The sequence below is a fragment of the Pelmatolapia mariae genome, linkage group LG6 (genome assembly GCF_036321145.2).
Source record: "Pelmatolapia mariae isolate MD_Pm_ZW linkage group LG6, Pm_UMD_F_2, whole genome shotgun sequence".
NCBI classification, from domain to species: Eukaryota; Metazoa; Chordata; class Actinopteri; order Cichliformes; family Cichlidae; genus Pelmatolapia; species Pelmatolapia mariae.
In genome coordinates, this window is record NC_086232.1 from 11,066,517 (window position 1) to 11,127,464 (window position 60,948).

Genomic DNA, 60,948 nt, shown 5'->3' on the forward strand with positions numbered 1-60,948 from the left:
TTGCAAACAGTGAAGGGGAGAGTGGGCATCCCTGCCTGGTGCCCCTCAGGAGACAGAAGCTGGAGGATGTCTGGTCATTTGTTCTGACACAAGCTGTTGGGGAATTATATAATATTTTTAACCAGCTGATGAAAGAAGATCCAAAACCAAATTTGTGTAAAGTTGCAAATAGAAATTTCCAGTTAACTCTGTCAAACGCTTTTTCTGCATCTAAAGAAAATATTGTAGTTTCAAGGTTTTTACTGTATGAGTAGTCTATCAAATTAAGTAATCTACGTGTATTTGTTGATGAGTGCCTACCTTTTATGAAACCAGTTTGGTCAGGATGAATTAAGAGGGGGGTTATTTTCTCTAGTCTCTTCGAGAGAGCTTTGCAGATTATTTTAAGGTCTACATTTATAAGGGATATTGGACGATAGCTTGAGGGATATACAGGGTCTTTGCCTGGTTTTAGCAGGAGATTAATGTTTGCAGAATTCATATTTGATGGGAGTCTGCCATTTTCTTTGATTTCCAACAGTGTTCTGTAAAAAATTGGGGCTAAAATCGTCCAGAATTCTTTGTAGAATTCTGCAGGAAAGCCGTCTGGACCTGGAGCCTTATTATTGGGCATACTTATCAGGGCTTCCTGGAGTTCACCTGGTGTCAGTGGCGAATCCAATGCCATTGCTTGAGAGTCTAATAATTTTGGGAGAGTTATGTTGTCTAAAAACTGATCAATTTCCTTTTTAGATGGGTTTATTTGTGGTGAATACAACGTTTTATAGAAATCCCTGAAGATGTTGTTTATTTGTTTCGGGTCATATACTGTATTCCCAGATGAGTCTTGAACAGCACATAGAGTTGTTTTTTCTTTATTTATTTTTAGCTGGTTTGCTAGAAATTGACCGGATTTATTACCATGTTCATAATTTTGTAAGCGTAGTCTTTGTGCTAAGAATTTTGTTTTTTTATCAATTATCTCATTTAATTCTAGTTTTGTTTTGCGTATTTTGTTCAATGTTTCCTGATCTTGGTCGGACGCATAGGCTTCTTCTAGTGATTTGATGGTTTTTTCTAATTCCTGGATATTTTTGTTTTCTTTTTTCTTTTTATGTGATGAGAAAGAAATTATTTTACCTCTCATCACAGCTTTCCCTGCTTCCCATAGAACAGAAGCTGATGTTCCGGGAGTGTCATTAAAGTCTAAATATGAAGTCCACTCTTTTTTAAAATATTTAATAAAGTCTTCATCTTTAAGCAGTGATGTATTAAATCTCCAGTTTTTACTAGGCGTAGTATTATTCTTGTGCGTTAGTGTTAAAGATACAGGAGCATGATCGCTGACAGCTATAGGGTGAATCTCAGTGTCTGAAATGTCCCTCAGCAGTGAGCTGCTGACCAAAAAATAATCCAGACGAGAGTAGGAGTGATGGACATGTGAGAAAAAAGTATATTCCTTACTGGTGGGGTGAAGGGAGCGCCATGCATCGCAAAGACCAAAGTCGCTCATATACTGTTTGATTATATTTATGGACTGCCAATTACGCTGAGTTCCTGCTGTATTGAGCCTATCCATTTCTTCATTTAGTCCAAGGTTGAGGTCGCCTCCAAGAACAAGTGTGCCATCTAAGTGTTCGGAGAGTGCACTGAAAAAACCGTGAAAGAATGAGGGATCATCAACATTTGGACCATATACACTTACAATACATAGCTTTTTATCAAGTATAGATAGTTTAATGATTAAGAATCTGCCCTCTGGATCTATAACTGTATCGAGTACTGTGTAAGCTTCTTTATTTTAACGTGGCTCACATCCATGCATGTAAACATAACCTGCCGCTGCTTCTACGACACAGTATATACAGTCAGGTCCATAAATATTGGGACATCGACACAATTCTAACATTTTTGGCTCTATACACAACCACAATGGATTCCAAATGAAACAAACAAGACATGCTTCAACTGCAGAGTGTCAGCTTTTATTTGAGGGTATTTACATCCAAATCAGGTGAACAGTATAGGAATTATGACAGTTTGTATATGTGCCTCCCACTTCTTAAGGGACCAAAAGTAATGGGACAATTGGCTTCTCAGCTGTTCCATGGCCAGGTGTGTGTTATTCCCTCATTACCCCAATTACAATGAACAAATAAAAGGTCCAGAGTTCATTTCAAGTGTGCTGTTTGCTTTTTGAACCTGTTGCTGTCAACTGCCAGGATGAGATCCAAAGAGCTGTCACTACCAGTGAAGCAAGCCATCATTAGGCTGAAAAAAACAAAACAAACCCATCAGAGAGATTGCAAAAACATCAGGCGTGGCCAAAACAACTGTTTAGAACATTCCCAAAAAGAAGGAACGCACTGGTGAACTCAGCAACACCAAAAGACTAGGAAGACCACGGGACACAACTGTGGTGGATGACCAAAGAATCCTTTCCCTGGTGAAGAAAACACCCTTCACAACAGTTGGCCAGATCAAGAACACTCTCTAGGAGGCAGGTGTATGTGCGTCAGAGTCAACAATCAAGAGAAGACTCCACCAGTGTGAATACAGAGGGTTCACCACAAGATGTAAACCTTTGGTGAGCCCCAAAAACAGGCAGGCCAGATTAGAGTTTGCCAAACGACATCTGAAAAAGCCATCGCAGTTCTGGAACAACATCCTATGGACAGATGAGACCAACATCAACTTGTACCAGAGTGATGGGAAGAGAAGAGTATGGAGAAGGAAAGGAACTGCTCATGATCCTAAGCATACCACCTCATCAGTGAAGCATTGTGGTGGAAGTGTCATGGCGTGGGCATGTATGGCTGCCAGTGGAACTTGTTCTCTTGTATTTATTGATGATGTGACTGCTGACAAAAGCAGCACAATGAATTCTGAAGTGTTTCGTGCAATATTATCTGCTCATATTCAGACAAATGCTTCAAAACTCATTGGACGGCGCTTCACAGTGCAGGTGGACAACGACCCAAAGCATACTGCAAAAGCAACCAAAGAGTTTTTGAAGGGAAAGAAGTGGACTGTTTTGCAATGGCCAAGTCAATCACCTGACCTGAATCCGATTGAGCATGTATTTCACTTGCTGAAGACAAAACTGAAGGGAAAATGCCCCAAGAACAAGCAGGAACTGAAGACTGTTGCAGTAGAGGCCTGGCAGAGCATCACCAGGGATGAAACCCGGCGTCTGGTGATGTCTATGTGTTCCAGACTTCAGGCTGTGATTGACTGTAAAGGATTTGCAACCAAGTATTAAAAAATGAATGTTTGATTTATGGTTCTTATTCTGTCCCATTACTTTTGGTCCCTCAAGAAGTGGGAGGCACATTTGCAAACTGTTGTAATTCCTACACCGTTCACCTGATTTGGATGTAAATACCCTCAAATAAAAGCTGACACTCTGCAGTTAAAGCATGTCTTGTTTGTTTCATTTGGAATCCATTGTGGTGGTGTATAGAGTCAAAAATGTTAGAATTGTGTCGATGTCCCAATATTTATGGACCTGACTGTATATCACAATTTGGCTTAGACAGCCCCCTAGTGGTGAAGCTGAACTAACCCACATAACTCCTATCAACACATCCCCTTTTCTTTAGATGTTAACTGCTGAACAACACTGTGGAAACATACCTAACATTGCATAGCTTGAATTACATCACAAACATTTGTGACAGTGTAAACTACTGAACACACAATAATGCAGAAAGTTCCTTTATATATGTATATATATATATATATATATATATATATATATATATATATATATATATATATATATATATGCTTAAAGGTTCAGTCTATCAGGTGCCTTGATAGAGCGTGCTGATCTTCTGACAATGGGTGACTGATCACTTTGCTCCACACTGTCCTTCACAGGTGTTGTTGGTTCAGGTGGTATGTTGTTGTCATCACACTGTCCTTCTGATGGTCCCATTGTCTTTTGAGTGTACAGTAAACTCCTCCGATTTCTCCTTAATATCAGTCCATCTTCAGTTTTCACATTGTATGATCGTGGGTGTACCTCCTCCAGTACAGTTGCTCTCTTTGTCCAGACGTTTGCATCTTCCACTCTGACTGCTTCATTGGGCGCGAGTGGTTTTAGACTTTTTGAGGACTTGTCAAAGTTGACCTTTTGTCTCTTCTGCAACTGTTTCATTTTGTCTCTCACTTGTTTGTGTTTCCTGGTTGTTGTGTAAGGAAGAGTGGTCCGTAGTTTTCTTCCCATTAATATTTCTGCTGGTGACTTGCCATGCTCCAGTGGTGATGCTCTGTAGCTCAGTAGTGCCAAATAAGGATCTGCCTTACTATCTTGTGCTTTCTTTAGTAACTGTTTCACAATGTGCACACCTTTCTCTGCTTTCCCATTGGACTGTGGATGCAGGGGGCTTGAGGTCACATGTTTAAAGTCATATTCCTGAGCAAATAGTTGGAATTCTCTACAACTATAGCAAGGTCCATTGTCACTATGAACAATCTGTGGTATCCCATGTCTAGCAAATATTGATTTCATGTGCGTTATGACACAAGTAGCTGACATGTTGGACAATAATGCCATCTCTGGATAGTTTGACAAGTAATCAATAACCAGCAGGTAGTTTTTTCCTCCCAAGTGGAAAATGTCTGTTCCAACTTTCTGCCATGGTTCCTCCGGTATGTCTGTTATGGTCAGAGGCTCTTTTGGTTGTTTGGCCTGGTGTTTGATACACGTATCACAAGTTGAAACCATTTTCTCATTGTCTGCATTTATACCTGGCCAATAGACTGCTGTTCTGGCTCTACGTTTGCATTTCTCTATGCCTAGATGTCCCTCATGCAGTCTTTTCAGGATGTCTCCTCTAAGTGAATGTGGAATTACTACTCTGTTTTGTCTTAGCAGAAGTCCATTCACAACACTTAGTTCTGCTCTTATGTTGTAGTATGTTTTGCATTCACCTCTTGGCCATTTCCCATTCAACAGTGTTATAACTCTTTGCAGACTAGAGTCCTTTTGTGTTTCAGCCTTGATCTGATGTGATTTCCTGTCTGACATAGGAAGTGACTCTGCCACCAGGTTTACATGTATATTTACATCCATCTCTGTGGAGCTTTGCTCTTTGTTTGGGGTTGTGGCCCTAGAGAGCGCATCTGCTAACACAATGTGTTTACCTGGTGTGTAGATCAAGTTGAAATCATAGCGCTGTAGCTTCATCATCAATCTTTGAATGCGTGGAGACATTTCACTTAGGTTTTTCTTGATTATGGCTATCAACGGCTTGTGGTCAGTCTCTGCCACAAATGTTGGCAAACCATAGACATAGGTGTGGAACTTTTCAAATCCAAAAACAAGCCCCAATGTCTCTTTTTCTATTTGGGCGTAGCAAGATTCTGTCTCTGTCATTGCTCTTGAGGCATATGCCACTGGCCTCCAGTGGTCTCCATAAGCCTGCAACAACACCGCGCCGATCCCGGCCTTCGATGCATCTGTTGACACTTTTGTTTTCCTTTTTGGATCAAAATACGCCAAAACTGGCTCTGTTGTAAGTGTCTTTTTTAGTTGTTGCCACTCGTTTTCCAGTTCTTTATTCCATCTGAACTCGCAGCTATTGTGTAGAAGCTGTCTCAGGTGTACTGTTTTGGCTGCCAGGCTTGGGATGAATTTTCCAATAAAGTTAACCATTCCTAGGATTCTCAACACACCTTTTTTATCCTCAGGACGTGGCATTTCCAGTATAGCTCGTAGTTTTTCCTTATCCGGCTCGATGCCTTCGGCTGTCAGCTTGTCACCGAGAAAGGTAATGTCACCCACGCCAAACTGACATTTTGCTCTGTTCAGTTTAAGTCCATAATGTTTCACTCTTTCCAAAACCTTTGCTAGTCTCTCATTGTGCTGCTGTAGTGTGGATCCCCACAAAATGATGTCGTCCATATAAACTCTGACTCCCTCAATTCCTTCGATCATATGCTCCATGGTCCTGTGGAATATCTCAGGAGCTGAAGAAATTCCAAAAGGCATTCTCAGGAAGCAGTAACGCCCAAATGGCGTGTTGAATGTTCAGTATTTTGTACTGTCCTCATGAAGCTTGAGTTGCCAAAATCCTTGAGATGCATCTAGTTTGCTAAAAAAATTTGCACCAGCCATTTCACTTGTTATTTCTTCTCTTGTAGGTATCTGGTAATGCTCTCTTTGTATGTTGGCATTTAAGTCTTTTGGATCCATGCAAACTCTAAGAGCGCCGGTTGGTTTTTTAATGCACACCATGGAATTAACCCATTCAGTAGGTTCTTCAACTTTTCTTATAACTTCCAGTGCCTCCATCCGCTCTAGTTCCTCTTTAAGCTTGTATTTAAGAGCAGCTGGAACACGTCGAGGTGCATGAACCACAGGCTGAGCTCCTTCTTTCAGCTTTATCTTGTAGGTGAAGGGTAAGACTCCAAACCCCTTGAATATGTCTGGGTACAGATCCACTATTTCTTTCACACTTTTGGGCTCAGAGCTGTTTATACTGTACACCCGTCTGACTAGGCCGAGTCTCTCACATGCTTTATCTCCCAACAGAGATTCATGTCCCTCCGGCACAATGATAAACATCAGACTGTGATATTTTCCTTTTACTTGCACCCTGAGCCTGCATTTACCTTTGGTTTTAACTGGTTCTCCATTATATGCTTGGAGTAAACTGTTATTTTGGAATATGTGTGGTTTCGTTTTCATTGCTTTCACATCCAGCTCATTCACCAGATTAGCCTTGGCTCCTGTGTCCAGTTTGAAAGTTACCAGGGCTCCATTCACTGGTAATGTCTCTGTCCATTTGTCCTGCTTCGCTGTACTGACAGCAGGTTGTTCCATGGGAGTATCGTGCTGCATTACCATTCCCACAAAAAACGTGTCACTGAGAGCAGTTTCTTCTACTGTGTGTACTCTTTCTTTTTGCTTATTCTTTGAAAAACATAGCTTGGCAAAATGGTTTTGTCCATTGCATTTTTTGCATATTTTACCATAAGCTGGGCATTGTTTCCTTCCATGTTTTGTGCCACATCTTTTGCACAAGAACGTGTCTTTTGGTTCTTTCTGTTCTTTTTTGTACGTGCGCCCTGTCTGCCGTGTATTAACTGCGGCTACAGCTGTGCTTTCCGTGTCTGTTTCCCTCGGCGACCCGCTGAAGGTTTTTGCATGTTGTATTGCGAGCTCGCTGGCATGACATACTTTCACAGCACTTGCTAGAGTCAGATCCGCCTCTCTCAGAAGCCTCTCTCTTATCTTTTTATCTTTTATTCCAAATACGATCTGATCTCTTATCATTGATTCTTGCAGCTGTCCAAAATTGCATGTTCTTGCCTTTAACTTGAGGTCGGTCAGAAACGTATCAAAACTCTCTGAAGGTTGTTGTATACGTGACCGAAAGACGTACCTCTCAAATGTTTCATTCTTTTTGGGCGAACAGTGTTCATCAAACTTTCTCACTACTTCGTCAAACTTTTCTTTGTCTTCTGCAGTTGCGAACACAAACGTGTTATATACTTCCACCGCTTGTGGACCTGCCACGGTAAGAAGCAGTGCAATCTTCCGTGTATCAGGCTTACTATCTAGGCCGACAGCCTGCAGGTATAGCATAAACCGCTGTTTAAAAGTTCGCCACTCACAGTCCACATTTCCGTTCCAGTTGACGGCATCTGGCGGCTTAACACTGTCCATGATGACCTGCTTTACTGGTTCACTCCTTGTACCATGTCGTGTTTTTAATAAAACATCTGTAGTAGTGAGCAAGCTTCTTTATTTTAACGTGGCTCACATCCATGCATGTAAACATAACCTGCCGCTGCTTCTACAACACAGTATATATATCACAATTTGGCTTAGACAGCCCCCTAGTGGTGAAGCTGAACTAACCCACATAACTCCTATCAACACAGTAGTGACACTGTGTTACCAGTTTCAGCCAGCATCTTTACAAGGTCTCCTCCCTGAGCGGTATGATGGTTGTACATTCCCATACTTTTTATACTTCCCACATAGCAGACAGACCTGGCCCAGATCCGGTATCAAGCTGGCACTTCTGACTGACTGGTGTCGTGGCAGGGTGTATGTCAACCAGATGTGGGCCAGGTCTGGCAATGATGGCACTATTTGTTTTCCTATTTTCTTATTTCAGTTAGAAAACTCAAATGCTATGTTGCAATACTATACTGCTATGGTAGACAACTTTTCAAATGCAGGTTTGACAAGTTTGAGAGTGTACACTTTATCCAAAACCTAGTGAGGGTTTACTCATGTTTACCATCGGGTGGCTGTAGCTCAGGAGGTAGAGCAGCTCACCGATTGATCGAACGGTTAGTCGTTCGATCCCTGGCTCCTCCAGTCTGCATGGTAAGAGGTCAAGGTGTATGAATGTAGTTAGGATGCACTCAGTTAGGTAAAAGTGGGTGAATGTGGCATGTGTAATGCACTTTGAGTAATTGGGAGAGTAGAAAAGTGCTATATAAGAATCAGTCTGTTTCGTCATGTTACTTCTGCAATATTATGTTCCGGCACATGTTGTTATTACAAGGCTCGATTAAGGTACACATTAGGCTGACATCTGAGGCCAGAGCTGAAACTGTTCTGGGCCAGCAGTGTGTCTGCAACTGGCCCACGGCTGCACACAATGTGCTTATACATCGCCCACATACCGCAAAGAATGACGGCCCTTTGGTGACCCAGATCTGGTTTGCCAGAGGTAATCCACACATAGGCCAGCACAGGACCACCAGTGTGTCTGGTGCTGGCCCATGTTATGAGAATCTTAAACTTAGTTTCAGAATAATTAAATCTGAGATTTGTTTTATTGTAAGGTTATTAAAGTTTCAAATTGTGTGACAAATAAATATAAACTTTAATTCTGAAAATATTTAAATATTATTAAATAACACCAGCTACAATATTGGATAATATGTGTTTGTTCAGCAGAACAGTGTCCAGTATGTTGGCTGATATACTTTATTTACATGATATACTTTGTTTATATCCAACTCATGTCAGCTGTGGTTTGTGAGCCAAGATGGCGCCGGTGTGCATGGCTCGCCGTCCACGGCTGTCAGATCCACTTTATCTCTTTTTTTTACTGGAAAGCACTTTCGTCAACCATGTTGCTTTTAAAGTGCTCTGTAAATAAAGTTGGATTGGATTTTAAGATAAAAGTTGAGCTGATTTTAATGTATTACAAGGAGTGTTTTTCATTATTATTTTTTAAATAAACATACAGTGTTTATATTAAATGCTGTACTAGAAATAAGCTCAAGGACGATAAAAGGTCATGTGATTTAGTTACATTCAACTTGTATGCAGCAAAATTAAAATAAGTTACCACAAGTTGTTTTTTAATTTGGTAAATAATTGATCAAATGTTATAAGTACTGGTTGTGTTTGACCTCATCACCAGGATGAGTTGGAAATACTTCAGTTTCCCTCAGGTGGCCTTTTGCTGGTTGGATTGCCACTACAGTCTGTAAACTGTAGAGGTAATTTTGTGAGCTCATTGGATGAACAGTTTCTGAAATACTCAGACCAGCCCATCTGGCACCAACAACCACGCAGTCTCTTTCCCCCATTCTGATACTTGGTTTGACCTTCAGCAGGTCATCATGAACATGTCTGTATGCTTAAATACTTTAATTTGCTGACGTCTGATTGGTTCACTAGATATTTGTGTTTAACGAGCAGGTGAACAGGTGTACCTGGCAAAGTGTGTGTAACCCTCGGTGTTACTTACATGTTCCACACTGACGCACAAAAATACTCTGTGCCCCACACTGTTTTTATTAAGCATGTCTAATCACTGTGGACATTACATGTACCTTCTTGAAGGAGAGGTCAAAGGTCAGTTACCTTTGTAGGTTCCTCCTATATGTTATGACATTTACACAGCACAGTTGTAGGAATCAAAGTTTGTAGGTTCTAAGACTTTTTGTCAATTTTCCACCCATAAATCATAAAGTTGACCTTGAAGACCACAAGTTTTAATGGATTGTTAACATGACCCCACTCTACAGCCCTACAACATTTTAACATGAGTTATTTAAGACTTTCAAACTATCCTGTTGACAGAAAAAGATTAACGAGCCCAAAAAAAAAGAAACAAACTTTAATTATTTCTGATTAGAAGCTGTACAGTCCGGACTGACTTTAACAAATGTGCTATAGGCTCACCTGGAAAATAGTGAGCTTTACAAGACTGATTTTGTTCCAAAGGCTTGCACAGACCACAACCAATCCTAAGGCTAATTAGCACGGCTAGAATTTTAAAAACATTTGTTAAATGTTGTCATTGCTAACATCTACCTGTTTTAGAGCATGGTGAGTAGCGAGAATGCAAAGTTATTGTTACCTCTAAAAAGAAAAATGTGAAGATGTGATATTAGCATGAGCTATATACTATCTCCAAAAGTTGATTCTGTTCATCTGGACTTAACGTTTTGTGGGAGAAACGTTTCGTCACTCATCCAATTGACTTCTTCAGTCTCAGCTGACTGCAAGTTTCCCCAATCTTATAAACAGTGCATGTATATGGTTACCTGCACCCTTGCAAAACTTTGCTAGACCCGTCCCTGCTCAGTTACCAGCTGGATCCTGATGTTATTTGTCTCTTAGAAACAGTTCATAACTTCTCTTCAACTCACCCATGTTACCTAAAAGGTAAACCTGTTTCTCCATCACCTGTTCAGCTCTGATGATTCAGTAAGGACATCTCCTGGTTTCATCTTCACGTTTCCCTCTCACCACATATCCAAACCGATATCATGACCAGCAGCTGTTACAACTGTGGCTCAAGCAAACATCAGCTGATACTAGAAAGTCATATTAAATAAATTCTAACAACAGCTGATCAAGCTTTAACGTGCTGCTGTTGTTTAGCGCGACATCCGCTGGTTTCCTCTTTCTGGCTCGAAATGCGCGATAAACAAACAAGAGAGAAAAGCCGATCAGCTGATCATTGATCAGTTTCATCATTTACAGGAGAGAGAGGGAGAGAGAATGGGAGAAGAAGAGGCAGCTGAGTAAAGACACAGAATAACTCCAGCTTCGTGTATTTTGTTTTTTCATTCTAGCTGAAGTATGGGACAAATGTTCCTTTTCAGCTCAATACGAAACGCGGCCGGTCCGGCGGCCACCACGGGTCTCTCCTCCTCCTTCCTCCCCTTTCCCTCATCCACCTGCTGGCCTCTGTGGAAGCTCCGCCACAGCCACCACGAAACATCAGAGTTATTTTTACACAAATGCCAGCACCTGTCCACCACCTTTCATTTTTTATACCGTTACAAAATAACAACAACAAAAAAAAACATCGGCCCATAAAAACGAAAAATCACCATCGGCCCCTGATGGCCAGTCCAGCTATGACTGTAAATGTCCATAAATTAACTGTAAATTGCACTGCGGTGAGCTCCATTCATATAGTTCTAAAACGTGCACGTGCACACGCACGTTGACAACCGTAACCATGGCCGCCGAGGGTATATAAATGCTGCACAAGGTTCCAATCGTCCCTTTACACTTGCTCGTGGACTTGTTTCGACCTGCTCCAACCTCAGCCTGTGGAAAGCTAAGTTTTGCAAAACATTTTACTCAAAGCGGATTTTACTTGAAAGCGACAACAAGTACTTCATCTTTGGATTGTTTGTACTTGTTTTTGTTTTTCAAGTTTGAAGATGGCTCGCCGTGGACCCCACCTGGACTTCGCTGCAGGTACGTTTGAAAATTTCTTTAAATTTAAATGACTGTAATAATTTAACAAGTTCCAGTGTGAATATCAAGTTTTAACGTGATCAAATATGTGTATTCCAAGATTTTTCCCCGTAAATTGTTTGTATGCTTTAAATTTTCCGGGAGAGGTGTAGAAATTATTAACGGCTGGTGTATGAATTTGAAAAAAAAGGTGTTACTTTGACTTGAAGGCTTCAAATTTGACACTTTTCTTTAAAATAAAATGGTTAAAAAATAGCTTAATGGACTAAAATTTGTAAAATGCCCAAAAATCAGTTTCTGTGGTAACGGCATCTTCAGGATGTCATGACGTCAGAACACGCAGGTGTAAACACACAGATCCCGGTCCCCTCCTAACATCCTTTTCTTCTCCGGATCAAAGGCTTTATTGAAATAAACTATAATTTTTTTCTCTGCTGCAAAACGCAAAGATAAAAAAAAATAATACAAATAAAATAATACAAAAAAAGATGAAAACAGTAGTAATAATGGCATTAAGACCTATCTTCTGTTACGGTAATGCTTTTAATCTTATTAGATAGCAGAGAGATATATTGTACACAGGGATATTTACACAGGGATAGCATGTTTACCACAGATTAGATGTATCTGTCCTTATGGCAGATACAGTCCTTGTGCACATTTCTAAAAATGTGGATTCTGAGTTAAGAGTTTCTGTTTGTTTGTTTGTTTGTTTATTTTTCACTTGACCATCATTTTCAGACATACCTGCAGAGCTTTGTGTGTGTGCAATTTTTACTCTTGCCAAGGAGGTTGTGTTTTTATTAAAATATATACATATATATATTACATTTAGGACATGAGATTGGTACATGTGGTCTAAATGTTACATTATGGTTTGCATCCACATATTTAACCTCTGAGCTTTTTTCAAAATGTGTGACATCATGAATTGTAAATAAAACAGGAGAATGAGCTGCATGGTTAGTTATAAATTTACTGTAGTATATTTCTATAATAAGTTACTCCGGCTATTTACAAATCATTACCTATTATCCATTACCTATTCCAACATAGTGTTTGCATAAAGGCTTACAGAGAACAAATAAAACAAATTGAATGTACACAAAATACAATAGTGTCACCTTAAAAGTAGACAGAGTGAGCTGCCTTGGTGGAGGTTTGGTGGTCTTCTATTAAAAATCTTCACTTAAAGATTTGAACTTAGTTGACTTGTTTTTTTTTCTTGCATGAACAAGTAGAAGTGTCATTCAGTCTGACATAAATGTAGCCTAAAATGCTTTTCTCTCATCCTCTGCTCAAACTAACAGATGTAGGACTGTTGCTTTAACACTGGGTGTGTATTACATTCCTAATGTGATTTTAAAAATTGTTTCCTCACAGGGCGTCTTGACTATGTGGTTGAACGCCCTGCAGAAGAAGGCCTCCCTGAAGTCATCAGGATCCTGGATGACACTGATACCCAGCGTATCAGTGAAGGTGAGTATGGTGAGTATTTCTTCCCTCTCTCACTCTTCCCCTCTTCTGGTGAAGCTCAGGACACTGATACCCAGCGTATCAGTGAAGGTGAGTATGGTGAGTATTGTTTCCCTCTCTCATCCTCCCCCTCTTCTGGTGAAGCACAGGACACTGATACCCAGCGTATCAGTGAAGGTGAGTGTGGTGAGTATATCCCTCTCTCACCCTCATCCTCTTCTCATGAAGCACCATATGCTGATGACGGTGAACAGGAAGGTGAGTACCCCCCCTTCCTACCTGTAGACGATGAAGAGGTGAGTGAACAGACTGACAATTCATCTGACTGGAACGACTCAGAAGAGTGGGGGGATTGGCTTAGCGATGACTCGGGGTATGACACCATGGATGAGAGAGATGATTCCCCTCTCATCCGGGAGCACCCTCCAGAGCCGTTTTGGCACGATTGGCAACATCCTATTGCTCCAGGTGCTGCCCCTATCGCTATACCGCCTTTTGGCCAGGCCAACGCCCCACTCTTCCCTGTTGCCCCAGTTGGTGATCCGCCAGCTGCTCCTCCCTCAGCTGCTCCCTCTGCTGCTCCTTCCTCAGCTGCTCTCTCATCTGCTTCCTCAGATGCTCTCTCTGCTGCTCCTTCCTCAGCTGCTCCCTCTGCTGCTTCTTCCTCAGCTGCTCTCTCATCTGCTTCCTCAGCTGATCTCTCTGCTGCTCCTTCCTCAGCTGCTCCCTCTGCTGCTTCTTCCTCAGCTGCTCCCTCTGCTGCTCCTTCCTCAGCTGCTCTCTCTGCTGCTCCTTCCTCAGCTGCTCTCTCTGCTGCTCCTTCCTCAGCTGATCTCTCTGCTGCTCCTTCCTCAGCTGCTCTCTCTGCTGCTCCTTCCTCAGAAAAGAGAAGCAGAGAAGACATCTGCACCGAAGAGGTAAGTGCAAAGAGGTGCAAGGTAAGTGACCAGTTCGATGCACCTTCAACATCCTCAGGTTGTTTTGGAGTCAGACGTTTCTGGGAGAGGCCTTTTAACCTTGCATTAGATGACAGTGACTCTGATTAGTTTATGTTAGAACGTGTTTTTAAACTTTGTAACAGTGTTTGTAAATATCTTTTACTTTTTAATTAACTTTGTAATGTTTAAGTTAAGCCTTCGTGTCTTGTGATGTTTGTAACACAGATATAAGAACATCTGACTCGCACATGTGAAATGTATTGTTTTTTTCTTGATATGTGACATTAATATTAATATTACATTGTGACTGAAAGGTAGTTTTTTAGTTGTTATTACTTCCATTTTTCTTAATATCACAGGTAACTTTTTAAATGATTAATATATGTTTTTACCAAGCCCCAGTTCACCATGCAGGACAAAGGTAAGTCTGTACTTAATGTCAACACAAATAAGTAGAAAAGGTTTAAAAATGATGCAGTGAACTGACTGTAGTCTCTTGTTTTTACATAAGGTATAGCCTGTGGCTAAGGGATCAGAGGTGAGGTAAAAACACATAACAGAAGAAAAGTAAATTTAACAAATCAGTGATCTGTGAATTCATACTTTTCTTTTTGTCTTTAAATTCAGGTGGTTTACACGTTTCCTCTCCCAGAATTCAGCACTTCAGACACTCAACGTCCAAGATGGAGCTAACACCCCACCCAGAAGACAGCCTTACCCCGACCAACCCAATGAGAAGGATGGATGGCCAAGTGAAAAACTGGAGAGTGGTGCTGTGTTCCAACTATGTAAGTTATCACCTCACATTGACAACAAACTGTCTTCAAGACTAAATTCTTCCAATAGTTGGTATAAATCATCGTCCTATGTCAGCAGCACTGTAGGTTTAGGTTTATTTATATTTTTCATGTGTATATGTTGGGTTTAAAATTGCTTTTTAACAACATACTGCAGCTCCCAACAATGAAAATGCTGTTTTGTGTTAAAATGACGTCTTTCTTGTGTTATTGCTTTGCAGGGAAGCTGAGAGTGGACAGAGCTGCACAGAGGACCAAAGATCCACCCTCAGCACTTCATACCTGACTGGCCACAGCACCACCCCTCCTCACCCAGGGTGGGGAGGGTCCTGACCCCACCTGCACAGAGGGAGTTGTGAACATGCACTTCTGTGTCAGTGGGTTTAGGAGCCTCCTCACACACACACTGATGAAGACTGTCACTGGAAGATGTCTCCAGTTTGTGATGTTTAATACATGTTTTTATTGCTTCATTTAAAACTATGAGATATAAAATAAACCAATTTTCATAATATTTTCTGTGTATTTAGTTGTTTTCTTAATAAGTTATTTGGAGCATCATTGCAACCTGTCAGCTTTTTATTGAGGATTTATAAAGTTGCTGGTGGCCCGAGTGTGTACAGTGGGGTGTTGTTTTTGTTTCATGGTGAAAGTGACCTCATGGGGAGCAAAAAGAACAACTGAACAATTTGGGGATTCACAAACTTTGGTAATCGTTAAAAATGAAGAAAAATTGTTCTGTTCAAACTGCTTTAACCTGCAATTTACTGCATGTTGTTAGGCTGCATGGTACAACCAAGTCTGCTAACCACCCGTGGTGATCGAAGGTTTTGAGGTCTTGCTTGAGCTACCGATGACGCTTTATCAAAGCTTGTTAAGTTTCCAAACCACATTTTATCCTGATGATCCAAGGCTTACATCTTTATGCTCACAAACGTACTTGTGTAATTAATCAGTAATCAATTTATTACTTTAAGTTAGAGTGTGAGGGGCATTAATGAACATAAATCAGATTTAACTGGATTATGTGTTTAGGTCAAGAGACACAGACCTTCATCTTTAAGAGGCTCTTCTTAAATGTCTAATCACGATGTTTGTGTTTGTCTGCAGCATCACTGCAGCAGAGAGGGTATAACACAAGGCCACAGTCATGTGGTATTCTTATTCTTATATATAAAAAGGGTTCACAACTGAAAGTAAAAGTTATACAGTTAATGCAAATTCATCTTAGTTGACATAAGCATAAAGACAATGTAAATAAGATATGAAAATAATTTAAAAGTTATTATTTTTCATGTTGCATCAATGGTTGTCATTTTATTCACGAGAACTGCGATCTGTACAATACTAATCGGCTAGTAAGCCTTTTCTGGGATCGATTGGTAGTGTCTCCAATCTCCACTAGGGGGCTTTCGCACATTCTCCTCATTGCATTAAACTACTCCGTGAGATAACAACACAAAATCACTCTTGTGATTCTTTCCTTCCTGTTTTCAGGGGTGTAATAATGGCTGCATTCATTGAGGAACGCAGAGGAACAGTTAATATATGACAGCCTATAGTTAGTAACATAGGGTCAGTGTAACACAACCAGGCACTTTTACATCAATAGCTCAATTATGTCCAGCAATATTGTCAGAAACTTTTTGATACACAGACTTTGCTCATCTCATATAAATGATCGATATTAAATGCAGTCATGGGGATCAGTTTGGCTTCAGAGGTGCAAACATAGTATGAAACTGATACATATAATGTCTAAATGTGTATCTTGAAATTTCAATTCAGTTTTCTCAATAAAGGCTTTGAAAGTTAATAATATCTTATTAAACACTAACTTTGAAATATGGTTATAATGCAAGGACTGGTGGTCTCTTTATGGGTACCAACAAATGAGTTCAAAGTATTTTAGCATATCTCTGTAAAATCAACAAATCTATTCTTTTCACATTTTTATTGGTTTACTCTTTCACATACTAAAGCCATGCAAGTACACTGGGCGGTTGTTTTTAACAGAATCATTTGATGATTCTGATGAAATGAAGTATTGTTTCAATGAGCTGTGGCACCAATAAAACTGTCCACATCTGTAAGCTATGTGACACCAACAAAAATGAACACATGAAAATCTAAAAACTAACTAATAAAGGAAATAACTTCTCCACTTTTCTGTTGAGTGACTTTTGTTGTTGTCATTATATTTGTTTAAACAGATTCTTGCTTTAGCAGTGAGAGGAGTCGGGTAGGGCTCCATCAGGAAGATGGCCCCAGAGGTCCTATCCCCCCGCCCACTTCTCTGGGGCTTGAACATCAGTGGATTTAGACTTAAGCAAAGCCTCATCAAGTTCCTGCAAACAGCACCACACACACACTATCATGTATGGAGCAGAGTGTGGATGCTGTGTCTAAGACCACGATCATTGTGTTTCTACCATCTGGTGCAAGCTTCATCTGTCTCACTGTGTTCTCCTAAAGGCCAAGACAGCAGGACAGTGAAATCAATCTCACTTATAGGTGCCAGAAATCAGTGGATATGAGATTAATGGTGGTAATCAGGTTATGCAGTAGTTGTCTTCTCAGCAGGTGGGAAACATCTCTCTTTATTTGTTTATGTACATGTGTGTATCAGAAATCTATTTTCCTGTACAGCTCAGGTTTAAGGCACAATGTTGATCTAATCTAATGAAGTGTAGAGATCAGTGCACTTTTAGAGTCAGTGAAACTACTGACATAGGTGACGTTAACCCTTGACTAAGAGTTTCTTAGTCAGTTGTTAATGGGAAAATTTTGCACATTTCCACACCACCATCTTCTAAGCTGTGATGCTACATGTGCAGCAGCAAACGTCCAATTAGTACCGATCAGAAGGTTGGAGGTTCGATCGCTGCCTGATCCAGTCTGTATCTCAAAGTATCGTTGGACACGATACTGAACCCCAAACTGCTGAGTATGAGTGTTAGATAGAAAGAACTTAGGTACAGAAAAGTGCTTGTATGAATGGGTGAATGAGGTGTATAAAGTGCTTGAGTAGAAAAGTGGTATTTAAGAACAAGGATGTGCAAGAATTTGCTAGACACGCTCTTCTTTTTCCAAAATTAAAAATGTTACTTAAATTTGGCAGCCTGTGTGTCAAAGAGACTGAAAAGTAACTAAAGGGCAAAGTCCAGGAATACAGCCAAACTCAGGAGATCAGTTAGGAGCACAACTGAGCAAAGGTGATTCAAAAAAATGGTGAGAATCTCTGCCATGCAGTGACATGCTGAGCAGACTGGTTTACAGCCACAAGAGAGACTCAGCGTTCACAGCGCTTGGTGGCGCTGTCACGTGGTGTTCGCTCGCTTTGTGGTAGAGTATCACTTCCTGTTCCTGCTCAAACACAGTGGTGTTTCTGAGTAGCTTTTCTGCTTAGCAATTTAATTAAAAACTTTTAGATACATTCCTTCTTCATAGTATAATCTTCACGTGCTTCATCTGAAGCATCCTTTCTGTGTACTCACTACCTAATTTATAGCCAAATTATTCACTCACTTTCTCTGTACTGTTTCGATAGCTTAGCTTAGCTCGTAGCCGACTCGTTAGCACCATGGCTACTTCACCTGTCCCTCCTGCACTTTCCTGCTCATTGTGTCAGATGTTTAGCTACTCCTCGGCCTCCTTTAGCAGTAATGATACCTGTAACAAATGTAGCATATTTGCAGCTCTGGAGGCCAGGATTACTGAATTGGAGACTCGGCTTCGCACCCTTCATTCACCCGTAGCTAGCCAGGCCCCTGTAGCTGGTGCAGCCGAAGATAGCGTAGGCCCCACTAGCTGTTCCCCGGCAGACCCCAAGCAGCTGGGGAAAGAGGGCGGCTGGGTGACGGTGAGGAGGAAGCATAGTCCTAAACAGAAGCCCCAGGTACACCACCAACCTGTTCATGTGTCTAACCGTTTTTCCCCACTCGGCGACACACCCGCCGGGGGTCAAACTCTGGTAATTGGTGATTCTGTTCTCAGACATGTGAAGCTAGAGACACCGGCAACCATAGTCAATTGTCTTCCAGGGGCCAGAGCAGGCGACATTGAAGGAAATTTAAAACTGCTGGCTAAGGGTAAACGTAAATACAGTGTCGGACTCTGTAGTTTTCTCTGGTCCCCTCCCCAATCAGACCAGGAGTGACATGTTTAGCCGCATGTTCTCCTTAAATTGCTGGCTGTCTGAGTGGTGTCCCAGAAACGATGTGGGCTTCATAGATAATTGGCAAACCTTCTGGAGGAAACCTGGTCTTGTTAGGAGAGACGGCATCCATCCCACTTTGGATGGAGCAGCTCTCATTTCTAGAAATATGGACCAATTTATTAAACCCCCCAAAATATGACTATCCAGAGTTGGGACCAGGAAGCAGAGTTGCAGTCTTACACGCCTCTCTGCAGCTTCTCTCCTCCTGCTACCCCCCCAAAAACCCATCTCCTTTGAGACTGTGTCAGCTCCCAAACAGACAAAAAACAAACTAAAAACCAGCAATAAACAATTTAAACATAAAAAATCAAAAAGAAAGAACAATACAGTATCCACATCTGAACCAAAGAGTAAAACAGTGAAATGTGGATTATTAAATATTAGGTCTCTCTCCTCCAAGTCTTTGTTAGTACATGACTTAATAATTGATCAACAAATTGATTTACTCTGCCTTACAGAAACCTGGTTGCAGCAGGATGATTATGTTAGTTTAAATGAATCAACACCCCCGAGTCATTCTAACTACCAGAAACCTCGAAGCACAGGCAGAGGAGGCGGTGTGGCAGCAATTTTTCACACCAGCCTATTAATTAACGAAAGACCAAGACAGACTTTTAATTCATTTGAAAGCCTGATGCTTAGCCTTGTCCACCCCAGCTGTAAAACTCAGAAACCAGTCTTATTTGCTATCATATATCGTCCACCTGGGCCTTACACAGAGTTTCTCTCTGATTTCTCAGACTTTTTATCTGATTTAGTTCTCATCTCAGATAAAATAATTATTGTGGGTGATTTTAACATCCATGTAGATGCTAAAAATGACAGCCTCAACATGGCATTTAATCTGTTATTAGACTCAATTGGCTTCTCTCAAAATGTAAAAGAACCCACCCACCACTTTAATCACACTCTAGATCTTGTTTTAACATATGGCATAGAAACTGAACATTTAACAGTGTTTCCTGAAAACCCTCTCCTGTCTGATCATTTCCTGATAACATTTACATTTACAATAATTGATTACACAGCAGTGGAGAGTAGACTTTATCACAGTAGATGTCTTTCTGAAAGCGCTGTAACTAAGTTTAAGAATATAATCCACCCACTGTTATCATCTTCAATGCCCTGTACCAACATAGAGCAGAGCAGCTACCTGAACGCTACTCCAACAGAGGTCGATTATCTTGTTAATAATTTTACCTCCTCACTACATACGACTCTGGATACTGTAGCTCCTGTGAAAACTAAGGTCTCAAATCCGAAGTACCTGACTCCGTGGTATAATTCTCAAACACGTAGCCTAAAGCAGATAACTCGTAAGCTGGAGAGGAAATGGCGTGTCACAAATTTAGAGGATCATCATTTAGCCTGGAGAAATAGTTTGCTGATTTATAAGAAAGCCCTCCGCAAAGCCAGAACATCCCTGAGCCTGGTTCTGCCGGAGGTTTCTTCCTGTTAGAAGGGAGTTTTTCCTTCCCACTGTCGCCAAAGTGCTTGCTCATAGGGGGTCATATGATTGTTGGGTTTTTCTCTGTATTTATTATTGTGCGATCTACTGTACAATATAAAGCGCCTTGAGGCGACTTTTGTTGTGATTTGGCGCTATATAAATAAAATTGAATTGAATTGAATAAAATCTTCAGGGAGCAAAGCTGTCAGAATTCAATTCAATTCAATTCAATTTTATTTATATAGCGCCAAATCACAACAAAAGTCGCCTCAAGGCGCTTTATATTGTACAGTAGATAGCACAATAATAAATACAGAGAAAAACCCAACAATCATATCATATGACCCCCTATGAGCAAGCACTTTGGCGACAGTGGGAAGGAAAAACTCCCTTTTAACAGGAAGAAACCTCCGGCAGAACCAGGCTCAGGGAGGGGCGGCCATCTGCTGCGACCGGTTGGGGTGAAAGAAGGAAAACAGGATAAAGACATGCTGTGGACGAGAGACAGAGATTAATAACAGATATGATTCGATGCAGAGAGGTCTATTAACACATAGTGAGTGAGAAGGTGACTGGAAAGGAAAAACTCAATGCATCATGGGAATCCCCGGCAGCCTACGTCTATTGCAGCATAACTAAGGGAGGATTCAGGGTCACCTGGTCCAGCCCTAACTATATGCTTTAGCAAAAAGGAAAGTTTTAAGCCTAACCTTGAAAGTAGAGATAGTGTCTGTCTCCTGAATCCAAACTGGAAGCTGGTTCCACAGAAGAGGGGCCTGAAAACTGAAGGCTCTCCCTCCCATTCTACTTTTAAATACTCTAGGAACAACAAGTAAGCCTGCAGAGCGAGAGCGAAGTGCTCTAATAGGGTGATATGGTACTACAAGGTCATTAAGATAAGATGGGGCCTGATTATTTAAGACCTTGTATGTGAGGAGCAGGATTTTGAATTCAATTCTGGATTTAACAGGAAGCCAATGAAGGGAAGCCAAAACAGGAGAAATATGCTCTCTCTTTCTAGTCCCTGTCAGTACTCTTGCTGCAGCATTTTGGATTAACTGAAGACTTTTCAGGGAGTTTTTAGGACATCCTGATAATAATGAGTTACAGTAGTCCAGCCTGGAAGTAATGAAGGCATGAACTAGTTTTTCAGCATCACTCTGAGACAGGATATTTCTAATTTTAGAGATGTTGCGCAAATGGAAGAAAGCAGTCTTACATATTTGTTTAATATGTGCCTTGAAGGACATGTCCTGGTCAAAAATGACTCCAAGGTTCCTCACAGCATTACTGGAGGCCAAGGTAATGCCATCCAGAGTAAGGATCTGCTTAGATACCATATTTCTAAGATTTTCAGGGCCGAGTACAATAACCTCAGTTTTATCTGAATTAAGAAGCAGGAAGTTAGCGGCCATCCAGGTCTTTATGTCTTTAAGACATTCCTGCAGTTTAACTAATTGGTGTGTGTTACCTGGCTTCATGGATAGATAGAGCTGCGTATCATCTGCATAGCAGTGAAAATTTATGCTATGTCTTCTAATGATGCTACCTAGGGGAAGCATGTATAATGTAAATAGAATTGGTCCTAGCACTGAACCCTGTGGAACTCCATAATTAACCTCAGCATGTGAAGAAGACTCTCCATTTACTTGAACAAATTGGAGTCTATTAGATAGATATGATACAAACCACTGCAGTGCAGTACCTGTAATACCTACAGCATGTTCTAATCGCTCTAATAGGATATTATGGTCGACAGTATCAAACGCTGCACTGAGGTCTAGCAGGACAAGCACAGAGATGAGTCCACTGTCAGAGGCCATAAGAAGATCATTTGTAACCTTCACTAAAGCTGTTTCTGTGCTGTGATGAGCTCTGAAACCTGACTGAAACTCTTCAAATAAGCCATTCCTCTGCAGATGATCTGTTAGCTGTTTGACAACTACTCTTTCAAGGATTTTTGATATGAAAGGAAGGTTGGAGATTGGCCTGTAATTAGCTAAGACAGCTGGGTCTAGAGATTGCTTTTTAAGTAAGGGTTTAACTACAGCCACCTTGAAGGCCTGTGGTACATAGCCAATTATTAGAGATAGATTGATCATATTTAAGATTGAAGAATTAATTAATGGCAGGACTTCTTTGAGCAGTTTTGTAGGAATGGGGTCTAAAAGACACATTGATGGTTTGGAGGAAGTAATTATTGAAGTTAACTCAGAAAGATCGATTGGAGAAAAAGAGTCTAACTTAACATCAATGGTACTAAAAGTAGCTGTAGACGATATTACATCTGTGGGATGATTATTGGTAATTTTTTCTCTAATGATAAAAATTTTATTTCTGAAGAAGTTCATGAAGTCATTACTAGTTAACGTTAAAGGGATTGTTGGCTCAGTAGAGCTCTGACTTTTTGTCAGCCTGGCTACAGTGCTGAAGAGAAACCTGGGGTTGTTCTTATTTTCTTCAATCAGTGACGAATAGTAAGATGTTCTGGCTTTGCGGAGGGCTTTCTTATAAAGCAGCAAACTATTTCTCCAGGCTAAATGATGATCCTCTAAATTTGTGACACGCCATTTCCTCTCCAGTTTACGAGTTATCTGCTTTAGGCTACGTGTTTGAGAATTATACCACGGAGTCAGGTACTTCTGATCAGAGAAACTATAATGCAATCCACAGGTACAATACAGTCAATAAACTCCAAGTGAAATGTTAAACAGTAGGAGTGCATGGATAGCTTTTTGTACAGCTCTTTCTTCGTATCCTTTTTTCCCCCCTTTCTAAAGTCTCTTCAGAAGCTTTGCAATTTGTCAAACAGCAGCTGGTAAAAAGGCTTTTGCAGTGAGGCAGGGAGCCTGTTCAAACCAGATTATGCTTGATTTGAAGACTGCAGAGAACTTGGGGCTGACAGCTCAGATTAGAATCGGTTCTCCCTTGAAAAGGCATTAGTGTGTTCTGTCATGGCAGGATTTCTGTTCAATGTGCAGTTAGATTGAAATCAAAGGGCACCAAAGACACCTTAACCTCAGGGATCATTACGTGACACCCAAAGCATCTGAGCAGTCTTATTCCTTCATCTGTACCAAATTACTCCGATTCACAGACGTCGTGCACAGCAGACCTGCAATACAACAATGAATAACAGGAGTTACGCCTGCGTTTGACAGGTCAAAATGTCACAGGGAGCAGTTCAGTTCAGTTTCATTCCCCTCCAGAAATCACTTCATGCATAATTAACAGGAACCTTTGAGTAATGAAAGCACTTCAATTAGCGTTTCCTTACCATATTCCACTTTGCCACCAAGTTTTAGGATGAGAAGAGTTTTTTCTACTTCTATTGTGTTTTTTTATATTGTTATTATTATTTCTGTTGTAATTTGTGTTTGTTTTTTGTTTGTTTTTTGTTCAGTTTTTCAGCTTTGTGGCATTTTTTTTTTCTATTTCTATTGTGTTTTATTCAACTTCCGTTACGTTTTGCATGCTTTTGCAAAGCTAAACTCTAAAAGATTGTTTATTTCAGTTTGTTTACAGTTATCCACACCTTACAGGTTTTTATGGGTTGATAGTTTTCCTGATCCAATCTGCATACTCAGGATCACAGAGGTCCATGAAGGCAGCCGGTGCTCTGCATACAAAGTCCGGATCTCCCACAAAAGAAGAAACCCCATAAATCCTGCCATTATGAACCACTCCTCCACCAGAGTCTCCCTGCAAGACAGAAATACAGTTTCCCAGTTTAATGAAATCTTTCTGTATTTTGAATGGTTAATAAACACAGCTGTGAGCTGAGGAATCATGCACACTCACTCGACATATATCTTTCCCAGGACTTTGTCCACAGAACCAGTGTTGATAGCTCTTGACTCGGTGGACCTCGGGGAAGTTTTTCTGTAAAATATCATTGAGCTCTGTACAGCTGACAACCTCAGTCTCTGCACAGTGAAGAGAGGGTGATTTACCAGGTTCTAGTAAAAGGGGACAAATTAGTTCAGCTTAAAGCACTTTTTAAAAAAATGATGCAGATTTGTATTTTATGCTGAAATGCAGCAGAAAGAAATAAAATGGTCTGAGCTCACAGGAAAAGCTTGTTTTTACTTTGAACACATTAGAAATGAAGCAAAATACAATTTCAGTACAAATATCTGCAACATCTCTTTACTAATAAAGTAACAGTTTGGGGATTTGTTTTCTTTTTTCTTAATACAACAAATTTGTTAAAAATCATCTTACTTCTTTTCTCATTAGCTAGTCCAGTGGTGGCACCATAACCTGCGATCTCAACTCTGGAATGACACAAGAAGTGTTTGGACGCTTTTCTCTCCTTTTTTTTTTTTTTGTCAGTTACATACAAATACATATATTGATTGTTTTGCACGTTAACTTTAAAATGTTGCCCTGAGGTCTGTACTATGAAGCAGGATCTCATCTCTCCAGGTAACTTCAGAGTTCTATATGAAGGATTTTGACTTCTTACCAGAGAAAATTGTAAGAGTAACCCTGACCTGCTGTTATATTAGTTATGTCCTTTATAGAGTTTTAGTCACCACTTTATCATCATGTGCCACACCTGGCTAGCATGCTATGTTCTAAAGGGCCTTGTAGCAGCCCTTGTTACATGCGTAGGCACGGAGCATGAAGCAGAAAGCACAGCTTAAAAGAGACGTTGATATAAATGGCGGCGTGACACTGACTGGTGTTTTATGTTTTCTCAAGCCAGCTAACACAAAGTAAGCCAAGCCTTGTTGAATTTTCTTTGTATTATATCCCTCTGGTTAGGTTCAAGGTTAGAGATCATTTGTCCAGAAAAGCAGCATCACCATTCCTGGAAGATTCCTTTAAACTTTCAACTTTAGACCCTCCTTGTCATGATTAGGCTGTGTGCAGGCAGAATGAGGACCCAAACGCAAACTCACGGGAAAACAGGACTGAACTCAAAATACAGCTTTATTGCTGACGGAAGTTAAGGCGATACAAAATAATATGAAACTAAACTGGGAAGTCATAAAGGAACTAACTCACGAGGAAACACACGGAGGAGCACCAATGACTGTATAAAAGATATTATGCATTTAAACCCTTCATATTTTTCCAATATTACAGTTTTATCTTCCTTTTTAAAACCTGCATTGCCAGTATAGTTTATCCACATCCATTAGGATTGAAAGCCTTGGTTAACTTGATAACCAGGGCTTTGAATTGATAAGCAGCTTCCTGTGAGTACTTATCCGGATTCCCACTGTTGGGTTAAGATAAAGGAAAGATATTCTACATATGTTGAACTCACTTCACAGCACAGAGCTCAGGTCAAGAAGAAACTTTACGAAAAAAACTTCAAAGCAAGAAACTTTGAGCCACAGGAATATAAATGTATCATTTCAATCTAAAACTGAAGTTAGCACGACGTGTCAGTATCTGTCAGAACACATGAACCTGAAGCAGAAAAATCCACAACTCGCCTTTTAGGAGGTTCATCACAGTCAGCTAGTTTTATAGGTTGGATATCAGAGCTGCTAGGTAGCTGCAGCAGCATGATGTCATGAACTCTGCCTGTGCTGGTGTCTTTGTCTGTATAGATCTCAGCTTCTGCTGTTATCTGCACTTCTTGCTCCGGACCCCCTTGATGCACACTTAGATTTGCAAACATGATCCTGCATGTGCACAGCAAACATAAAACTTGATTACTGATGGTCACCGTATTCTATTTCTCATCTTGTCTGAATGTATTTTACTTTTTACTGAATAGCAAAAACATGGCTACTAGACATTCCTTGGGTTCACAAGTTTTAGTTGCTGCTCTGATCTCCTCACCCTCCTGGCTTCAGACAGTGAGCTGCAGTCAGAATCCAGCGGTCGCTGATCAAAGAGCCTCCACACAAGCTGGAAGGTCCATGTGGATAAACTGCTCTGAGTTGTACATGATACTGTCGCTCACATTCATCACCTCCAATGATTCTCTTTTGCAGAGCGACCTCTGTGTTACCCGTCACACCTGAAAGAGGAATCCCCCGCCCCACCAGGTCACTGCCAGTTTTTCTTTGTACCTGTAAAATATCTGCTCTCAGACGTAAGGCAGAACCACGCAGTAAGCACCAGAGCCATTAAATATAGATACTGTAGCTGAACACTCACTGATACACAGAGAAAAGAGAAGAGGAACCACACATAGTGTTGCTGCCATTCACTCTCTAATGACTGCATTTCAGTTTGAATATTGGACACCGCATAGTCACATAGTGTCATTATGAAGCTTTATCAACTGCAAATGCAAAGCTCCACACATTTATGCAAAGTTACTTATCGTCTCTTTTTGCTTTTGGCTTTCATAAAGTGACAGAAGGGAAATGAAGGTAAAATGTTTCTATAGAGAAAGTGCTTCACAATAATAATCAACAAAAAATAAATAAAAACATTAAAAGACAATAATAATATCCACTACCTAAAATCAAGCCTGCACAAATTAGTAGAGCTGCTCTTTAAAATGTTCAGACCGCAGAGATCAAATGTAATATTAGTGCAGTCCATAGATTAGGAGCCACAAACTTGAAGACACACTTAGTCTCTTTTAGTTTTCAGCCTAGAACGAGGAACCTCCAGCAGGTTTCTGTCAGAAGACCTCAGTGACCTGCACCTCATAGATGGAAGCAAATGAAGTTTGATCTCAGCTTCATGCTCTTGTTCTGCTCGTGCACTCACTGATTTGAATTACATGTTCTACACGCTTCACTGTATCTCACTGTCAGTTTGTCAGTTTGTGCCATTAATTCAGAGGAATATGGTGTAAACCAATGATTTATAAACCTAAAAGAGCTCATGACCACTAACCAATGCTAACTTTGAGAAACAATGCAGAACATATTGTGCCCTCTGTGTGGCTAATGAAGCTCTTAAGATTTGAAAAGCAAAACAAAAGAAAAAAACACTTCACTCATGAGTCTCCAACTGAGTGCTGACAGAGAGCGAGTGGGTTACCTCTGTGTGACTTCAAGCTGCAGAGGGTAAGGCTCTGACTGTGGTCTGCATATATGTGCCGAACAGCAATTCAGAATACCCACCGTGCACAGTTTCTGTGAGGTTTGGCATAACTCGATGCATTAAATCATTTTCATATTATACAGACAGAATTATGCAGTAAGAACCAGCAGTTAAATATAGAAACTGTTGTTGAATACTCACTGATACACAGAGGCAAGAGAAGAGGCACCAGACACAGTGTTCCTGCCATTCACCCTCTAACAACTGCCTTTCTGTCTGAATGGTGACCATTGTATAGTCACCAGTGTCATTATGAAGCCTTATCTTCTGAAAAGCTGCAACGCTGCACACATTTATGCAAAGTTACTCATCAGCAGTTTTTGCTTTTGCCTTTCATAAAGTGGTGGGAGGGAAATGAAGCTGAGAAATGAAACTTTGAGTATTGTGTAAACCGTCGATTTATTATAGAAGATATACAGTATGAACTGACAATAAATGTACTTTGGTCAAGACCTGAGTTAAGTTTCATCCAAAGGCTTGTGGCTCAAATTTGAGGAGGGCCTGACAGCTTCAGTAGAAAGACGCTGAGGGTCCTGTCACTGTTGTTGATGTCTCTGTCCTGAAAGATCACAGACTGCCCTGTGATTTGTGGTGTTTCTTGACTATATTGTCATGAAAATGTACTAAAGGAATTAATAGTGCCCTATGTCTCCATGTGACTATTATGTTATTTTACTATATTATTATATTATTTCAATTTCATTTTTATTTATACAGAAAAAGAATCACAACAACAGTCGTCTCAAGGCGCTTTGTATTGTAAGGTAGACCTACAATAATACATACAGAGAAAAACCCAACAATCATATGACCCCCTATGAGCAAACACTTTGGCGACAGTGGGAAGGAAAAACTCCCTTCTAACAGGAAGAAACCTCCGGCAGAACCAGGCTCAGGGAGGGGCGGGGCCATCTGCTGCGACTGGTTGGGGTGAGAGAAGGAAGACAGGATAAAGACATGCTGTGGAAGAGAGACAGAGTGTCATGGACCGGCTGTGTGGCAGGCAGGAAGTGGACCCAAACGCAAGCTCACGGAAGCAGGAATAAACTCAAAACACAGCTTTATTGCTGGACAGAAAAACGGCGAAGCAAACTGATAAGGAACTACACTGGGAAATAATACACTAATGCACAGAGAAACACACGGCCATGAATGAGGGAGAACGCGACACAGAACTGAGGGAGACGCAGACCTAAATACACAGAGGGTTAACGAGGGGAGTGGGAGCACACGAGGAACACAGGTGACACTGATAATCATAACAAGACGAGGCAGGAGTAAACGCAACACTGACGGGAGACTGTCAAAGTAAAACAGGAAGTACAGAGGTTCAGACAGGAGGAGAGAGAGCACGGGGAGAGCACAGACATAACGGGCTGGGGAAAACATGGAATAAAACACAAGGAGAGACGAGGGCTCACAGATACACAGAGGGGCACACAGGGGGTAAGAGTAACCAGGGGGAAAACACATAACAACGTAACAGAGCAGGAACCATGGCCTAAATACAGAACAACATACTAAAAATACAAGAACCAAAAATGCTGGGCCAACACGGCCCAGGATCATGACACAGAGATTAATAACAAGTATGGTTCCGTGCAGAAAGGTCTGTTAACACACAGTGAGTGAGAAAGGTGACTGAAGAAGAAATACTCAGTGCATCATGGGAGTCCCCTAGCAGCCCACCCCATTGCAGCATAACTAAGGGAGGATTCAGGATCACCTGGTCCAGCCCTAATTACATGCTAAGGAAAGTTTTAAGCCTAATCTTAGAAGTAGAGATAGTGTCTGTCTCCTGAATCCAAACAGGAAGCTGGTTCAATAGAAGAGGGGCCTGAAAACTGAAGGCTCTCCCTCCCATTCTACTTTTAAATACTCTAGGAACCACAAGTAAGCCTGCAGTGCAAGAGTGAAGTGCTCTAATAGGGTGATATGGTACTACAAGGTCATTAAGATAAGATGGGGCCTGATTGTTTAAGACCTTGTATGTGAGGAGCAGGATTTTGAATTTGATTCTAAGCCAATGAAGGGAAGCCAATACAGGAGAAATATGCTCTCTCGTTCTCGTCCCTGTCAGTACTCTTGCTGCAGCATTGTGGATTAACTGAAGGCTTTTCAGGGACTTTTTAGGACATCCTGATAATAATGAATTACAGTAGTCCAGCCTGGAAGTAATAAATGCAGCGTCACTCTGAGACAGGATATTTCTAATTTTAGAGATGTTGCTCAAATGGAAGAAAGCAGTCTTACATATTTGTTTAATATGTGCATTGAAGGACATGTCCTCATCAAAAATCACTCCAAGGTTCCTCACAGTGTTACTGGAGGCCAAGGTAATGCCATCCAGAGTAAGAATCTGGTTAGACACCATATTTCTAAGATTTTCAGAGCCGAGTACAATAACCTCAGTTTTATCTGAATTTAAAAGCAGAAATTAGAGGTCATCCAGGTGTTTATGGCTTTAAGACATTCATGTAGTTTAACTAATTGGTGTGTTATCTGGCTTAGCTAAGCTAAATTTTGGCTATCCACATAAGCTATACAAATACACAACCATGTGTGGAACAGGAAGTGATAGGAAGTGAGAAAAATGACCTTAGGACAGGTGAGATTGGTCAATGGTAGCGCTGTTTTTCTGAAATTATGCATGTTACGGTTGCCAACGTGCGTGTGCATGCACGTGATAGAACTATATGAATGGAGGCCAGTGCAGCTTAATTTACAGTTAATGTATGGTCATTTATAGTTACTGCCTTTGTCAGCCTTTATGTGGGATGTATAATAACCATGTAGGCATGTAGGTATATCCAGAAATAAACATCGATATTAGAAAGCAGCAAGTCAGTAACTGAGATGTTTGCTTGAGTGAATAACATTAGCATATAGCTCATGCTAATATTACATCTTCACATTTTTCTTTTCAAAGGTAACAATAGCTTAGCGTTCTCGCTACTCACCATGCTGTATATACAGGTATATGTTAGTAATGTAAACGTTTATCAAATGTTTTTTAAATGCTAGCTGTGCTAATTAGCCTTAGGATTTGCTGAGGTCTTGTTTCCAGCTCTAGTGGTCATAAGTGAGCTTAGGTCTGTGCAAGCCTTTGGCATGAAAATCAGTCTTGTAAAGCTCACTATTTTCCAGGTGAGCCTATAGCACATTTATTAACTGTCAGTCCTGACTGTACAGCTTCTAATCAGAAATAATTACATTTTGTTTCTGGGGGTTTTTTTGTTTGTTTTGTTTTTTGCTTGTTAATCATTTTCTGTAACCAGGATAGCTGGAAAAGTTTTAAATGACTCCTGTTAAAATTTTGAAGGGCTGTAGAGTGGGGTCATGTTAACAATCCATTAAAACTTGTGGTCTTCAAGGTCTGGAGTTTTGATCTCCTCCATACCTGCTTCATGCCCTGGAGGATGGGACTGTGGCCCCCCACACCCTCTAGCAGATCATTACATTAAGGAACCTTTTAAATACAAGCGCGCTCATGCTCACAGGTGTACACACAGGTGATCACACACACAAACTACACCCTTTTTGGCTCCTACCTCAAAGCACACTGTGCGCTGTCGATCTTACGTGCTGCAAAATAATGTTTAATATTAAGTATTTAGTGTTATATTCCCATATATCATTGTGATGTTGTTTATTCTATTACTCTCGTTTTCTTCTGCTTGTTTTCTTTTTTCTTTCTCAACAGGTGAGCCAGGTGATCGATATATGTATTTTTTGTCTGCTTATTTTGTTGCTTTTTGTTTTTTGCCCTTTATCCCCGTCCCTCTTCTCCGCTGTTTTTTTTTTGTGTTGTTTTGTTTTGTTTTTTCCCCCCTCTTTCTTTCTCCCTTTTCTTTTCCCCTGTCCCGTATCTAGCAAGTAAAAAAAAATAAAATAAAATAAAATAAACAATAAAAGGTAAATCAAATGGACCATTACGGCAAGGCTGGGATGGTCCATTTGGTAAAGTAAATCCGTTGGGCATCTTTCTTCGCCTTTAGACAATAATTCTGATGGCAAAAGAACCAAACGGGACAGGTTTAATAAAAAAAATAAAAATAAAAAAAAATAACAATCCATTAAAACTTGTGGTCTTCAAGGTCAACTTTATGATTTATTGGTTGAAAATTGACAAAAAGCTTTAGAACCTAGAAACTATCATTCTTACTGTGCTGTGTAAATGTCATAACATATAGCAGGAACCTACAAAGGTAACTGACCTTTGACCTCTCCTTCAAGAAGGTACATGTAATGTCCACAGTGATTAGACATGCTTAATAAAAACAGTGTGGGGCACAGAGTATTTTTGTGGGTCAGTGTGGAACATGTCAGTAACACTGAGGGTTACACACACTTTGCCAGGTACACCTGTTCACCTGCTTGTTAAACACAAATATCTAGTGAACCAATCAGATGTCAGAAAATTGAAGTATTTACGCATACAGACATGTTCATGATGACCTGCTGAAGGTCAAACCAAGTATCAGGATGGGGGAAAGAGACTGCGTGGTTGTTGGTGCCAGATGGGCTGGTCTGAGTATTTCAGAAACTGTTCATCCAATGAGCTCACAAAATTACCTCTACATTTTACAGACTGTAGTGAAAATCCAACCAGCAAAAGGCCACCTGAGGGAAACTGAAGCATTTCCAACTCATCCTGGTGATGAGGTCAAACACGACCACTACTTTTAACACTTTTTGTGGTAACTTGTTTTTAATTTTGCTGCATACAAGTTGAATGTAACTAAATCACATGACCTTTTATCGTCCTTGAACTTATTTCTAGTACAACATTTAATATAAACACTGTATTTTTATTTAAAAAATAATTATTAAAAACACTCCTTTTAATGTGTTAAAATCATCCGAACTTTTATTTTAAAATGTAAATAAAGTATATCAGCCAACATACTGGACACTGTTCTGCTGAACAACACACATATTACCAATACTGTAGCTGGTGTTATTTAATAATAAATATTATATAATATATAATAATAAATATTTTCAGAATTAAAGTTTATATTTTTATTTGTCACACTATCTAAAACTTTATTAACCTTACAATAAAACAAAGTCTCAGATTTAATTATTCTGAAACTAAGTTTATGCTTCTCATAACTTTGTATTGCAAGTTACATTACTGATATAATAAATATAAAATGTTTTTATTGTTCATCCACAAGTGCAGTCTCTGGCTCAAATAACACAGAAGCTTGGTGTGTTCTAATATCTTTAAGGATGGTTTGTTTGTCAGTCCAGGCAGTGTTCGACTTTTTGTGGAAAATCTTGCGATACATTGAGTATATTCAGTATATCACACGCTGTGAACCCCTCCAGTGTCAGCTGGAGGCCACCGAGTGATGGCTAACCAAGCCCGATAGAACTCCGCCTTCAGTTTAATGGCTTCCTTCTGGGAGATTGCCACCACGACAGGCACCAAGCAACTTGCTGCCACAGCTCCTTACAGCAGGCTCAGCTATGGAGGTGCAGAACATTGTCCATTCTGACTCAGTGTCCAAAGCCTCCCTCAGAATGCTGTCGAACTGGCAGTTTAAGGGGTGTCCAGCATCCTCCCCACCACCTGACCCAACTCAGGATCAGGTGACCATCAGTTGATAGCTCAGCTCTGTTCTTCATCTGAGTGTCCATAAGATAGAGTTGCAGATACCCAACCTGTTTACTGAGGTCAGTATCTCTCAAGTAAAGTAAAAAGCAAGGAGAGAGAGGAAAACCAGCAAATTATTTAGAAGCTGATTTGATTCATAATGGGTGTGCAACCATTATATCTAACAACACAGAACATCAATGTACTTCTCATACAACTAAAATAAACTACTGCATATAGTACCTATTTATAAAAATATAGTCATTTAAAAACACCATCTACTACTACAGTTGAAACCAGATATTTACACTTAAACCCCCCCCCCAAAAAAACCCCAAAACATCTTTACCATCAAACATCAGATAAGAGTAAAATTTTTTGTTTTAGATTAATCAATGTTAACATATTTTTTTGTATTCATGAATTATCAGGATAAAGAGAGTGAAAACTATGTATTTTCTTTTATTACTTTCATCAAAGTCAGAAGTATACATACACTAAGTTTACTGTGTCTTTAACCAAAAGGAAAACTCCAGCTATTTTCTATTTTTAGCTTAAAATGGTTCGATAGGTTAATTAAGTCCATTTGAGTTAATTTGTGGCACACCTGTGGATGCATTGAAAACCACACCCCAAACACAGAGCCTCCTTCTTTGACATCATAGGAAAATCACGAGAAATCAACCAAGACATCAGGAAATTAATTGCAGACTCCACAAGTGTGGCTCATCCTTAGGTGCAATTTTCAGATGCCTGAAGGTCCCACATTCATCCATTCAGACAATAATACGTGAGAATAAAAAGTACAGGAATGTACAACCATCATACCGCTCAGGAAGGAGGCCTACAAACCTGACCCAGTTACAGCAGTTCTGTCAAGAGGAGTGGGCCAAGATTCCAGCAAACTATTGCAGAAAGCTTGTGGAAGGAGACCTGAAGCGTTTGGCCCAAGTGAAACAGTTTTGGGGCAATTTTACCAAATAATAAGGAAGTGTATGCATACTTCTGACTTTGATGAAAGTTGAAAGAAACAAAAAACAAACAAACAAACCTCCCTCTTTATTTTGAATGTGTAAACAGATTCCGCAAAAATATGTAAACACAAAGCGTCCAAAGCAAAATAGTCAGTTCCCTTTGGGCACGTCATTTTCAAGCAGGAAGATTACACTATGAAATAAGAAGTTATCTATAAATTTATAATTAAATTGCTGCACAGATAAGCTACACAAAAGCACCACTATGTGTTGGAACAGGAAGTGATACTCTACCGCAGAGAGAGCGAACACCAACTGGATGGCGCTGTAGTCTGCATTATAGCTTTTTATTATTTATTCATTAATGAAAAAGCACACATATTGCAGCTCTTCCTGTTTGCTTACTGGATCTAGAACACCATTTAGATCATAACAGCTCCTGATCAGGATGAATTTCATTTTCAAAATTTCATGTCCCAGTTTCACAATTTTGTAACATAACATTTCAAAGCTTGCTTATGGGCTTGTTTTGGAGCAGACCAATGGTCAGGCTCGTCTTCACCCTTACTGCCAGACTCTGAATTGATGGTTCTGCTATATCTCACCTGGCTGAGTGGGGACATGTGTACTAAAGGTTAGAGTTCTCACTGCAGGAGCTTGGGTTTGAGTCTGCCCTCGACCATTTCCTGTGTGCCATACTGCCTCACTCTCTCCTCACCTTCCTGTTTACTGTCTGGCAAAAGGCCTCATGTTCTGAAATCTCTTCCTCTCCATCATCTTTGAGTTTCTTTGAGCGGAGCTTCTTTTGCAGCTGTGACAAAATATAGAACGGTTTCTGCAACCAGGGGAGTAAAATGTGCTGCAGTGTGAGGGCGCACAGGTGTAGGTGCTTGAAAAAAGAAACAATGTTTGAACCGTGTGCTGGAATGACAGACGATAGAAGAACACACACATGCAGGCACACCTTCAAAGTACTCTCTAGGGAGACTCAAACTACTTATGCACCACTCAGCATAGAGCTTTTAGTCTTTCTGAAAAAAAAGAAAAGAAATTTTGCTTCAGCCATGTTCATGAAGCCCATTCTCACTGTGACTCGGATTGAACTGCATGTTCTGTCTTAGTTATTGCTAAGGAGGAAGGTGAAATGCACTGGCTGACGATCGTAAAGTGACTGCCTCGTTCAATTAAAAAGTCTGGTCTGAACATGGACTGTTAATCAATGGCCCCTCCATTTTTACTTACAGCTATTCACAGAGGCAGAAAGATGAGAGAGCAAAGCAAAGTGCCTGCTATGTCCGTATGAATTTCTATTTTTGAACACTTTTTTTGCATTTCTGAATCAGAATTAAATGTCTAAAGAAACACAGCTTTTTAAAATCGCTTTGTGCAAAATATAACAAATTTCCAACTATATTGCCCATTGTGTTATTAAAACAGACACTGTGATAGCACTATCCCTGTACTTTGTTATACAGTACTTCTTACCACCAATTTGTCTTGAGGACTCAAATTTTAGAACACAAAAAGTAAAAAAAAAAATGAACCTATGTTAATGGCACTTGTTTAAAAAGCATAAAGTGATGGTTTTCCAAAGCTGCTGCTATGAGTAATGGCTCCAGAGATTCAGGTGCTTAGCTGTTTGTTAATTTGTGCACTCCCCGCAAAAGTATTAACAACTGATTAGTGTAATGGGAAATTTCAAGACTCTGTGTGAAGCTGACCAGACTCAGTGAAAGCCTCCATATTTTGTCATGTTTTGTCATTCTGTCTTCATGCACTCAGAAAATATTTATGCTCGGAATGCTGATTTTAATTTAATTCGAGTCAACTTTCTGTCTTTGTTTTTCCAAAGACAGAAGTCCAGCAAAAAAAGAAGTTTAATGGAATCTGGCCAAATGAAATGTACTTTATTGAGATGTATTCAATTTATTATGAGCATATCCTCCTAATAATTTGAATAAATAAACAGATTTTATTTATTTCAGTTGCATTAAAGTATTGTTTAGTGTTTATGATGGCAAAGAATAATCTTTCAGGTATACACGCTCATGCATCAGTTATCTTTCGCACAGAGTGTTCTGACCGTATTCTGTGATCGTGGCAGTGATGTGTAAATATTGGAGGTTAGCGGTCCCGCTTTGTAAAAAAGCACGTGGACCTGCTGGTAATTTGAACCAATGCAAAGTCAAATAAAAGTCACAGAGAAAACCTGATTTATTTCATATTTCCACAACATTCGCTGCTCAGCTACGAGAGAGGATAATACAGGATGTGATTAAGCCGAGCATAACCATTATAATATAATGTATATATAAAACATCTAAAATTCTTTCTAGAACTAGGGTTGGGGTTTGTATTGGTTAAGAGAGTTGCTAATACGTCGTGTCTGCAGGGTCCTCGAAATTCCAACAAAAAAAGAAGGAAAGAAAAAAAAAGAAACACGGGCGCGTGTGTGCGCGCGTGGGTATTGTAGGTGGAGGCTGTTCTTACAAACCCCCTCAGCTCTCAGAGCTCTGAGACAGTCTCCGCTGTGCACGGCTCCGAGTGAGTCTGTTCTCAGCTGAAGTGCAGACCGGTGAAAAACAGTGAGCGGATAGTTGTAAGTATTTTTTTTTCCCTTCGTCATGTCTTTACTCTCTGTTTAGAGTGTGCAGGACAGCCTTTTTAATCCACACTGCCGCTAACACAAGCCTGTGAAAATGTGCCGTTGTTAAGTTTGTATTACTTAGCAAGATAAACTTGATACTCGTCCAAACAAAAGCAGCCATTGCCGTCAGCTGGCTGCATTTTTATTTGCATAATTCAGCTGTGATAGCGGACAGCACACAGTCATAAACTCCTGCTTACATGTAAATACATCAGGTGAAGGTGGCTGGTGTCCGTGTTTAGGTTCACTTTAGCAGTCTGTGCTTTGTGTGTTGCTTCTGTTTTGTCCTAGTTGTTGCTGCGTATTGGTGGGGTTTATTCTAATCTCTAATACTCTTTATTAATATGAGATATATTTCGCGTCGTGTCTCTGGAGGTGCAGCAAGCCAAAAACATTATCAGTCACGGTGCTCATCTGTCTGCTGCTGATACTGAACTCCTGGAAATATTACTGTAAAAATTAGGATTTTTGTGTATGTGGCTTTTAAAAATGATACAGGTGGAAGTGGAGGCCTTGATTTGCTCTAAAGGGTCACACATATAAAAAAAAGAGTAGAACAGAAATAGAAATTGAACTCAAACTAAAAACAAAAAATGCAGAATTAAGAGGAATAGTCATGAGAGAAGAGATGAGGAGAAACCAAGTGAGATGAAGAAGGGTGACATGCGGTGTAGGGGATAGAAAAAGAGATAAGGGGAAAACAACAACAGGGTAGAGAGAAAATAAAAGAAAGATGAGGAAAGAAGAGGAAGGAATATGAAATCTGCTCCACTATCACTGATAAGGTTTAGACCACTGTTATTGAAGCCCTGCTGCTTGAATTAATGGACTGCCGTGAAGCGGGTAAAAAAATAATTAACCTCTACGTAACCCTTTGTTTTCTCTTTCTTTCACTGTCCGAGGAAACAGAGCTTTTAATTTAATTGGTCACCCACTCTTTAGCTTTTAAAGCTTTTCATTCTCGTCTGTTCACCTGTGGTACGTTTTTTTTCATAAACTGCATGTGTCCTGCACCCTGTGTAGGAAGAGGATAAAAGTGTTGCTGTTATTGGTTTTAGCAGAACTGTGGCAATGCATGTAAGCATTAATGCACCCCCCCAAAAATCCTGTATACCTTCCCAAAAATCTAACCTCCACAAGCAGTGTGACACTGTGGGTGCTGCACAGTCTCCTGTGTTTTTTAACTTAAGTCACTGCCTTAGGGCCAAATGACTCATGTCTGCACATGAACACCTCCCTGTGTGTTTATCTATCCATAGATAAGTCCATCCATATGTGTCGTTCGGAAAAACTGAAATACAACCAAAACCGTTCTGTGACCATATTTGCATTTGCATATCTTTGATCCACATGACATGCTTGTAAGAGTATTGATCAGACTCTGTGCAATCTGTGAGCACTTGTCAGCTTTGTAATAAAAAGTGTGGAGGCAGGCAGCGGTGTGGAGGTGGCTGGGATGCAGACTGGATCCAGTCCAAATCTGTTAATTAAACAGCAACAGAGGAAGTAGATTCCCTGAGGGAGTAGGACTAATGGATAGCCAATTAGCTGATGGTGTATCTCTGCTCAATCTATGCTCTCCTGCTTCGAGTGAAATTGCTTTAACAAAAAGAAAAAGAACATTACTGTGTATTACATGTCATAAACAGTGTACACACATCATAAACCCACTATTTTCCCCAAAGAAATATCACAAATGAATATTTATAGTGCAAATTTTTGCCTTGCTGAAAGCATATATGTGTTTTTGTGAAAATACAAGCTTTGATCTTTTTATTTTGGGCTAAAGTAACTTACAAATGTTTACTGGTCGGTCTTGCAAAGATGGGGCTATTTTTAGTAACTGTAGATATTGAATAGGCTAAATCTAGTAAACCAAAAGTACAGTATTTCACACTGATGATATGATCACTATTTTAAATGTTACCTAAAGTCAAACACTGTACATAAAATTTGGACCCAATCACAACAAGAGCACATAGTCTTTTGTGGACTACTGCTTTGAAGCTTCAAGTTTGGCATTTTGGCTGTCACCATTGTTTTTCTTTGGAAGTAAACAATGACCATATTTGGATGAGAGGCTATAGTGTTAGCAGCTAGTTAGCAGCTAATGTGGTTTATCTTGATTAGCAACTTGCATACATAGACTGAAGCATATTCATACAGTATTACAATTTAAGTCACAGACCTTTTTGTGACAGAAGACATATAATTTGCCAGATAAACCTGTTAAAATGGTGCAAAAGAGCACAAACATGTTCAGTGATTTTTAACTAGCTGAGGCGTTACCTAGCATTTGCTAGCAGCTTTAGCTACCCTAACCCTGGAGACTGCTGCCAACCTAGAATGTACTGACTTTGGTAAGCTTTTTATTTTAATGTTTGTGTCATTAGCATTATTGTTGTATTTTATTGGCATATAATGCAAATTCACAGATGCAGGAGTGTGTTTCAAGCTAAAGTCTCTAAATGTTTTGTCTACACAATGTGTAAATATACTTAGGTGTGTGCATGTCCAAGCTGAAAGCGTCGCAGCAAGGAATCCAAGTGGTGATTTTGTGCAGCATCACCATCGTGTGATGATCAGTTGTATCCACAATTATAACTAACATTGTAAACCATATGAAATAAATGGACAGATGCACATAAATGTATACAATTTATGCTGCAATTCCTTGGCACCTTCTTAATGATGGCATGATAAGTAAGGCTTTGAAAACTATTTTGTGCAGTGAGTGATGGTTACTCTTCCCCATTTCCCATGACCCTTTATGAGATACCCTCTGCAGCCTGGCCACATCACCAACAGTCTTTGCTTTTTCCTGTCCTATTTTTTATATGCTGGGAATAAGGGTGGCAAAAAAAGAAAAGACCAGACTGACATTAAAAGAAACAATAGAAATGCCCTAAAATGCACTTAGTGAATGTAACAATAATGAGCGGCCCTTTGGGCAATCAGCAGGCATTCACTTCCCCAACGAAACAGTTGCCAGACAGGCGTTTGTGTTAATGGGGACCTTGTGGCCTCTAGATTGCATCAGCAGGTTGTTTGTTCCAAGCTGTGGATTGAACAATTACGAGGTATTACACAGGCGTCAACAGAGTTTTCAGTGAGGAGGAAACATGTATTTACCACCAGTATCAACCATGTAATCATCACCAGGCCTCTTATAAAGAGAGTCACCATTAATGTTAGTATAAATGCTTTCCAAAAATTCAACTATTGAAATGTATTCAAGGACATCTCTTTGCCATCTCTTATGCTCTCTTTTGTCTTTATGAGAGGTTAATCACACCAGAAATATGAGAGGTTAAAGCCAAATTGATGGTTGTACAACACATAATGGTGATGGGAAAAAAACAAAAACATTAAAAAAAAACAAAACATGGAAACTGATGTTAAAAGTGTTTATTAAAGCATCGTGCACCAAACCGCTGTGAGCATGAATGTGGATTTTTGAAAGTTTTCAGCTTGTTCCTTTGAAAGACACAACAGCTGAAGCTCACAGCAGGTGCAAGCTATTTTCATTAGCAGAAACCATAACAATAGTATCCAGGGTTATTATGTGCCAGGCAATTGTCGCTTCACCAGCTAATCTCTAAGTACAATACTGCTAGTGTCGCTTTGCAGTTATGAGCAAGCATCATTATGGAAATAACTGAATTTAGGATTCAGTGATGTTGTGGATGAACAGCTGGAATGATCGATATGGGAGTGGAGAAGTGTGTTGTCCTGCAGTGTCAGCCATGGCATCCAGTTATGAGTACACACACCTTCAGTGAATTCCATCGAGGGACAATAACTGCTGAGGTGGTGCATAACTCAGTATAATAGTCTTTCCTCTGGAAAAGGCTCTGAAAATCTCAAGATGACATCTTGGCTTCAGCTAATTCAAAGGCTAACTGTAAAGCCTATGCTAAAATACACTGAGGCTTCAGTGAAAGTGGATGTTATTTTCTACTGATTCATGAGGAGCAAAGTGACATGCATTTGTTGGTAATCACAAACTGAGTTTGCAGCATTGAGTTTAGTTAGAGTTGAATTAGAGCAGTAAGAAAGTCTCTGACGTGAAAGCCTGAAGGTGTTCAAGCCAGCACAGGAAAACATAGGACTGATGAGATTAAGAAAAAACACATTGAACTGTAATGTCGTTAAAGTGTGTAGTGAAAAAGTGGATAGAAAGGACTGCTGCTTAGACCACCGACAGTTTGAAAGTGTTGCATAATTTCTGTAGGTTATGAACTGCTGCTGTTGCCTCAAATTATACTGTACAAATGGACTGATTCTTATATAGCGCTTATCTACTCTCCCAGAGTACTCAAAGCGCTCTATACAACATGCCACAATTACCCAAGCGCTGTCTCTCTAAACTGAGTGCTTTCTATCGACATTCACACTCTGATGGATGCATCGGAGAGCAACCTGGGGTTAGTATCTTGCCCAAAGATACTTGAGCCAGGGATCGAACCACCAACCTTCCGATCAGTAGGTGACCTGCTCTACCTCCGGAGCTACAGCCACCCCACCCAGGCCTCGCATTGTACTGCCTCAGCAAATAGGTACAATTTCACCAGTTCATTTGTAAACCCTGTGCTGTCTCACTTAAACAGGTTTTTTTCTAGACTTTTTTCAGTTTTTTAAATATATTTACATTCAATTTATTAATTTTAAAAAATAAAAAAACTGTAAATTAAGGTTTTAAATTTAATTTTCTATTCTTTTTCATTGTGTCACTTTGTAAAATAATATATATTATATTTTTTTATTCAGTCTCATATGTGGCATATGGCATTCACTTATTATTAATAGTTAAATTACTGTAAATCACAACCAGTAAGTTACCATTAAAGTTTAATGATCCGGCAAAATACATATTTCAGTTACACATGAGATTTTTTTCTACATTTATTTTTTCAGCACAGCTTCAAGGTCATTTAAGTTTTTTCCTGCTTGCACAGAATGATAAGGTTACGAAACCACAGAAGATTACCGTTTCACTCCCTCAATCCAGTCTTGAGTCTTTTCCAAATGTGTTTGATATTCAAATTTGTATGCTTGGCATTTGCTTTTCCCTGCTGCAGCCACAAAATGAGGTAAAAAGTGGGGAAAGTGAACCAGAACACTGAATTAGTAAGCCATATGACTGTATAACCTTGTTTGCCAGAATGATAGAGTAATCCTTGAGACGTGAAATAATAAAAAAGTAAATACCTTCCTATTTTTAACAAACTTTCTAGCTTGTGTTTCTCCGTATGTCTGTATTAGGAGAGAGCAGACTATGCAAAATTTGCCAAAAGCAGTAGCTCAGTGTTATTTTGTGTTGAGCCTATTAATCTAAAGATTTGATTTGAAAACTATACATATTCCATTCTATGCCACAAATGGCACATAAATATAGATATGTATAGCAAACAAGTGAACATTTAGAATTGTAATCATCACTTCAGCTAGCATCAGACTTTAAATAACAACCAGTTAACATAAATTTACCCTGAGATCTCTAAGACTATATTATCTTCACTCTGCAGATGCACAGAGGGCAGGTTTTGTGTACACACATGCACAAATGCATTTGTCACACACCTGGCCTCTCACACACAATACTCTTTGTATTTGAATGTAAATGCAAGGACTCTTCAATCAGCAGTCATTCAGACTCTCACTTATCTCGTCAATTTGCTCCATGCAGGGACCTTTAAGCCTTGTCTTGACCTTATGTTACCATAGCAACACCTCCTGGGAGGGTTTTCAGAGAGCTGCTCGTGCAATGGCAGACAACAGAGGTGATGCACTTCAGGAAGAAAAATTGTCAGTCTGCTCTTATTGTGTTTATCAGAGATTAGGGTGGGAGGCAAGAGCAAAGGCAAAATGAGGAGAATGTAGGGGAGTGTGTGTGTGATTAGGTTAGCTTTGCTGACTGTTCACATCTCAGTGGGACATTCAGTGACTATCTAATGTATGGTGTGAGTAAAAAAACAAAAGATACCTGCAACCACTCCAGTTTGTGTTATGGAACCGTTAAACTTGTTATTTCCCCTTTTATATATTAATTAACAGATATTCTCGTTATGATAGTGATGTGAAGCCTGTGATATGTTAGAAAATCATTTGTCTTCACTAACCATGGATGTGAATTGCATTACTATAGTTTTTATATGTTCAATTCCATTTTATTATTATAGCACCAATTCACAGCCACAGTTGCCTCAAGGTGCTTTCTATCACAAGATAAAGACCCTACAATATCATAGAGAAAAACCCAGCAATTCACTGTGAGCAACCACATGGCAACAGAGGGGAGGAAGAACTCATTTTTAATAAGAAGCAACATGTGGCAGAACCAGGCTCAGGAAGGGGCAGCCTTGTGCTGTGACTGGTTGCTGAATGAGAGGAAAGAGAAGGAAGAAAAGGGAGCATAGAGAGACAAGGACAGAACTTAAAGGTAATTGTGGATTTTTTAAAGTTTAATAAATGATGCACATACTAGCCACAAGGTTGGATTACAAAGAGAATGCACTCCAAATAGTCACAAACAATGTGTAACCACAGAAAAGCTTTGGTTTCCTACTATTTGTTCATTACTATCCAAAACTGTTTTTTTTTTTAAATAAATTTTGGAACCATAAAAACCAGAACGATAATTTTTTAAAATATTTTTTATTTATGGAGACAGGATTTAAGAGTGAATACTGGCTCTTGTGCCTTAGCTGATTTTTAATATTTTGCCAAACCACTTTTACTGCATTACAACATTCTTTTCTGTTGTGTGTACTCCTGATACGCTTTCTTGAAAAGGACTTATTGAAATTCTTTATACGTCACTCAAGTTTGCTGACTGGAAAAAAAAAATCAATGACTGAGGCCAGAGAATTAATTGGTGCCTCGATTTAATCTGTTGAACGATTTTAGCTCCGTGTCTTTGTACAGTGTGACACCTGAACGTTGTACAACTCCATATTCACAATCACAGCACTGTTTGTGATACGAAGCCTGTCAAAGGTTAGTCAAGAAGACTGTCTCACGTTTATACCACCCATTCATGTTCCCTCTCACACAGCACCTAGTTTATAAAGGCGACTGACTGATGATGTTCCTCTCTGTGTTTATCATAGTTTCTGTCTCTTATCCAATTTTTTGCACTGTGGTCATTTAAAAAATGTCTAAGCCTCTGCTGCTCTCTGTGGTCATTTCCTTGTCAGATTGATGGAAAACTCCTCCACCCCATTCATCTCCACTTTTAATCAGGACCTCTGTCCTCAGGTCCATCCATTAATCTCACCATTTGTCATGCTCCACATCACATCCATCCAGATCTCCAGCATCATCCTTCACCCCTGTGCTGCTATCACCACCGTCTAGACTCCCTCCAGGGGATTTTTCCAGTACAGCTCAATATATCACTACTCCCTTATATGATGATGTCACAATAGGATCTCTTTACTAAAGGCTCCTTACACAATGTGCACACAATATAAAAAAAATCAATCTTAGCCTTCTTTCATTTGAATAATTTCTGATTTAAACATGAGGTTTTAAAAGTCTAAATAACCCCAAGTATAAGTGTAATTCTATATTAGGTACTCCTAGCAAGTTAATAATTCTATATTTATCGTCTTTCTTGTCTTTACTCACTTGCTTCATAAAAGTAGTAGCAGTATTAAGTAGGGCTGTTCGATATAACGATATATATCGGATGACGATATAAAAACGTCTATCGTTTCATTTTACGCTATCGTTCGTTTCGTGGTGTCGCAAAATAAACAGTTTACAGCAATATTTTTATGCTGTTTTGATGGTCACTGTAGTGGATATATTAATTTCTTAAAGTTTTGTCTTTCTCTTATATTTAATATAACCACACTACGGAGGGACAAGCGCCTGTTTTTATGCGTTGTCGTTAGCAACAACGACGGTAAAACCATTGTGTGTCCGCTTGTTTATTTTCCACATAAACCTTTCACAATAAAGCTCAAGATCCTGTTGAGACTTTTCAAAATAAACTTACCCACGTGAAAGAGTATGCAGAGTATTTACGGATGAGAAGCAAAAAAGAGCCGTCAGGTGCTAAAAAATAAACCTTAGACTCAAACGTTAGAACAGGCTTTTCCCCGCAGCATGCCGTGTAATAAATACTCACAAAGAAAATGGCGGCTGTTACAACTTATGTCTAAAAATGTATCGTTTCATGCATCGGTTAAAACACTCGACTCCAGGTACACGACGCCCAGCTGGAAACACTTCACGCAAGTCGAGCTGCCCGAGATTCACAGAATTTACAGAAAATGTTAAATTTTTGTGATTTATATCGTTATCGGACGATAAATGTCTTATATCGGGATATGAGATTTTGGTCATATCGCACAGCCCTAGTATTAAGCGGTTGAGATCCACAGCATATACCATCCTCTGGCATTTACATTTAGTAATTGAGGTCATGATCTATGGATGGCTCTTAGGTTTGGTCTAAAAACTGTACATAAGGATTGACATTCACCATGATTTGATCATGTGTTTGACCAGTGAACACTGTGGTCTTATTCTCCACTGGTGGTACTGGTGCCCTTTAGGTTGTAATGAATGTAATGTAATTAAAGCAAAGCAAAAAAAAAATCTCCAAACACTGAATGAGAATTCAGTCATGCTTCAAAGTGTGTACATTTCCTGTGTGCTGCCAATATTTGTACTTATTTTAATCTAAAGTAACTATCTCTGGGGGATTCTTTAGTAGTGTATATAATTCTCCATATCCCTTCCCCGCTCTTCCGCTCATCTTCACATCTGCATTAATGTACTTTACTCAGTCGAGGTCGGAGAAGATATGCCTCTGCTATTTTTTCCCCCATAGGTCAGTGCATTTTGTTCCTACCAGAGCACCAATTATTAACCATCGCTGTGAGGGATGAGGGTGTGCCTGTGTGTGGAACAGTGGTGATTAAGAAGCTGGGATGGCTTCATAAACAAGTCTCGTACTAATAAAACTAAATACCTTATGTCTGTGTTCTGGTGCTCGCTTGCTTTGTTGTGACGGAAGGAGGGTTGTTACGTTTATTAATAGCTTAGTATTCATCAAGCCACTGGGCAGATATGGCCAAACTTTTGAAACTTTAAGGTGTTGTCCAACATCAGCAGCAGTCAGCGTTATGTGTACATAGAAAAGTGTGTCTTTGTCAATACATGTCGCTGCCTGTTCATTCTCTCTTACTGCTGTGTATGCCATTTTTTCTATGTTGTATTTTTCTTTACTACATATATTTTAGAGACACAGTTTTATATTTTATTAAACTGGCTCACTCATTCTCTTGCCAATAGTAAGATGAAAAATTTAATAGTGCTTGCATGTCTATTTTTGACAGAAGCCTGTTAAAACATATAAATACCCCTAAAGCTTACGTTAGCTAGTTATATAGTATTGTTGTCTAAATGCAAAAAAATGTCACTTGTGAGTTTTTACAGAGAAGACATAAACACTAAACATGCAGCAAAAGTCTCCTGCCCACTTGAAACCAAGAACAATACAGCACTTGAGTGCCGGCTGTCTCCAGGCAACCTCAAGGTAACAAGACTTCCCAAGTCGCTGTCTATCCAATAATAATTTAAAGTCCATACTAGCAAAGAACAATCTAAGACTTGATGGGAAACAACAGATCTGCTTGAACAGAAACTGAAAACAGAACTCAGAAAAGGTCCCAGAAGAAACTTTGTAACTTTACAGACACATTTCAGTGGACAAACAACCAACACGGCTGATTTGTTGGAAGAGTTGATTAACTGGACATCCCCAAAATGTTAGAATAGACCTTTAATGCATTAATTGCTTTATATTTCATGTCCACATGAAGTGTGCTAAATTAATTAACTTTGCTTTCTGTAGGGCTGCTGATCTTCTACTGATGTGAGCTTACCAACAACTGTTGCCTGATAGTCGTTAACGCCTCGATGGAGCTCATCCAGTTTGCTTTGCTGCCTCAGGAAGTCCCTACAGCTACCTGGAGCAACACCTCTGCCCCCTCCTACTCTCATTTCCTGCTCCTTTCTACTCCCTCCGAACCGCTTCACAGCTTCAACCAAGATGACACTTCGTTTCTCCTTAACAGCTCCTGTCAAAATTGCACCAAAAGTAAACCAGGATCCCTCCCTGGCTTGGCTGGAATCTTCATCCCACTCATTTATGGCATCGTTTGTGTCGTTGGCTTGGTGGGAAACACTCTGGTCATCCATGTTGTCGTCAACTACACAAAACACGAGTCAGTCACAAACATCTACATCCTCAATCTAGCCATTGCAGATGAGCTTTTTATGCTGGGCCTACCCTTCTTGGCGGTACAGAACGCTTTGCTCTCGTGGCCTTTCGGCTCTCTGATGTGCCGAGTGGTTATGACAGTGGATGCCATCAACCAGTTTACCAGCATCTTTTGTCTAACTGTGATGTCAGTGGACCGATACCTGGCTGTGGTGCATCCCATCCGCTCTTCTTGGTGGCGGCGCCCCCACGTGGCTAAGGCTATCAGTGGCACAGTCTGGGCGGGGTCCTTTGTGGTGGTGCTGCCGGTAGTGGTGTTCGCGGACGTGCTGAAGGATGATGGGAACTGCAGCATCGTGTGGCCTGAACCAGCAGAAGTGTGGAAGACATCGTTTATTGTCTACACGTGCACTGTTGGATTCTTCTGCCCCCTGCTGGTCATCTGCTTGTGTTACCTGCTGATCGTCATCAAGGTATGACTTTTAAAGTAACACTGAAATAATCTGAGTTTTTAAGATAGAGGAGGAAGTTGGAGACATTTTTGAAAAAGCGTAGCCTATTCAATGCTCTTTTCTAAAAAAATATCACCTATTCTAACTCAGACGAGCACTAGTGAAGTAGGAACCTTTTATTGTTCATTTTGGAACTAAAACACCGCAGCATTAGTAGTTAAAGGGGAATGATTACTCTCATCTACAGCTCCATATTTTCATTATTGGAGTCAACTAATGTTGATGTACTTGATGGACATTTTATGATTGACAATTAACTGTTCATCCACTGTCTAAAAAAAGCCATTTCCTTTAAGGCCACTCTTACACCCTCAGAAAAGGGCTAGGGGATGAGGGGATTAACAATGATAAGCTCAGGGGACAGATAAAGAGTCAGCTGTACTGTTATATTACTCCAACAAAAGATGTCAACAGACTAGAATCTGCTGAAAAGACAAGAAATGATTAATCAAACAAAGAAAAACTTCACTCTTACATGGGGCACTGGCTGCTCACTACTAGCTCAAACACAGCGCTAAACTCATCGTCAAATATGTCAAAGCACATGACTACACAAGCCTCTGCAGGCTGGGAAACAAACACCTAAGGTCACCACAGTACTGACGCTGGCCTACACCGAGGAGCTCTTCACAAGCTTGTATCCAGCTATACACTGGCTCCTCAGGAGAAATGGGCGGCAGCTGAACCTGTGGGAGCCTGCTAGGGTTATAACAGCCACCCTCACTTTAAGCCAGCTTTCTTCTGTTCATTATAAGCAGGTTGAAAGAGCAGGCGGTGGCTTTGCTCACAGCCAGAGCTGTGAGCATGAGATGACCATATTAACGATGTCCCCACTCTTACATATTACACAGATAAACAAGCAGTAAACACTGTCCTAAACCTCCCTGTGCACAGTGATTACTTGCACATGTATTGGCCACAAGGTTTCAAAATTTGGGTCATGTTTAACATGAGTATCTAATTTTAACAGTATACACCAATGAGGAATAATATTATGATCATTGATAGGTGAAGTGAATAACACTGATTATTTCTTTATCGTGGCACCTGTTAGTGGGTGGGATATATTAGGGAGCAACTGAACATTTTGTAGTCAAGTTTATGAGTTAGAAGCAGAAAAATGGGCGAGCACAGGGATTTGAGTGAGTCTGCAATATTAATAATATTAATATTGTGATGGCTGGATCATCTCCAAAACTGCAGCTCTTGTGGAGGGGGTTTCTGGCTTGCATGAAAGCACCATAAATGGGCACGTGAGCATCAGAACTGAACCACGGAGCAACAGAAATACGCGGCCTTTAAAGCTGTTGCCTCTTTCAGCAAAGCAAACATGTTTCAGGACTGGTTTGAGGAGTACAACAACACGTTTAAGGTTGAGAAGCTCCGAGGCCCCATCTCGTAACTTCCAGAACTTAAAGGATCTGTTGCTAGAATCTTGTTGCAGATACAGCACACCTTCAGGGGTCCAGTGGAGTCCATGCTTCAGTGGGTCAGGGCTATTTTGGTATCAAAAGGGGGACCTGTGGTCTGTGGTCATAATGTTAGGCCTGATCGGTATCTGCATGAGTGTGTGCATGCACTGTTACTGTAACTTGTTTATATGTAAGCAAGGTTATAACTTTTAATCTTCCACTTTCACAGTTGCTAATCTTTTTGCAGTCATGATTAACATTGCTCATGTTGACTCATTATGAATCATGTTGCTGCATCTGTGGGAAACATAAATGAACTTTGGGAACATAATGGCTCCTTCCACACTAAAACTCTGTCTCGGTTATTTTTGTTTAAAAAAAACAAAAAACCTCACTCCTCTCCACAGTGACGTCCTCCTAAACTTACATTATTCAGAAAATCTGCCAACATATGCGTAGATGCTGAAGTCCAACGTAAATGGACTACACTCTGTTAATATCACTAATGGCACAGGAGGATGAGTGTACTTAAGTAGTATTTGCACAGACCTAATGGAAAGCAGAGTGTGCCATGGTTCGCAGGTGTTTCTACATTTTGGGAGAAAAACAGCAATCAGACAGCGTGAATGTTGTTCTGCCAGCAATCTGAACTCTTAACTCTATAAATATGTTTAAACAACAGATACAATCATGTATATCCTCCCTAACCACCAGCAGGATCTCAGATAGTGTTGTCTGTTTGTCATAGTTGTTCTATGTTTGACAGTTTACGTTATTTCAGTGACTTTTCTATTTCAGGAAATCCATCCATCTGTCCATCCATCCATTCCTCCATCTGTCCATCCATCTTTTTAACTGCTGGGTCATTAAGGAGGCTGAAGCCTATCCCAGCTGTCATTAGGCAGAAAACAGGATTAATCTGGTACACTAGTCTCTTTCTTTCTTTAAAAAAAAACATCTGTGTCTTCAAAAATTTGTGTTATCAGTTTCATATGAGCCTGCATACATTTTGGACAAACCTTCTCATTAACCTGTTTTTAAATAGAGGGTATTTACTTTCCTCTCCTTTACTTTAAAGGTAAGAAGTGTTGGAAAACGGGCACAGGCCACATCCTCCAGACGCAAGAAGTCAGAGCGTAAAATCACCCAGATGGTAGTTGTTGTTGTGGTGGTGTTCATCTTCTGCTGGCTGCCATTCTATGTTCTCAACATTCTCAACCTCCTTGTGGTCCTGCCTGGAGACTTCAGGGGCCTCTACTTCTTTGTTGTTGTCCTTTCATATGCCAACAGCTGCGCCAACCCCATACTCTACGGATTTCTGTCTGACAACTTCAAGAGAGGCTTCAGGAAGGCGCTGTGCCGCACGTCGCGCAGAGTGAACAGCAACGACAGAACCGGCATCGAGGCCCAGAGGCCCACGGAGGAGTGGGGCGGCATTGTTCTCCGACAGCAAATAAGTGAGGGAATCACTCACGTGCATGGGAAAGAAAGTAGTAGAAATGAAGAAGAGGAGGAAATAGTTGGAATAGAAGGTGCTATACAGATGAGAGAAATCTGTAAGACATCACAGAATGGAAACCAGAATGGAGTAAAAGAGGGCTCAAGGACACAGGTCACGCAGAGGGGTACACGTGACCAGGGTGCAAGCTTAGATCCTGCTGAGGGAGTGTCCTCTTTGGCCAGTAAGAGAAGTAGGTCACCTGAAGAATTCCTGGACCAAAACTCTGTGCTTGATATCAGCTACCTGTAACAGAAATTTGCCCATTTTCAGTGGATTTGGGTGCCTGCTGTATTACAGTGTCTTTGAAGTTGGTTTTAATACCAGTTTATGGTAACAGTCTGGCATCATTAATGCAAGTGTTTTGCCACAAATTAAAAGGGTAACAACTTAATCTAACCATGAGAAACTATAGCGGCAGGCACAATGAAACCTGAAGGACACAACAAACACACAAAGATGCCTGAATGACCACTGTTTGTAAGTATCGCTGTTATTTTGAACCATACTGTTACTTCTGAAACTTCTTGTGCTGAAATGGCTAATACACTAAATGAATCATGCCCCAGTGGGAAACGACATGACTAATGACCCACTGTGGAATGAAAAAATGTCAGCTGTGTTTACTTTTACTGCGTTGGCTTTTGAGAGCAGCCCACAAAGATAATTAGCACTGTTTTCAGAAAACACGCCTCTCAGTCAGGCTTGTGTGCAACATCATTTTCATCTGAATTAGTGTACATGCGTGGAGATCAACCAATTACTTTTCTTCTTTTTTAAGGTTAACTAAAACCATGCTTTAGGTCGCAGCTTAAGAACAAGTGCAATAATAAATATATCTCCAAAAGTTGATTCTGTTCATCCGGACATAGCGTTTTGTGGGAGAAATGTTTCGTCACTCATCCAAGTGACTTCTTCAGTCTCAGCTGGCTGCAGGTTACCCTAAATCTTATAAACAGTACATCTGCATAATGACTGAAACCAGCCCACTGAAGGAACAATGGGCTGGGAGGTCAGTTCCTTAATCATAATTATGCAAATTCTCATGACCATACTATACTATACTTGCTAGTGACCTAAATAGATAGACTGTTGTTAAAAATCTCTACATTAATTGTGATTTTTATTCAACTTTGAATGTTTAATGAGTTTACTAAGTCGAAGTGCAATTTTTGTTAATTTTGTAAAGCTATATATTTAGAGTGCTCAAAAATAAAGGAACACTTTGAAAGCACATCAGATCTCATCTGATAAGGACTGGGTAACGTGTTAGAGATAAAGAATACCATATCAATTGATGGAAATTATCAGCCTACAGAGGACTGAATTCAAAGGCTCTGCCAAGCATAGGACCAGTCAAGAGTATTAATTCTGTCAGGAAACTGCCTGCATACTCTCACTGCAGGAGGAACCCAGGACCTACTGCAGCAGCGTAGGGGCTGACACTGGGTCCAAGGATTTCATCCTGATACCTAATGGCAGTCAGGGTGCTATTGCCTAGTCTGTAGAGGTCTGTGCATCCCTCCATGGTTATGTCTCCCCACACTCACTGTGCCATCATGAAGGAGCTGGACTGCCTGTGCATCTCTGTTAGGTCCAGGTATCGCCTTATGCTACCCAGTAGTGACACTGACACTTTCCAGGTGCAAAACTAGTGAAAAACAGTCCGCAAAGACAAGATTCCTGTTTTTGTGCCTGCCTCATTGTTACCCCTCTAGTGCACCTGCTGTTAATTTTATTAACACCAAAGCAGCTGAAACTGATGAACAACCCCTTCTGTTGCTTAACTGACCAGATCAATATCCCACAATTTTAAAACTTTATGTTGTACTTTGATTAAAGTGTTCCTTTAACTTTAGCATAATGAGCAGCATAATTTTCAGCATTACAGTGTTAGTCAGTGTAAAGAAACTGAGTCACATTGAAAAATTAGGAAGTTTTGTCATTTATTGTGATCTTGGTGTTTTACGTCTTGTTTAAGGCTTTTTTCCACTATCAAAACTTTGTATTATCGGTGATGTTTTTAATGCTATGGTGAAGTATTAAAGCCAAGTAGTGACAGTAGACTAAATAAATGTTTACTTTAACCAACTAGAATGTTTAAAAAAAAGAAAAGAAAAGAAAACAAAAGGTATTGTATGAAAAAAAAAAAAGTCATGTAACCTACTTCACAACATATGGACATGTATAGTATGTGCCTAACATATGTATGTAGCATGTATGTAAGTGTCACGCCGTCATAACGTGCTCACCAAAAAAATGCTTAAAACCAATGAAAAACCGTTGGCTTTATTTCACAATGCAAAATTCATTAAAGACATAACAGATGTAACAGATGTCTGTTCACGTTAAACATTTCAGGGTTCACCGAGATAAAGTTAAATTCTGCACCAGTTTAACTTTGAAAAGGACAAAACATTGCTGCCCTCTAGAGGTCCACATACTAGAGGGAAGGCAGTTATTTACAAGCCTCAGCTCATTGCTAGGAGAAAGAAGCATTGCAAATATTTCAGAACATGTTTTTAATCCCAACATTTAATGCAGTTTGTAATAATAATTACAAATCTGGACAGTATTTTTTGTAACGGGGGTGTGTTTGAAAAGAATGAACTTTTGTATTGTATTCTAATTTTTTTTACATCCATCAATTATCCCAAAATTCTTCCACTAATCTAACTGTCCACCTTTACTCAGGAACAATGTCTCCAATCCACTTAAGGTAAGGCGGGTTACCCTGGTCAATAGGCAGGCTGATGACCTCAGCCACCTCATAGGGATGGTTAGAGCTGTGGAGGACAATCCATTATGAGTCAAATAAACAGAGAAAAGCCAGTACTTAAAACTGTGACTGCATGAATCATGAGATAATGGAGCAAATGATGAACGCAATGTTCTAGTGCGATCTGTTTGGAGGAAGGATTTTTATGTGTTGAATATAAAAACAAACTTACCGTACATATTCAGCAAGAGCGGGTACCTTGGAACTTCTTGTTTTGATCATCTAGATTTGGAAAGACACTGTGTCAAACAGGACTTCAGACATACTACCTTTCCATTTAATCAAATTCATGAAGGAGAAAGCTCATGCTGAACAGTTTAAATTATATTGTTTGCCATGTTCTAAGAGACCATGACCCAATATGTCACAGACGTTCCCTCTAAGCTGCGCACATGCGCAATTGCGCACTGCTGGCACGGTCTCTGCGCACAGAAAATCTGCGTTGCGCACAAAAAAAACTTACCTGAATTGAAATTAAAATTAATACTTCAACAATCCTGTTTTGCAGTGTTAGTCGGTGAGTGACTGGCTGCTCCCATATGGGATTAGAACGATAGTCCAGCCAATATGCGTATATACGCAGCCAATCAACGTCGTTGACAGGCTATGACAGCGTCCTTATGTGCCGACACCGGTGTTTAAGCTGGCAAAGCGGCGTGGCTGATGTGGAGTGAAGCCACGTTAACGACAACCTGTACAACCATTGGAGATGTGAGCAGGACAGACGGAACAGTTGACGGAAAAAGTGTGGACTTTATACCAGTTTTTAAATTGTGTTGATAGTGTTGGGTTTTGTATTGTTGATTGTCATTTATGCTTAGAAATATCTACTCATATATGCTTAGAGTTTTATAATTAGTTGTAGATTAATAGAGGTTTGATCCTTAGTAGTCTGCAGACACACGTTGTGTGCATTCCAGAGCACTCTGGTTTTCACACCCACATCCTGGGAGCATGGGAAGAGGTCGTACCTTGTCTTATTGTTTTATGGTAGGATAAACGTATCTATGTCTGTTTTACTCTAAGTGCATTTTGTTTAGATGAACTGCTGGACTTCCAGGCCAGCAGGGTTAGGAAGTCACTTTATGGACACACACACACACACACACACACACACACACAGGGTATTCTTTGTTCACATGTATACCTATGTAAGCTGTTATATGTTAATGACCTTATGCATATGTATGTAACCACAATAAAAGGAGTGCTATGGGGAACCTGGCTGAGAGTCTGACGGAGGTCAAGTGGGTGGAACGACACTTGGCTCCAGGCAGGCCTCCTCATGCATGAGTAACACAAGGATGTTGCCTACTTGAGTCTTGTTCTTTGCTGTGTAGCAAATTGTCCTGAACGTTCCAGCGAATATGTTCAAACTACAAACCTATCAGATAGGCCACGTAAAACCAGAGTTGTGATAAAAAAAAATATGCAATGTTTGGTTTTCTTCCTGAATACTGTCGTTGTTTATATTTACTGCGGGAAGAAACGGTAAAAACGGCGTTTTATAAGAAAAAAGTCTCGAAAGCACTCTCCACCTGTGAGCAAAAACAAACCCCACCTCCCTCTGCCTTTCCTATTCGTCCAAAAAAGTACCATGTCGACCAATCACAAAATGATATGGCAACGTGGCATCTAGTTGTTAAGAAACGGGGGGAAGTTTTAAGAGTGACGGCGGTGTTTTGAGATGTGAGAGATTTGAGACGTTTAGCGCAAATCTTGTGTAGTTAGTGTGTAGTGTAGTCAATAGTTTTGTTGTGTGTGTCAGAACAGTGAGGCGACTACTGAATGTTACAGGAGTGATACATCTCCTGTTGTCAGGCCTGCAGGTATCAGGCTGTTGTTCTCCTTTATCTCATAGTGGACAGAAATTATTTTTTGGAGTGGCACAAATAATTTGTGTGGCATCAAATTTGATGCAGAACAGCTGATTGTTCTGTAAATAGTTTGAAATGTTTATTTAAAAACGCCTTGGCTGTATTAAAAAAAATAGCTGCAAAAAACTTTGTTATTTGCCAAACTGAGTTACTTTTTTGAAGAACTATATAATTTATTGCCCAACATTGGTCATTATATACTGTATTTTGCAGACAGAGTTACAGGACTCTCTCCCAGACCACAGACTCATACTCATACTCATAATACAAGTCAGAGCTTTATAAAAAAAATTAAAAAAAAAAAAAAAAGAAAGTTGTGTTTTCGAAATAGGAGTTCAAGTTATTTTTTACTTCCAATAGTGTTAACATACTACACAGGTCAATGACTAGATTTTTTTTAAAATTTTCATTGTAAGTGGGCTAAAGCAGTTAATTAAAAGTAGTCTAACATAAATGTAAATGCTGTAATTTGATTATTTTAATAAACCATGTAACTTTGATGGATTAGATGCCGGCGTGACCACAGTGCACACGTCTGATGTCGCTCACAGTGGTCCAAGGGATCGCTCAGGGAGTTTGTGTGTTCGCTCAGACACGTGAAAAATTAGAGGGAACATTGGTCACAGTAAGCAGACAAATAGTGGGATCTATCCTGAAACCTGCCTCTGCACATTTTAAAACATGTTGCATTAATAAACCCCCCCCAAAAAAACAGTACTGTCATTCACTGCTGTCTTCACAGGCGCATTCAGGACTTACTTGCTTTAAAAAAATATTTATATTAAATAGTGAAATGTTGCCCACAGCTGAGAATGGTTATCAGTGCTGTTCCCTCTAACAGTGACTACAGAAAGTAGGACAGAGTCTATCTACTAACAGCTCATATTGACAGTCATTTAGTCACAACCTAAGCTTAAAAACTATAGCTCTTCTATAGAATAGTCTTATTTCCAGGTTCAATTTTCTGTCCTCAAGTTACTCTAGAAGTGTCTTGATTTACTTTTTTGAACCATTGCCCCTCCTTCACGTCCCATTCTGCAGCAGGTTTACTTCAAGGACCTCTGTTTATTTAGTAGCTTTCATTCTCCCCCTGATTGTGATACATCTCCCCGTCCCTTTTTGCTGTCAAGTATTCCCGGAGCATGCTAGCACCACCATGCTACATCGCAGGGATGGTACCGTAGCCAATAATCAGTGCTTTGTGTTCACCGGTAACAGAATTTGGACTTAAATGCAAAAAAGATTAGAGTTTGTCTTTTTTGGTTTTGCTCTCACAAATCATTTGGTTGAAGTTTAGATAATACCATTTACTTATATTGTTTTCCATTGAACTGCTCTACCAAAAAAAACTAATTGTTGGAGCTCAGTTGAGCCACCTTTCAAAAGGTTTTACAATTCTCTCCTGAGGTCTTCTGAAACTCTGTTGGAGGGACTGAGTCTTGATTGCCCCTGTAACCAAGTACCAACATGATTTTGTGGCTGATTTTACACACGAGGTCCACTCTTGGAAGAGTCTCTGTGGTTCTTAACGTCTTCCATCTCACAATTACTGATGCTGCTTGCTGTGGGGAGCACTCAAGACTTTAGAAATCAGACAACAACTTGGAGCATCGCATCAAAGGGTCTAAATACTTCTGTAAATTAGGAATTTTTTCTTTTAAATTATTTCACTAATAAATTAAGCTATATCCATAATAGGATCTGAAATAATAACAGTCTTGTATTACATTTTGCCCCCAAGACATACAAATGGATTTTAGCTGCATTTAAGCAATATATAACAGTACCCAGAAAGCACTCACCAGAAGCACCTCATTGTCCTCCTCAATCTTCCCCTGCCATTCATATCTGAAGGAACAGCACACAATTATTTTTGGTTATTAAGTACTAGCTTCAAAGGCAGGAAGACCTCTGCTAGTTAGAACAGTATAAATATAGTCTATAATTTAAAAAAAACACTGGCAAAGAAATCTCAGTGCAACATGATACTAAAGAATAGCTAATGTGAAACATACATAGATTTGATCGCTGGGACAATGTTGACACAAGCTGCTAGCTTCTTTTCCACAATACCCCTGTGAGAAAGAATAAAAGAATGAAATGAGCACAGATGAAAAACATCTCATGGTCCTTGTATCCAGCTAATGAAGACAGAGACTTTTTACTTGATATTTTCATCAACAATCATATGCAAGCACCAGCCACTTTATCAGGCACACCCTCTTCAGGCGCACATGCCAGCAAATCGATGCAATTAAGTATGTAGACACAGTCAAGACCCCCTGCTGAAGTTCAAACTAAACATCAGCATGGCAGAAAAAGATGATCTGAACATAACATTTGTGCAAGGATCCATCCTGCCTTGTATCAATCGTTCAGACTAGTCATGGTGGTCTAATAGTGTGGGGGATATACTCTGGAGCACTTGGCTTCAAAAAGAAATGGTTTAAACATCACAGCCTGCCTGAATATTGTAGCTGACCATTTCAGACCCTTCATGACACCTTCTGATGGCAACAAACTATATCACGAACCTCAAATCATCTCAAATTGGTTTTACTGAACAGATGACGGTGAGGTCAATGTACACAAGTGGCCTCCACATTCACAAGCTATCGATCCAGTAGAACACTTTTTTTTTTTTTTTTCCTTTTCCCCCTGTCCCGTTTGGATCTTTAGCCATCAGAATTGTTGTCTTAAGGCCAAGAGAGATGCCAAGTGGATTTACTTTACCAAGTGGATCATCATGGCCTTGCCATATTGGTCCATTTGATTGACCTTTATTATAATTATGTATTCATTTTATTTTCGGTTGTTACAGTCGGGACAGACATGACTGGGGGATAGGACAGGGAGAAAGAATGAAAGAAAGAGGGGGAGAAAGAAAAATAGAGGGGAGAAGAGATGGTGAGAAAGGGGAGAAGAAAGAGAAAACAAACAAAACACCTGGATCACCTGTATGGAGAAAAAAAAACAGAAGAGAAAACAAACAAACAAAAAACAGCAACATAATAAATACAGCACCATCACAATAAACTAGCTGGCAGTAGATAACAGTAGATACTAAATATTAAATGTTATTGTGCAGCACGCAAGATAGACAGCGCACAATGTGCTTTGAGGTAGCAGCCAAGAAAGGTGTAGTTTGTGTCTGTGAACACCCGTGTGTACACCTGTGTGGATCAGCACGCTTGTATTCCAAAGGTTTCTCCATGTAACGATCTGCTAGGGAGTGTGGGGAGCCATAGCCCCGTCCCCCAGGGCATGAAGCAGGTATGGAGGAGATCCAGGCCCCAGACATCTAGAGGCCCCAGAGTACGAGGACCCAAGGAGGACCACCAAAGGTGGGGAACCGTGCCACCCTCCTGGGAAGAGCTGAGTAGAGCCCCAAATGAGAGGTCACCCAGCAGCCACAGAGCAGAGGCCAGAGGGGGTTGCAGTGGCGTGCCCGCGGGCTCTGCCGGCAGCCAGCTGCGCCAGAGAGGACCGAGCTTCAGGCCCAGAGGCCAGAGGCCTGAGGACACCCCACCCCCCGGAAGGGGCCCAGCCGGGCCACAGGCGCCAGGCCCCGCCAATCGGCCACCAGGAGTGAGCCGGTACATACATGAGTGCCCAGCCCCAGTTGACAAGAACCACCAGCACACCAACGTCTGAGGGCATCAGCCACCGGCAGGGAGTGTGGTGAGGGGAGATAGGCCTCCGTACTTTGGAGGGCCTGAGATGTTCCCAGAGAGGTGGAGTCTAAGACCCAACCTGACATACAGACACAGACGAACAGGCGCACGCAGACTCAAACGTGTATTCCCACCCCCATATACACAACCAAATACTCGGCACTTACCCAACGTGCAGACAGACACAAATAGACACTGCACAATCACACTCCCCAAACATACTCTATATCCCAGGTCCAGGTACCCCCGCCCCCAGAGGGGCAAGCCGCACCTAGACCCAGGAGGTGTAACCCTTCTCTCTGGGGTGGAGGCAAGCGGACCGCCTCCTTATCTGCAGTAGTAGGGAGGCCCCCGTAGAACACCTTTGGAAAGTGGTGGACCAGGAAATTTGCATGAATGTTCTGCAGCAACCATCTCGTCAACACAGACCAAAATCTCTGAAGAATGTTTCCAGCAGCTTGTTCAATTATTGCCAAAAAACAGGTCCAACCGAGTACTTGTAAGGTGTACCTAACAAAGTGTCTAGTGTGCATATATTATAATTGAAAAGATGGAAAAACAGCATCCAAAACAGAACTGTTATTGTGCCATTTGAATCACCTGGCTAAATCTCTAGCAACTGTGTCATTAGGACAGGTGACAAAGGCAGCAGAGTGTGTGCCTGATGTGTACGTCTCAGATGCCATGGAGAAGGCCCTCAGTCCGACGGTCCTCAGCAGCTGGAACATAAACACGCTCAGGAGCACTGTCTGACGAGAGAAATGAATAAACGTTAGAGCAAAGCATGTTTTTTTTTTTTCCATTTTACCTAACTTGATAAGCCAAGTGTTAGAGGAAATCGCACACTCACCAAAAGTAAAGCTTTTAAGGATCCACCCTGTAGTGTCTCTGCTGTGGGCAAACCAATGCGCATTGCCTGAGCAGGTGAGACACACAAAGCTTAGGCTTTTTTCCCCTTTGTTGTAATGTGTCTAAACAGAGTTACATAAGGGTTAGTACTTGAAGCAGCTTGTCACACCATGCAAACACGCAAACACCATGAAAGTCTCTGTTAACTTCCACACTTTTGCATTCAACACGCTCCACTCAACAAAGCAGACCATAAGTGACATTAGTTTAAGAGAACGGGCTGTAGAAATGCTGCAGCCGGCTCTCCAAAAGTATATATTTGTTTAAAATATTTCACAGTGACGCTGCACGCTTGAGGGGCTTAGGGTTTGAACTTGCAGGTGAGTTTAGCATTGCACTGCTAGTAACCACAGTTAGCTGTTAGCTGCTGGGCGTCGGCAGAAGCTCGTGAGTGTGTGAGCAACACAGGCACGTCACACTCACTTAAACTCTCTGATAAGATGTTCAGCTGGATTGCAAAGTGTTGCTATAATGTAAATTCCTTTCAACTTACCTTCTAACAGCAGCCTGTCACTGCTCGACCCCTACAGGAAACCTCCTGTAAACCTTCCTGTCCCTACCTTTCAAAATAAAAGCCCCTGACATGTATGTTGCGGGACAGCGGACTAGACGGAATTGGAATTCTAATTCACATTTCTGCATTTATTAATTTTTTCTGAAATTCGGGAAAATAAATAAATTATAATTTCTAATTAGTTACTTTTCTATAATTTCTACTATCTTATAAGTTTAATTTAATCATTTACACACACATTGGTTTTATCTAACACTCACACACAAGCATTTACCCCAGTGAATGCACTGGAAGAAACCTTCTGATAGGTAGGCCACGTGCTCAGCCACCTGAGCCACAACAGCCCCTACGTCTGACAGAAAACACACTTAACAACAACTAAAACAAATCTTGTAGCTTATAATATTCCCTATATATATATATATATATATATATATATATATATATATATATATATATATATATATATATATATATATATATTGTATTTAATAGTTGTACCTGACCTTGAATATGTATGTATTATATCCACATGACTGTTGCATGGCAAGCAGTTTAACTGTCAGATGATGGCTGTTCAGTTTTTGTTCCATGAAATAATAGTGTTTATTGATGATTTGACTGCTCATAGAAGTAACTTTATGAATTGTGAAGTGTACAGGGCTATACTCTGCTCAGATTCAAGTAGATGCTGTTTCACAGTTAAAATGGATAATGA

General features: G+C 40.2%; 2 protein-coding genes and 1 pseudogene across 3 annotated transcripts; 1 reads left to right on the top strand and 2 right to left on the bottom strand.

Annotated features, from left to right (window-relative positions):
* Positions 1 to 24,109: 24,109 nt before the first annotated feature.
* LOC134628909 (kallikrein-8-like) lies at positions 24,110 to 34,791 on the bottom strand (annotated as a pseudogene).
* A 1,903-nt stretch (positions 34,792 to 36,694) lies between these two features.
* Positions 36,695 to 51,635, top strand: si:zfos-169g10.2 (somatostatin receptor type 5). Its single transcript, XM_063475791.1, has 3 exons — positions 36,695 to 36,767; positions 46,687 to 47,528; positions 50,058 to 51,635. Exons 2-3 carry the CDS (start codon positions 46,752 to 46,754, stop codon positions 50,727 to 50,729), a joined length of 1,449 nt encoding a protein of 482 aa, XP_063331861.1. The 5' UTR covers positions 36,695 to 36,767; positions 46,687 to 46,751; the 3' UTR covers positions 50,730 to 51,635.
* A 1,115-nt stretch (positions 51,636 to 52,750) lies between these two features.
* On the bottom strand, positions 52,751 to 60,272 carry LOC134628950 (protein CutA homolog). Of its 2 annotated transcripts, none has more exons than XM_063475793.1 (7): positions 60,210 to 60,272; positions 59,658 to 59,723; positions 59,408 to 59,556; positions 57,149 to 57,208; positions 56,936 to 56,981; positions 53,429 to 53,478; positions 52,751 to 53,263 (listed from the first exon to the last, which is right to left on the bottom strand). In XM_063475793.1, the coding sequence occupies exons 2-7, from the start codon at positions 59,718 to 59,720 to the stop codon at positions 53,164 to 53,166; spliced, it is 468 nt and encodes a 155-aa protein (XP_063331863.1). In that variant the 5' UTR covers positions 59,721 to 59,723; positions 60,210 to 60,272; the 3' UTR covers positions 52,751 to 53,163. The 2 variants fall into 2 exon arrangements, with proteins under 2 accessions (XP_063331863.1, XP_063331862.1); XM_063475792.1 differs by having other exon boundaries at positions 59,658 to 59,778; positions 60,210 to 60,267.
* Between the last annotated feature and the right edge of the window lie 676 nt (positions 60,273 to 60,948).

Bases quoted from the DNA above. Each gene is read 5' to 3' on its own strand.
- si:zfos-169g10.2 (XM_063475791.1), top strand. From the start codon at position 46,752: ATGGAGCTCATCCAGTTTGCTTTGCTGCCTCAGGAAGTCCCTACAGCT. The intron at 47,529-50,057 runs GTATGACTTTTA...TTTACTTTAAAG, and splicing joins ACCTGCTGATCGTCATCAAG to GTAAGAAGTGTTGGAAAACG.
- LOC134628950 (XM_063475793.1), bottom strand. From the start codon at position 59,720: ATGCGCATTGGTTTGCCCACAGCAGAGACACTACAGGGTGGATCCTTA. The intron at 59,557-59,657 runs GTGAGTGTGCGA...TTCTCTCGTCAG, and splicing joins CCTTAAAAGCTTTACTTTTG to ACAGTGCTCCTGAGCGTGTT. The intron at 53,264-53,428 runs GTAAGTTTGTTT...TGTCCTCCACAG, and splicing joins GCTCTTGCTGAATATGTACG to CTCTAACCATCCCTATGAGG.